The following is a 72,089-nucleotide window of genomic DNA, read 5'->3' on the forward strand; positions in this document are numbered from 1 at the left end:
TAAATCTGATAAAAAACTAGACAAAATTTTAAAGAGAACAGAAAAAGAATCAATCAAAAATACTTTTCTGCTTAAAAGTTATAAGAGTTTTTGTCCAGGGACTCATCTGTAATGAAACAGAAGATTTCCAGGGGCTAGCTTATAAACACAGAAAACGCTTCGGCAAAAACTACGCCAGCCCAAAGGGAAAACGTACTTTGCCCGAAGGCGCTTCCAGAAAACGTTTCAACAGAGAGAGCAGAGAGGCTGACGGTGGGGTCCCACGCATCAGGTTTGCATTTCAAAAAAAAAGCAAACGGAGCTCGTCGGCGCCCGAGAGCCGCGGTGGTCGCCGGCGGCGATCCACGGCGAGGTAGGGGGATCGGAGGGTACCTCCGTGCTCAGGGCGCCATTCCGCGTCGGTTGGTGGTGGTGGTGGTCGCCGGCGAGTACCACGTCGACGGCGAGCTTTGCTCCGGCGGACGGCGGCTCGCGTGGTCGAGGGACTCGTCAGAGAGGGCTGCAGAGATCAAATTGACGAGGGGGTTAGACTTCTGGTGGCTAGAGAGGGTAACAGATGGGGTTTGGGCGTCGGAGATGGCCTCACCGGAGCAAATCGCGGTGGAGGCAGAGGCGGATCGGGGCGGCCGGATTTGGGGAAGGAGACCTCCTCGAGGTCCTCCGAGTGGCCTGGCAGGGCGTTGGTGAGGAGTGGTGATGATGCATGCACGAGGGTGAGCTCGGGGGCCCTTTTTATAGGCGGCCCGAGGCGGTTGCCGTGAACGGGGATCTCCGGCGAGTGATCACGGCGGTGCCGTGGATGTGCAGGGGGATTAGGGGCTTGGGCATCGCCGTTGAGGTCCACCGGTCCCATTTAGGCGCTAAACGGGCTAGGGTGTGGTGTTATGGGTGAGCTCGACGGAACGGGGGTGGCGCGGCCCGTCGGCGGCAGGGAGCACGTTCCGTGCTTGCCGGGCCACGGCGACGGTGCCACGGGCGTGCGCTGGCATGGCAGGGACACGCGGAGAGCCAAGGGGCTTTGGGCGGCGCTGAACGGCGTTCTGCCGTGGTGTGCCTTCTGTCGGCCGCAACGGGAGGTCCCGACGCCTCAGAAGACGCCGGCGAGGGTGGGCCAGCACGCCACCGACGCCAGGAAGGCTCCACGCACGCGTGTGAAGCTCCGGACAAGAGGGAGGGGCTACGAGCATCGAGCCAAGCGCACTGTGCGCTTGTGACTGATCTCTGAAGAAAACGACACTGTAAAACTGAATTTTACTGAAAGTGCAAAGAACAGTGCAGCCCTGGTGTTCGACAGAATGTTTTTGGCATCCAGGGATTTTTCCTTGAGCTGATTTTTGGTGGAGTGGCTTCTCATTGCTCAAGTAGGCTGCCTGAATTTTGGTGGAATTTTTGGAGCAGTGTAGATATGAATTTCATCAAATTTGGCAAATCTGGTCCAAACTTGCAGAAACTGAATTTTGAAAAATTTGAAAAGAGAAGGAGTGGATCAAGATGGTTCTGGGTTGTGGGTACAAGGGACTATCCAGGAGAGTTGGTTTGAGGTCAAAACTCAAATGCAATGGGGTACTTTCTTTGAAAATCACTCAGGCCCCAAATAATTTTTAGAATTGATTTGAGAGGAAAAATAATTAGAATAAAATCCAAAACTTGTTTGGATTAGTTGGAACAGAGAATTTAGGTTGATCACAAGGTGGAGGGGAGGTTTTGGAGGGGTTTTACCACATGGGCTAAAATGCCATGTCATGGGTGGTTTTCAAGATATGAGAATCCCAAATTTTTATAGAGTTTCATTTTAAAAGAAAATGATTAAACTCCCAAAAATGAATTTGAGAGGGAACCAACAGAGAGGAAGTTTCAAAAGATCAAACACCAAAGTTTGAAAAAGATAAAATCCTTGCCAAAGCAAAGGAAGTTTTTAAGAGAAAGGTTTTTCTGAAAAAGAAAATTTAACAGGCCTCTTTTCAAAAACCACAAAGTTTTTGATAAAAACCAAATTAAAATTTGGAGTGTCACAACACCTACCCCCTTAGGAAAAATCTCGTCCCCGAGATTTCAGCTGATCCTTAAATATGTGTGGGTGCTCTGTCCGAAGAAAATCCTCGCTTTCCCAAGTTGCTTCACTGTCGGTGTGATTGCTCCATTGGACTTTGAAAAACTTGATGGTCTTCTGTCGGGTCCTCCTTTCAGACTCCTCTAATATTCTTACAGGGCGTTCCCGATAAGTGAGGTCTGGCTGCACGTCAATGTTTTTATGGGATACTTGTTTCTCTGGGTTGCTTACGCACTTCCTTAATTGCAAGACATGGAACACGTCGTGGACATCGGATAATTCCTCGGGTAAGTCTAGCTGGTAGGCTACAGTGCCTCTTCGTGCCACTATGCAGAATGGTCCAATGAATCTTGGTGCTAACTTTCCTTTAATCTTAAACCGTTGCAGTCCTCTCATAGGGGACACTCTCAGGTATATGAACTCACCGGGTTCAAACATGACCCTACGATGTTTCTGATCATAATAACTCTTCTGTCGACTTTGAGCGGTCTTAAGTCGGTCTCTGATTAGCTTGACCTTTTCCTCGGCTTCTCTGAGCATATCTGGTCCGAAGATGCGGCTGTCTCCGGTCTCTGACCAATTTAACGGGGTACGACATCTTCGTCCGTATAAAGCCTCAAATGGTGCCATTTGTAGGCTGGCCTGGTAGCTATTGTTATACGTGAACTCAGTGTATGGCAGGCTTTCTTCCCAACTGGTTCCATATGTGAGGACACATGCTCTCAGCATGTCTTCTAAAATTTGGTTTACGCGTTCAGTCTGTCCATCAGTCTGTGGGTGGTATGCGGTACTGAAGGCTAGTTGGGTTCCCAGAGCCTGTTGTAAATGCTCCCAAAATCTTGAGACAAATTGAGTGCCTCTGTCAGATATTATAGTCTTCGGGACACTGTGCAGACAAACTATGCGGGAAAGATAAATGCTGGCAAGCCTCTGAGTGGTGTAGGTTGTCTTCACTGGAATAAAGTGTGCCACTTTGGTCAACCTGTCAGTGATGACCCATATGGCATCATTCCCGTGTCGTGACCGAGGTAGTCCGACAATAAAATCCATCCCTATTTCATCCCATTTCCACTCAGGTATTTTGTTAGGTTGCAGTAGTCCGGCTGGTCTCTGATGCTCAGCTTTTATGCATTGACATGAGTCGCAACATGCAATGAAGGCGGCTATGTCCCTCTTCATACCGTGCCACCAAAATCTTTCCTGAATATCTTTATACATTTTGGTTCCTCCAGGGTGGATCGAATATGGAGTGGTGTGTGCTTCAGCTAAAATTTGCTGTTTAAGGTCTTCTATGTTTGGCACGCAGAGCCTTTCTCCGTACCACAATATTCCTTCATTGTCTACGACGAATTCCGAGGCCTTGCCCATACTCAACTTTCTTTTGATGCCTTCGATGCTGGTGTGACCGGGCTGAGCTTCTTTAATTTTCTCCACAAGGTCGGGTTGTATTTCCAAGTTTGATATGGTGCCTTCTGCTACCATTATCAAGTTGAGCTTGGCAAATTCTTGTTGGAATTCGGGCCTCAAGCTGTGCAGATTGTTTCCGTCGGAGCTGGGGTTCCGACTAAGAGCATCGGCCACTACATTTGCTTTTCCTGGATGGTAATGGATACCAACATCATAATCCTTTACCAATTCCAACCAGCGTCGTTGCCGTAAATTTAGTTCTGGCTGCGTGAAAATATATTTGAGACTTTTGTGATCGGTATATATTTCACATCGATTCCCAAGTAAGAAATGCCTCCATTCCTTGAGTGCATGAATAACTGCTGCCATTTCTAAGTCATGAGTGGGATAATTTTCCTCATGCTTGCGAAGTTGCCTTGAAGCGTAGGCGACAACCTTGCCTTCCTGCATCAACACGCATCCGAGACCCTTTCTGGACGCGTCACAATATACTTCAAAATTCTTATGTATATCGGGGACAATTAATACTGGTGCTGTCGTTAACTTCCATTTTAGCTCTTGGAAACTTTTCTCGCAGGCTTCTGTCGATTCAAACTTCTTATCTTTCTTGAGTAACTGCGTCATAGGCTTGGCTATGGTGGAAAATCCTTCAATAAATCTGTGGTAATATCCTGCCATTCCCAAGAAACTCCGTATGTCCGTTACGCTGGATGGTGACTTCCAGCCAAGTACTGCCTTTACTTTCTCTGGGTCCACTGCGATACCGTCTTGGGTCAGCACGTGGCCTAGAAAGCCTACTTGTCTTAGCCAAAATTCGCACTTGCTGAACTTGGCATACAATTGGTGTTTTCTTAGCTCTCCTAGCACAATCCTGAGATGTTCTGCGTGCTCTTCTGGTGTCTTGGAGTATACCAGAATAACATCGATGAATACCACGACGAACTTGTCCATAAACTTCATAAATACTTTGTTCATGAGGTGAACAAAATATGCTGGGGCGTTAGTTAATCCAAATGGCATCACTGTGAACTCGTACAGTCCATATCTGGAGGTGAAGGCTGTTTTGGGGATATCTTCCGTTCGTACCTTCAATTGATGGTATCCTGACCTTAAGTCAATTTTTGAGAATACCTTGGCCTGAGCGAGTTGATCAAACAAATCGTTTATCCTTGGCATCGGGTATTTGTTTTTGACTGTGACCATGTTAAGTGCTCGATAGTCAATACACAATCTCAGCGTTCCATCCTTCTTTTTGGCAAATAAAATTGGTGATCCCCAAGGTGAGGAGCTGGCTCGAATGTATCCTTTTTCCAGTAATTCCTTTATTTGCTTCTTCAACTCGATCAACTCGAATGGTGCCATTCTGTATGGTTTCTTGTATATGGGGGTGGTTCCTGGTGCTAGCTCAATGCGGAATTCTATTTCTCGGTCTGGTGGCATGCCTGGCAGCTCTTCAGGGAATACATCTGGAAATTCACACACTACTGGAACCTTGTTTAGCTCAGAAACGTCCACCTTATTTAATCTCGGTTGCCGGGGTATTTTTCCTTCCTTTGCTGATACTCTTATTGTCTTCCCTTGGTGGTGTGTGAGAATTACGGTCCTGTTGAAATAGTCGATAAAACCCTTGTTGGTGGTTAGCCAATCCATGCCTAGGATGACATCCAGTCCTTTATTTTCCAACACAATAAGATTTGCGTGAAACTCCAATCCTTCGAACTCAATGACCACATTCTGACAGTAATTCTGAGTAACTTGCTGAATCCCAGGGGACTTGATGATCATGGATTTCTCCAAAGGAAGCATCGAAAAATTATTTTGCAAAGCAAAACTTTTCGAAATGAAAGAGTGAGAAGCTCCAGAATCAAACAAAACCATTGCAGGTATTGTGTTGACAGGAAACGTACCGAGTACGATATCCGGAGCATTTTGTGCCTCCTCTTTGGTTACGTGATTCAGATGACCCTTCCTGTGGTTATTGTTGGGATTGAAATTGTTTCTCTTGGGCGCGGAATTGTTGCCGCCGTTGTTCGGCTTTGGGGTTGAGTTCCTTGGCTTGGGGCACTGTTTGGCATAGTGCCCTTCTTCTCCACAAGCGTAACAAGTAACGCCGGGGCGATAGGTGAATTCCTTGTCCCTTGCATGAAAATTCTTGATTGGGCGTGAGACATTGGATGAGGATTTGTGTGTCCCACCCTTTTGAAAGTCTGTCCTGCTTCGGTGATTGCGAGCATGATTAGTCTGGTCCCTTTTTCGCTTGCGAATATCTTCCAGACTGCGTCTCTCATTTTCCAGAGTAATGGCTTTATCCACCAGTGTTTTAAAATCAGGAAAAGCGTGCACGACCAGTTGGCATTTAAGCGCGGGTGCCAGACCGTCAAGGAATTTCTCCATCTTCTTGATTTCAGTCATACGCTCTTCATTGGCGTAGCGGGACAATAGAGTAAATTAACTGTTGTAATCGGACACTGTCATGTTCCTTTGTTTGAGGTCATCGAATTCTCTCTTCTTGATTTTGATAATACTTTTAGGAATGTGTGCACCACGGAAACCTTCCTTGGAATCATCCCAGGTTATGTCATTTTCGTTGGGATGCATGTGCAGAAAATTCTCCCACCACGATGCGGCTGCTCCTGTGAGATAGTGCGGAGCATACAATACCTTCTCGGGGTCTGAACATTTTGCAATAATTAATTTTCTCTCCATATCTCGAAGCCAGTCCTCGGCTTCAAGAGGTTTGTCAGTGTGAGAAAATGTTTGAGGACGCGTCTTCTGTAGCTCAGATAACTTGGAATGCTGTTGATACTGTCCATGGTGATTTCCCATGTTGATGACTTGGCTCATCATTTCCCGATGTTGTTGCTGACTCTGCTCATAAATGCGGCACATTTGTGAAAGTGCCAATTCACTGCCCTGTTGGCTTGACTGTCCCTGAGTGAACTCGTTGCTGGGCTGTGTATCATAATTTTCCTCTGGTGGAGTTGGCATGGAGCGAGTCCAAGGACGAGACATTTTTCACTCTGGGGATATTTTTTTGTAAAACTCATAAGAAAAGTGGAAAGAGTCGCAAAACAAAACCATAAATGCATAAAGCGGGCAAATAAAACTAAATAACCCAGCTTACTTAAGAAAAACAAATCGACTTGCGCACGGAGAAGGACTGCTCATTACATATCTTACACGCGGGCGGTAATTATACAATACATCACTCAGGACATGTGTACATAATCCTGACATGTTATTTAGGCTAGTGCACTTCTCCAGATCCTACATGATGCGCAAACAGGCTACTTCTCACAACCTATGTACATATCTTACAAAGCGGTACAATACACGGCAGCTAAGCGTACTTAGGCAGAGATGTTGACGACCTCCTTTGCCCTGCCGAGGGCGAGGCGTAGCGAGGTTCGGAACTCGACTTCCTCCTCGCTAATAGGCTCCATACGTGTAGTGTTGCGCAGAGTGGACGGAGCGGTTGCCAGGGGCGGAGCAACACGTATAGGAGTGGGCGCGAAGGGTGGTGCAGTGCACGCTGGAGTGGGCGCAATGACTTGGTTGAATTCTTCGGTAGAAGGCAGGCGACGAGTAGGCGTAAAAGATGCTGATGACGAGATAAAAGTCAGTGGCGGTGCGATGGGTAGGAGCTCCCTCCTGTTGGCAGCACAGCCATGAACTGAGTCCATGCGGGTAGCTACGAAGTCGTCCACCAGGTTGTCGAAGGCTGCCTCCAGGGCCCGGAGATACTCAATGAGCATCTCAAAAGCCTCGTCTCGTTCTCCTCTGGGGCAGGAGTATGCGTAGTGACAGGTGTAAGGCACATGGCATGGAAGATAGCGGTAGCGACGAGTCTTCATCACGGGGAGGACATCCCTGAGACGAGCTATCGCCTCGCAGGCTGCCATCTGCATAGCATGCCTCTCCGTAGGCATGGCTCTACCCACGAACCGGAAGCGGCATAACTCACCACGCCCTCCCTTGAATTGCACCGCGGCCTGGTGCATGGTCAGAATGTCGCTGACTCGGTGCTGGCAGAGTGTGAAAACTGGGCGCACAGATGGCCCCATCGCGACCTGAACAATGAAGGAATGTAGCTTGACGAACCCATCGGGCACGTTGGCGAAGGTCTGAGATTCGCAGCTGTTGTCGGCCATCTACAAAAGTAGGCAAAAATTTTGCATGGTCAGATCATAAATTTATGCTGACTTACAGAAAATGACTACAATTGTGAAAATATATAAATTATCTCTATCATGCTAATAACTAATTAGCGATAGCACCTAGTGGCTTCCTACAGTCAGCCTGGCTCTGGTACCAAGCTTGTCACGACCGGTTTTCCAATAAAATATTTATTGAGAAACCAATCTTTTGAGTCCAGTATGAGAGAAATACTCCTCACTGGTAGACAGATTCTTGATACAATAAGCCAGTAGCAAAAAATATATTACAGGGTCGAACTACAGTTGCTCAACCAAATTATTACAAGCACGCCAATAATTATACATAATGGCGGACATGACACAGTGGTGTGGAGGCACACTACTGACTCGAGAATAGGGCGGTGGTGGAAAAACACAGCGGGGAGAGAAATACAAGACTCTAAGTCTGTCATCTCATCGAGCGTCAAGGTGAGGCTCGATGAATTTATTTGGTAGCGGAAGCGGATATAAAACAATGACCAAATCCAGGGTCACACGAGACTGACTGGGACTCCTCTAAGTGTCGGACTCGCTATCAAACTCTTCATCCATGAGATCGCCTTCGTCAGCATCTGGCCAAATCAACAAGCCAGTGAGTACTTTGAAAGTACTCGCAAGACAGTTCAGACGTAAGATATAACAAATGCATGCATGTATGCGTCATGAATAAATTCACCAATGCACATTTAAAATTTAGCATAACAAGGTAAGTAAAAGGGAAACGGTGGTAGTCCGCCTGAAATCCCAACAGAACATAAATAACTACCGATCGGGTGTCTGAAGCAACGCCTCGAAAGGTGAACAAATAAATAAAAGGAAAATGATGCCACAGTCGGGCGTCTTAGCGACGCCACATAAAGGGCTTTAAAAGAAATACCGCAGTCGGACGTTGGGGCGACATCACAGAAAGGGTTTTAAAAGAAATGCCACAGTCGGACGTCGGGGCGCCATCACATGAAGGGCTTTTAAAGAAATGCCACAGTCGGACGTCGGGGCGACATCACAGAAAGGGCTTTAAAAGAAATGCCACAGTCGGACGTCGGGGCGACATCACAGAAAAGGGCTTTAAAAGAAATGCCACAGTCGGATGTCGGGGCGACATCACAGAAAGGGCTTTAAAAGAAATGCCACAGTCGAACGTCGGGGCGACATCACAGAAAGGGCTTTAAAAGAAATGCCACAGTCGGACGTCGGGGTGACATCACAGAAAGGACTTTTATTCACAAGTAAATAATACTCATAATAAACATTTAATTCATGCTAATAAATGGGTTAGTCCATCCACAGGAATAATCATTTAACCGGACTTAGCACTCATGCGATTCACCGGAGTCTCTGTCATCCAAACTGTCATTAGATTAGGATAAGATAATATCGATCGAGGACATGGAATAGATGATTTGGAGGAATATATGACTCTGCAGAGTTTGTACAAAATTATTCCCACAACCAACGGATTTCCGTAGTCACGAAGGACTAGTTCCGTTTACGGTATTTCGGAAGAAAACACAGCTAACCAGTACACACCCATCCTACCTCTCGATGCTAGGAATCACCCTAGACATCGTCCAAGAAAAACTTTTGAGACGGGGAGATCACAATCTCGAATAGCATGGGATCAAATTTATATACGCGCGCTCTAAGGGGTGCCCCCCTCTCGGTCCCAACCGGAAACACCCATGCCCCCTGACCGGATGACTGGCTTTAATCCAGGGCCATGGAACCATCATCACGGCCTCTCCTTTTGGTGTGTACCAGAAAAGCGGTTTGCAACTTACTAAACCATATTCCTTGCGGAAAACATGTGGTAGTACAGGGAAGGAAATGAGAGGAACTGGACCGATACGGTTTGACACTAAAGTCACATAGTCTGGCATAAGACTGGCATGCTACACCACTGCCATCTTACCCATCCTCATGCCAACACATGGCCATTCATACTCACATCCATCCACTTATGGATCATCGAACTCACTTACCTCATTATCGCATAAAATAACGTTCATCGATATGCTTCTCAACATGCCATGAAACTAACTAAATGCAAAACATGCCAAGACACTCATCATATCAAAAGTTCAAACATGCTTGCCTGGTTCAGAGTAGTCGGAGCCTAGCTCGGTGAAGTTCGCGGCTCCGTCACCTCCTTCGGTATCTACGGTATAAAGAAAATATATGCGCTATCGTAAATACCAAGGAGTGCACAAAAAGTATTTCAAATATTTTTCGAATAAATCTGATAAAAAACTAGACAAAATTTTAAAGAGAACAGAAAAAGAATCAATCAAAAATACTTTTCTGCTTAAAAGTTATAAGAGTTTTTGTCCAGGGACTCATCTGTAATGAAACAGAAGATTTCCAGGGGCTAGCTTATAAAAACAGAAAACGCTTTGGCAGAAACTACGCCAGCCCAAAGGAAAAACGTACTTTGCCCGAAGGCGCCTCCAGAAAACGTTTCAACAGAGAGAGCAGAGAGGCTGACGGTGGGGTCCCACGCGTCAGGTTTGAATTTCAAAAAAAAAGCAAACGGAGCTCGTCGGTGCCCGAGAGCCGCGGTGGTCGCCGGCGGCGATCCACGGCGAGGCAGGGGGATCGAAGGGTACCTCCGTGCTCAGGGCGCCATTCCTCGTCGGTTGGTGGTGGTGGTGGTCGCCGGCGAGTACCACGTCGACGGCGAGCTTTGCTCCGGCGGACGGCGGCTCGGGTGGTCGAGGGACTCGTCGGAGAGGGCTGCAGAGATCAAATTGACGAGGGGGTTAGGCTTCTGGTGGCTAGAGAGGGTAACCGACGGGGTTTGGGCGTCGGAGATGGCCTCACCGGAGCGAATCGCGGTGGAGGCAGAGGCGGATCGGGGCGGCCGGAGTTGGGGAAGGAGACCTCCTCGAGGTCCTCCGAGTGGCCTGGCGGGGCGTTGGTGAGGAGTGGTGATGATGCGTGCACGAGGGTGAGCTCGAGGGCCCTTTTTATAGGCGGCCTGAGGCGGTTGCCGTGAATGGGGATCTCCGGCGAGTGATTACGGCGGTGCCGTGGATGTGCAGGGGGATTAGGGGCTTGGGCATCGCCGTTGAGGTCCACCGGTCCCATTTAGGCGCTAAACGGGCTGGGGTTTGGTGTTATGGGTGAGCTCGACGGTACGGGGGTGGCGCGGCCCGTCGGCGGCAGGGAGCACGTTCCGTGCTTGCCGGGCCACGGTGACGGTGCCACGGGCGTGCGCTAGCACGGCAGGGACACGCGGAGAGCCAAGGGGCTTTGGGCGGCGCTGAACGGCATTCTGCCGTGGTGTGCCTTCTGTCGGCCGCCACGGGAGGTCCCGACACCTCAGAAGACGCCGGCGAGGGCGGGCCAGCGCGCCATCGACTCCAGGAAGGCTCCACGCACGCGTGTGAAGCTCTGGACAAGAGGGAGGGGCTACGAGCATCGAGCCAAGCGCACTGTGCGCTTGTGACTGATCTCTGAAGAAAACGACACTGTAAAACTGAATTTTACTGAAAGTGCAAAGAACAGTGCAGCTCAGGTGTTCGACAGAATGTTTTTGGCATCTAGGGATTTTTCCTTGAGCTGATTTTTGGTGGAGTGGCTTCTCATTGCTCAAGTAGGCTGCCTGAATTTTGGTGGAATTTTTGGAGCAGTGTAGATATGAATTTCATCAAATTTGGCAAATCTGGTCCAAACTTGCAGAGACTGAATTTTGAAAAATTTGAAAAGAGAAGGAGTGGATCAATATGGTTCTGGGTTGTGGGTACAAGGGACTATCCAGGAGAGTTGGTTTGAGGTCAAAACTCAAATGCAATGGGGTACTTGCTTTGAAAATCACTCAGGCCCCAAATAATTTTCAGAATTGATTTGAGAGGAAAAATAATTAGAATAAAATCCAAAACTTGTTTGGATTAGTTGGAACAGAGAATTTAGGTTGATCACAAGGTGGAGGGGAGGTTTTGGAGGGGTTTTACCACATGGGCTAAAATGCCAAGTCATGGGTGGTTTTCAAGATATGAGAATCCCAAATTTTTATAGAGTTTCATTTTAAAAGAAAATGATTAAACTCCCAAAAATGAATTTGAGAGGGAACCAACAGAGAGGAAGTTTCAAAAGATCAAACACCAAAGTTTGAAAAAGATAAAATCCTTGCCAAAGCAAAGGAAGTTTTTAAGAGAAAGGTTTTTCTGAAAAAGAAAATTTAACAGGCCTCTTTTCAAAAACCACAAAGTTTTTGATAAAAACCAAATTAAAATTTGGAGTGTCACATAATGCCCCGTTGAACAAGCGGCCGAGTTGGCGCCCGCGGAACCCTCAGAGGGAAGCTGACAGGGACGTCCTGTACCTGATGGGCCGGATAAGGTTGTTGGCTCATTCCGGACTGACCATGGTCAAGGTCATGGCCATATGCATTATGCGAGGGGTGCAGCCGCTTCAATACAGAGGCCACCCCATGTGGGATTTCAACGGGGAGGATGACGCCACCCGGTGCGGTCGCAAGGGGCCAGATTCGGCCGCCACTTTAACGAGAATCTTATCCACTTTGTACAAGGGAGAAGAAGAAGAATTCCTCCATGTCAACCCGGAGGGCGGATTCTCCATGTATAGTCTGCCTAGTTGGGTGAGCGGACACTTTCACTTACCTACCCGCCTTTGAAATTCCCATAGTTGAGTACTTAGTCTAGTAGTGTTTAAACGCAGGAGCTGCGCCAGGCTGTGAAGGAAATAAACAACCCTCCTCCACAACCCGAGGACCCAGAACGGTCCCTTGATCCGGACTCCCAAGAAGATCCGGACTTATGTGTGGAGTTAATCGATGGAGTATTTCATCAATTGAGCAAGGACAACTCCTTAGTGGCCATCACGGCCGATTATCCCGGACTACTTCAAGCCTTAAAGGTAACCAAGACCGAAGTCCCAATATTCTCATGCATTATCTTGCATGCCGTAAACTAATAGTATTTCGTAGGGTAAATCCTTGAGGCGGAAGGCTGAGCCCACGGTGGGCAGCCAACAAGGGCCGTTGGAGCCAGGCGGGCCGAAAAGAAGTGCGGACCAGATCGAGATTCCAGCGCAACGTACGTCATGCGAATTTAACGCCTAGGGTTTATGCCCTTGAGTCTTACTAACGCTCATGATTTTCTTAGAAAGTAGAGAGCCCGCCGGACTATGTCCGCCGGCCAAGGTTCAAGGCCGGGTCCGGAAGCGGAGACGAACACGGGGCGCGCCTCTGGCGCTCCTCCGACAGAGGACACCAACGGGCTGTCTGCCACCAATTCAGAGGTGGAGAGCGCCCTGAACCACATGCGTCGCCGAACTGTTCTTCGTGACGCGTGTTTTTCCCTGAGGCGTTGGACGATTTTAATACAGGAGATGTGTATCTCCGTGCTGCTCAAAATGGTCTAGCCAGAGCCACGGAGCAGTATGTAAAAGACATACATGTGAGTAGAATTGAAGGTTATATATGTTAGTAGCCCCTGAGACATGAAACAGTGAAAATAACTGTTTTAAGGATCATGTGCTATGCAGTGTCTTACAAAGAAGAATACGCAACTGTCCCAGGAGCTTGAAGAGTGCAAGGCCCAGCTCGAGGCCGCACTGGCCACTTCAGAAAATGCCAAGGGGACGCCCGCAGGTAATATATGCTTTGAAAGATAATTCCGTTTTGAAATGCGGCAGGTGTGCAACCCTGACGATAATAGTGCAGATGGAGCCGGCTAAATCCGAACAAGCAACAACTCCTACGCCAACTAAAGGCTGGCGAGAGCGTGCTGACGAGGGTGAGGAAAGATAAGAACAAGCTTCGAGATGCTAATACCCAGCTTTAAGGGGTCCAACCATGTCAAGCCCCCAGACCGCAAAAGGCCAGGTAATGGGTATAGTTTGTAGGGCGGTAGGCGGCATGTGGCTTTGGTTGGCGAATAACTGGGAACCAACACATTTATGCACTAAGTCCTGAGCGTCTGCCCGGGACGTTGGCCAATAAAATCCGGTACGGAAGGCCTTGCTTACAAGGGCCTGGGCTGCGGCGTGGTGCCCGCCGAGTCCGGCATGAATTTCAGCCAAAAGGTCTCGCCCTTCCTCTTCGGAGATACACCTTTGAAGGACTCCGGTTGTGCTTTTCTTGTAAAGCTCTCCCTCGTGGACTTTGTAGGCTTTAGATCGCCGCACTATGCAGCGGGCCTTGTTTTGGTCCTCAGGAAGTTCCTGCCTAGTTAGGTAGGCTAGGAATGGTTCTGTCCAAGGGGCAATGACTGCCATTATTGCATGGGCTGACGGCGTTGTTTCGTTGGCGGAGCCCCCAACTATATCAGAATGTTCGGTGAGGGGCAGTGTGGTTGTGTCCGGGCTATTGTTTCCGGACTCTCCTTCCCATGATACGGATGGCTTGAACAGCCTCTCTAGGAAGATGTTGGGAGGGACGGCCTCGCGCTTGGCGCCAATGCGTGCCAACACGTCTGCTGCTTGGTTATTTTCCCGGGCTATGTGATGAAATTCGAGCCCCTGAAACCGAGCTGACATCTTTAAGATGGCATTGTGGTAAGCTGCCATTTTCGGATCCTTGGCGTCGAAGTCTCCATTTATTTGGGATATTGCGAGATTTGAATCCCCGCGGACCTCTAGGCGCTGAATGCCCATGGAGACTGCAATCCGGAGACCATGTAAAAGGGCCTCGTATTCGGCTACGTTGTTGGAATCCGTGTACATTATCTGAAGTACGTATTGGACTGTATCTCCGGTTGGGGACGTCAGAACGATGCCAACCCCCAGGCCGGCCAACATTTTGGAGCCGTCGAAGTGCATGATCCAGTTGTAGTATGCGCCGTACTTTTTAGGGAGTTCGGCTTCAGTCCATTCGTGATGAAGTCGACCCAAACCTGCGACTTAATAGCTCGCCTTGGCTTGTAAGTTATGTCAAACGGGAGGATCTCGATGGCCCATTTGGCAATCCGGCCCGTTGCGTCGCGGTTGTTTATAATATCATTAAGGGGTACTTCGATGCCACTGTTATTGAGCACTCTTGAAAGTAGTGTCGCAACTTCTGGGATGCCATGAACACCGCGTACGCTATCTTTTGATAATGCGGGTACCGTGACTTGCATGGAGTTAGTACAGTGGACACGTAGTACACTGGTTTTTGGAGGGGGAACTTGTGTCCGTCCGTTTCTCGTTCGACGACGAGCACCGCACTTACAACTTGATGGGTTGCCGCGATGTACAACAGCATTGGTTCGCCCGTGTTGGGCGCGACCAGGACCGGATTTGTTGCCAGTATGGCTTTTATTTCTTCTAGTCTGGCCGTGGCGGTATTCGTCCACTCGAAGTGTTCGGTGCGCCGCAGGAGGCGATAAAGGGGTAATGCCTTTTCTCCTAAGCGGGAGATAAAGCGGCTTAGAGCCACCACGCATCCTGTCAATTTTTGTATTTGTTTGAGGTCTTTTGGGGTATCCAATTGTGATAGAGCTCGGATCTTGGCTGGGTTTGCTTCAATTCCTCTACCGGATACGATGAAGCCCAAGAGCTTTCCGGCTGGTACGCCGAAAACGCATTTTTCCGGGTTGAGCTTAATGTCATATGTTCAGAGATTGTCGAACGTGAGCCTCAGGTCGTCTACTAGAGTGTCGACGTGTTTGGTTTTGACGACAATGTCATCTATGTACGCTTCAACTATTTTGCCGATCTGGTTGGCCAGACATGTCTTAATCATGCGCTGATATGTTGCGCCAGCGTTTTTGAGTCCGAAGGGCATCGTGTTGAAGCAGAATGGGCCGTATGGGGTTATGAATGCCGTTGCGGCTTGGTCTGACTCTGCCATCTTGATTTGGTGGTAGCCAGAGTATGCGTCGAGGAAACACAATGAGTCGTGTCCTGCGGTGGCGTCGATGATTTGATCAATTCGGGGGAGTGGGAAAGGGTCCTTTGGGCAGGCCTTATTTAGGTCTTTGAAATCGACACATAGGCGCCAAGATTTGTCCTTCTTTGGTACCATCACCAGGTTTGCTAGCCAGTCCGGATGTTTTATGTCTTTGATGAATCCGGCTTCCAGCAGTTTTGCTAGCTCCTCTCCCATGGCTTGTCTCTTGGGTTCGGAAAAACGCCGTAGAGTCTTCTTGACGGGTTTCAACCCTTTTAGGATGTTCAGGCTGTGCTCAGCCAGCCTGCGTGGGATTCCTGGCATATCTGAGGGGTGCCAGGAGAAAATGTCCCAATTCTCTCGCAGGAATTCTCTGAGTGCGGCGTCTACATCGGGTTTTAGTTGTGCCCCGATGGAGGCCGTTTTTGTGGGGTCCGTTGGGTGGACATGGAATTTGACTATTTCGTCCGCTGGTTTGAAAGAGGTGGACTTGGATCTCTTGTCTAGTATCACATCATCCCTGTCCACCTGGAGCGCAACGCAGTTAGTTCCTCGGCCGCTAGGGCTTGGGATAATGCCTCCAGGGCCAGGGCGGCTATCTTGTTTTCGGCGCGGAGCGCTATGTCCGGGTCACTTGCGAGAGTAATGTTTCCGTTGGGTCCAGGCATTTTGAGCTTCATGTACCCGTAATGGGGTATGGCCTGGAAAATTGTAAATGTTTCTCGCCCTAGCAGAGCGTGGTATCCGCTACTGAACGGGGCCACTTGGAACGTGACCTCCTCGGATCTGTAATTATCCGGCGTGCCGAACACCACATCCAGTGTGATTTTTCCTAAACAGCACGCTTACCGGCTTGGAATTATTCCTCTAAATGTTGTGTTGCTTCGCTCAATGCGGCTCCAGTCAATTTCCATTTTTCGCAGGGTTTCCTCGTAGATGAGGTTAAGTCCGCTGCCGCCGTCCATGAGTACCTTTGTAAGTCGGAAGCCGTCCACTATCGGACTGAGGACCAATGCGGCTGGTGCTCGGGCTGTCCGGAATTTAGGTTCGTCACTGGCATTAAAGGTAATAGCCGTGTCACTCCATGGGTTTATTGTTGCTACGTGGTAGACTTCGGTAAGGTTGCGGAGCATTCGTTTCCTCGTTTTGTTTGATGTGAAGGTCTCAAAGACTGTAGACACCGTACTGGCATTTCTGGGGAGGTATTCTCCGGGTGCTGGAGTTAGAAGCTCCTCGCCACTTCGAGCCACCTGCCGGAGTATCCAACATGCTCTAAGGCTGTGAGTTGGTGTGGCTTCCCCTGAATTATGAATTTTACAGGGTCCATTGATCCATCCCTCCAGTACGGTCCCATACCCTGTAGAGGATTTTGTTTTTTGATGTTTGGCTCAGATGCCTGGCAATAATGCGCCCTTTTGTTTCGGACTCGTGTTGTATTCGGGGCCGGACTGTCCCAGAATTTATCTTCGGTTTTCCGAACGCTTTCAGTCGCACAGTACTTTCATACTATGGATGTCAAGTCGGCGAATCGTGTAATTTCGTGGCACTTATGGCGTTGAGGATTCCGATGTCCGTGCAGTTGTTACAGAAGAATAAAATTGCTTCTTTCTCGCGGCAGTCCTTTATCCTGTTCATAAACAGGAGGAATCTGGCCCAGTAGTGGTGTACTGTTTCCCCGGGCTCATGCCGTATTTGGGATAAATCCCGCATAGTTGGGTGGGCGGGTGGATTTAAATCCGGAACCTTGCCCGATGTAAGATTCAGGGGCCAAGAGGTTTCCGAATTCGTAAGCTTGCTTTCTTGGACATTATTCAATGAATCAGGCCTGCTGCCTGACTTTAGGTTCAGGGTTTGGGCGACATCCTCCCCTCCGCGTGTGCCCGGCTTGGAGGGATCGGGAATCCAGACACATCTGGTCCTTAGGGCGGGCGAAGACTCGCCGCATTGTTCTTCCACCACTCCGACATGATGGGTGACCTGGGGAGAGTTGATCTCTCTCTGATCGGGTTTAAGCCCAATCTGGCTGTAATCTGTAGCGACTCCCACGGCCGCAATGCGATCCAAGATCTCATTCAGGGAGAGGAGCTCCGTCGGATCTAACTGCTCGGCAAGCTCCGAGCTGATGTGAAGATTGCTTTCGATGGCCTGAGAGGTCATCGTCAGCGCGGCGGCTGAACAGGCGGTCATCAAAAACCTGCCTAGCCAGAGAGTTTGGCCGACAGCCAAAGCTACTTTAGCAACGGCGCCGTCTTTAAAGACGGGGTGCAGCATCCTTCCTGACGGCGACGATACAGAGGAACTCTCAATGAAATCACCAATGTCGGTGTCAAAACCGGCGGATCTCGGGTAGGGGTCCCGAACTGTGCGTCTAGGCGGATGGTAACAGGAGACAAGGGACACGATGTTTTTACCCAGGTTCGGGCCCTCACGGTGGAGGTAAAACCCTACTCCTTCTTGATTAATATTGATGATATGGGTAGTACAAGAGTAGCTCTACCAGGAGATCAGAGAGGCTAAACCCTAGAAGCTAGCCTATGGTATGATTGTTGTTCATGCTACGAACTAAAACTCTCCGGTTTATATAGACACCGGAGAGGGCTAGGGTTACACAGAGTCGGTTACAATGGGAGGAGATCTTCATATCGTATCGCCAAGCTTGCCTTCCACGCCAAGGAAAGTTCCATCCGGACACGGGACGGAGTCTTCAATCTTGTATCTTCATAGTCCGGGAGTCCGGCCAAAGGTCATAGTCCGGCCATCCGGACACCCCCTAATCCAGGAATCCCTCAGTTTCATTCTGTTTGGACCTCGTTTGATATTCCTTTTCTGTGAAACACTGAAATAGGCAAAAAGACAGCAATTTGGGCTGGGCCTCCGGTTAGTAGGTTAGTCCCAAAAATGATATAAAAGTGTAAAGTAAAACCCATAAACATCCAAAACAGGTAATATTATAGCATGGAACAATAAAAAGTTATAGATACTTTGGAGATTTATCAGGCTGTTGCGTCGAAAGGGTGGAGTACTGGTGTCTCCGGATCACTGGTCGCTTAAGCGGGACTGGAAATTATGATGGTGTTGGATCATCCCTCTTTGAATGACTTGTTGTCTTTGCTGCTTGTTCTGGATGTGTAGTTCTCTCTTTTGTTATGCATATTCCTTGTCAGTTGGTCATCCTCGTCTATGTCACTCTTACTATGTAATAGTTGCCTCTATTTAGAATGTCATTCTCGTCTGGATCACGAGAGTCTGAGCGCTACAGATGGGTGCATTTTGGTGGTGTAGCAAGACTTTTTATGAACTATCATGTCTTGCTATTTATGTCAGTAGTAGTCACTAGTCAGTGTTTGAATGTTGTATATATCGTTGTTTCGAACTGTTTATTGTCTCGAACTGCTGGTGGGCTAAATGAGGGCATCACCATTCTCCAGTGTTCAGAGTATATCTCCTTTTTTCAAGTTATAATTTGAGCTCAGTGTCTTTCCGATGATGTACACTTGTTTGGTCTAGTGAGGTGTCGATGAATATGGGCTGAGTAGTAACACAATGCCAAACAGGTCAATTATGACTCTCAGGCCGGGCTCTCAAAAGATCCTAAAAAAAGGCAGGGCTCTCCAAAAAGAAAGAACAAGGACTCTTAGGCCGACATGTGGGCGCCACCAGTGTTTTCGTCCGCTTGCACGCCGAGAGCATATTGGCGCGTGTTCGAAATTCATGCTACCTTTTCATCCCCAATCTTCCGCCCCTCCCCCACCTCTGGAATCTCGATTCCTACTCCAGTTCCCCCCAAATCCCCCTCATGTACTCCCTGTACTCAAGTGCACTATCATGTCGCCGGTCAATGCGGATCTCCGAGCCGGAGATTCCGAGGTCCGTTCTGCCTTCGGTCGTTGCGTGCTGTTGCTCAATAGTGGCATGGCGGCGCTTGACGACCAGTTTGCCGGCAAAGTGCTGATGGTAACCATCAATGGCGACCGGCCTCCCGTCTCGCCGGACGACTGAGGGAGTCCTGGATTAGGGGGTCCTCGGACAACCGGACTATATACTTTGGCCAGACTGTTGAACTATGAAGATACAAGATTGAAGACTTCGTCCCGTGTCTGGGTGGGACTCTCCTTTGCATGGAAGGCAAGCTTGGAAATTCGGATATGAAGATCTCCTTCTTTGTAACCGACTCTGTGTAACCCTAGCCCCCTCCGTTGTCTATATAAACCGGAGGGTTTAGTCCGTAGGACAAGAACAATCAGAATCATAGGCTAGCTTCTAGGGTTTAGCCTCTACGATCTCGTGGTAGATAAACTCTTGTAATACTCATATCAACAAGATCAATCAAGCAGGAAGTAGGGTATTACCTCCATCGAGAGGGCCCGAACCTGGGTAAACATCGTGTCCCCCGCCTCCTGTTACTATTAGCCTTAGACGCACAGTTTGGGACCCCCTACCCGAGATCCGCCGGTTTTGACACCGACATTGGTGCTTTCATTGAGAGTTCCACTGTGTTGTCGCGATAAGGCTTGATGGCTCCTTCAATCATCAGCAACGATGCGGTCCAGGGTGAGGTTTTCCTCCCTGGACAGATCTTCGTATTCGGCGGCTTCGTACTGCGGGACAACTTGCTTGGCCGTCTGGAGCAGATCAACAGCTATGCCCCTGGCCATCAGGTCAGGTTTGGAAACTTGAACTACACCGCCGACATCCGCAGAGACTTGATCTTCGACGAATTCGAGCCCAGGCCAGGAGCGCCGAATAGTTACGACGAGCATGACTTAGATCTACCATCGGACGGTGTTCGGGATATCGCACCTGAGCCTGCCCCGACCCTTAACCTGGAGCAGATCACGCCATCCGAGGACGGGTGGATGGACTCTGCCACGGAGGTCGCATATTCATCGGCGCTGGAGCCGAACACAGACTTCACCTCCAAAGAGATCTGTGTCATCGGAGCCTCGGACTCGTCTCTGGTCATAGTGAAAGTGCGTTATATTGACTAGAGGGGGGTGAATAGGCAATTTTTATGAATTCTTCACTGAGGAATTTGCTGGTGAGGAAATTCCTAAATGAAGTACTACTTGCAGCGTAATAAGTACTCAGAAAGGAACATAACAGAACACAAGCATAGTCATCATGATGAAATGAAGACAAGCACATAGTACAGAAAGCGTAAACACAGGATAACACAAGGAAGAAGACGATCAGACTGAAGAAATAGAACTGAGGAAATTGAGAAAGTCTTCAGTCAAAGTCTTCAAACAGATATGAACAAACACACATCAACATACATGAGGAAATGAAAGAGTTGAGGAGATAGAACCAGTTAGCTCGGTGAAGACAATGATTTGGTAGACCAGTTCCAACTGCTGTCTCAGTTGTACATCTGGTTGGAGCGGCTGAGTATTTAAACTCGAGGAGACCCAGTCCCGGACACACAGTCCTCACCGTATTCTCCTTGAGCTAAGGTCACACAAACCTCACCCAATCACTCGTGGTAAGTCGTCAGGTGACTTCTGAACCTTCACAAACTCGGTCACTTGGCGATCCACAATTCCTCTTGGATGCTCTAGATCTTGACGCCTAACCATCTGGAAGAAGCACAGTCTTCAAAGGAAACAAGTGTCGGATCCACACAGGATCAATCTCTTCAGTGATGCTCAATCACTTGGGGTTTTGTAGGTTTGGGTTTGGGATTTCCTCACTTGATGATTTTTTCTCAAAGTCCTCAGAGGATGGATTGCTCTCAGATGACAAGTGTCAGTTTCTCTCGGAGCAGCCAACCAGCTAGTGGTTGCAGGGGGCGGCTATTTATAGCCTGGGGAGCAGCCCGACATGATAAGACATAAATGCCCTTGTCTGATATGACCGTTAGGTGGGTAGATATTTTGGGACAGCTGGCGCGTAGCACAACAACGGTCGGAATATTTGGGTGCGAATTCCTCAGGGCTATCATGTTCCTCACTTTGTAGGCAATCCGCACTAGCGAATTCCTAACTCTTTAGTCAGAACAAATTCCTCAGAGACCAGAAGAACTTCGTCTCTGTCACTCAAGAATATGACTGAACTGTGCGAGATTTCCAATGGCTTCACTCGAAAGGATTGGTAGGTGTAGGATTTTGAGTTGAGCATCACATGGAAATTTTTCCTTAGTATTTCCTCGACCCCCTTTAACAGTACGGTGTTTCCTATGACTCAAGAAAGAGAAAATGAAACAGTAAAAACAGAAGGCTTCATGCTTCATGTTCCTCGAATGATTACCAAGTCTTCAAGGTCACACCAATTTCTTCACTTTCAAAGTCTTCAGAAAGTCTTCAGAAATCCAAAGTCTTCAGTTGAAGAACTTCATTTTTAGGGTTCGAATTTCTCTGTAAATATCAAACTCCTCATAGACTTCTAGACCTGTGTATACTCACAAACGCATCAGTCCCTTATCCTATGTCTTCAATACACCAGAATCACTAAGGGGCACTAGATGCACTTACAATCTCCCCCTTTTTGGTGATTGATGACAATATAGGTTAAGTTTTCAACGGGGATAAACATGTGAAGTGTAAATACTGATATTGAGGAATTTGATAGCAAGATATAGAAGAACTCCCCCTGAAGATGTGCATAGTGAGGAATTTGCTTTTGAAGCAATGCAAACTTGAAGAGTATAATCAGGGAGATCTCCCCCTATATCTTGTAATTCATACACGCATTTGACATATAATATGAGGAATTTGAAATGCATGATGAAATATGGTGACTGATGTAATTTAGCATGCGTGCATTAACATTAATGAGGAATAAGCATGCAGAAGAACACAACAAAAGTATCAAGCCACCATAGAGTTTAGGATTACAACTCGATCCAGCAAAGTCATCAGAAGAACGAGAGTTGTAACTTAGCAAAAAAATTCCCATATATAGATCCGCTTGAAGACTAACTCAATTTTCTCCCCCTTTGTCATTGAATGACCAAAAGGGTTGAAACTGAGGACTAACGCCCCTGAAGAATATCATGATGATGGAGGAGCGCCAGCGTTGTCAGGGTCTTGAGTCGTTGTAGGGCCTGCTGCAGTGTCGTCCAAGACTCATTCTCGTCCGTGGCATGTGATGAAGAATATGAGCTGGCGACCAAGGAAGGAACCTTGACCTTCTTGAATTTCTTCGGTGGAGGTGCAGACCAGTCAAAGTCTTCCTTGAAGCCCATTTGCTTCAGATCTTCTTCACCATATAGATGTGACAAAATAGCCCAGGTGCGATCAAACACTTCATGGAGGTAGTAGTGGTTTTTCTTCACTGCATTATGTGTAGAAGTCATGTTGTGAAGAATAGAGACAAACTGACGCTTAACCCATTTGTGATTCTGATCGACCTTCTAGTGAAGACTTATAAGCAGTTCACGGTCAGTCATCATACGAGTGAAGACCTTGTTCTGAGGAATCTCATGATCCACGGCACGTAAGGCTTCAGCTCAAATGGAGAAAGTGCAACATTCGTGAGAGTGCGCATGAAGAAATCATGGTAATGGATAGGAATACCATGCATGATGTTGAAGAGCATATTCTTCATCATCCCCACAATTTCTTCATCAGATGAATCATGAACTTTGATTGGACTGATAGTCTTCGTCAGAATGCGATATATAGTCCTTGGCACATACAACAAATCCTTCACGAGGAATTTGGTCCTTTGGGCTTGTCCAGGCTTCAGCGGCTTCATGAGCACTTGCATATAGTGATCAGTAAGTTCAGGTTCATCATACAGACAACGAGCGCCTTCTGGTGGAGGACTGATTGGCAAGGCACGAAGCAAAATTCAGAGGCTAGTGCCTTGTAGTGAGTGTTTTCAGTCATCCAGTCCAACACCCATGAGTTGTAGCAGCATTGCCTGTGATATGCAAAGTTGCATAGAACTGAAGAATAAGTTCTTCATTCCAATCAACGATGTTAGTGCAAAAATTTAGCAAGCCTGCATCGTGAAGCCTACTGAGAACCGGCGTGAAGCAAGGCATAGATTCCATGTCCACGTGAGGAATGTGCTCATGATCGAAGACTTTGTCTTTGTCAAAGAGGACTGAGGAATAGAAGTTTGCCTGGCTAGCAGTCCAGAAACGCTTCCTTCTAAGACGAGCATTGTCATACGGGTTGAATTCAGTGAAGAATACGTGCTCGCCGAAGAAATCATCAGCCTTGAATTTTGGCTTCTTGGAGAAGGTATTCTTTGGCTTGGGCTGAGGAGTGTCTGTGATTCGCAATATCACCTTAGGAATCGCAATCCCAGGTTCCTCATGCTGAGGAATTTCAGTTTCTTCTACATCTGCAGCCTGAGTCATCACTTCTTCATTCATAGTTTCTTCAGCACTAGTGGCTGGAATGTCTTCATGAACAGAAGGAGTTGCACGTGGTTCATCAGATCCCACTTGTACTTCAGTAGTGGCTGGGGACTGGGGAACAACTTGGCGAGGAGAGAACATTGGTGAGTTTGGATGTTGACTGTCCCAAAATTCATCATTGAGCACGGGAGTGGTACATCCAATGTCCACATCCTCATATTCAATTTCTTCAACACCTACCTCTTCAGCAGTAAACTGAGGCATAGGTGAGGAAATGACAGGGGTTGAAGGGATCTCATCCACTTCAATTTCTTCATCCAACTGCTTTGGCGAAGCAGCAGATGGAGTTTCTTCATCAGATTCCTCGGGAATCTCATATTGTTCACCAAAAGGAACAAGGTCCTTTGATGGCATTGATGAGACGGGAATGACATCAATTGGATTATCAATGGAACTGATCAGAGTCTTCATCTTCTTCGGAGCTGAAGAATTTGGATGAAGTTGATGCCTTCCTTTTTCTTCATCGCTGCATGTTCTGCAGCCTTGGTCTTCTTCACATCAAGAGCAGATTGAAGGATAGGAGTTGGTGTAGGCGCATGAGGTGCATTTTCTTCAGGCACAACTGTTGTAGTTGCCCTGACTTGTTCACTTTCTTCAGGCGCATCACTAGTGGATGCCCTGGCAATATCATCAGCGGCTAGAATGGAGTCATCAGCCCTGGTACTCATTTTCTTCAGTAGCCATACTGACATCAGCGGTGCTGGCATTTTCTTTAGTGGGCTGGGAAGATTATTCAGCCTGAGGAATTTCAACATGCACCGGTGCAGAGGCATTTGAAGAGAAAGTCTTCGTCAAATTGACGAATCGAACCTTTGCTCCCTTCCAATCAGCATGGTACCGATTGAAATCATCACTCAGTTGCTTGATTTCAGCTTGTACAGCAATCAGTTGTTCGGGGGTAAGAGTGAGGACATTGTCCTTCAGGTAGCGCTGTTTCTTGTATTGCACTTTCTTCAGCCTTCGTCCTTCTTCATATTTCCACTTTTCTTCCTCAATGAAGTGATTGAGAACATGACTTTGACCAGGAGTGAGGTTCATCTTCGGCAAAGGTGTAGCGGGGTCCTTGTGCCATAAGTCAATGAAATCGAGGATCAGCTTGGGATCCAGATGTTGTGGCACATTGCTGCCTTTGGCTCTATCGGCCCTGGCTTGCCTGTCTCTGATGATTTTAGCAAGTTCATCATCATCCACCTCATCATCATCAGAGGGCACTTGAAAAGCGACTTGCTTCTTGTGAGGACTTGGTCGAATACCTCGTCCAGAAGTGGCCTTTTTCTTCAGCAGTGAGGGACCAGCTGAGGAAGGTCGAGCAGCTGAGGAGCTTGCAGATGCTCCTGAGGCAATAGAGAAGCCTTGAGTCCTTTGGCACGTGGCAAGATGCACAGCTGCCAAAGATTTTGTCGGAGCAGCCAAAGACTTTGTTGGAGGAGGAGGAGCAGACCGAGGAATTGGTCGTGAGGGCTTTAAAGATGCTGGCCGTGAGGGCATTGCTGAGGAACTTGGCCGTGAGGGCATTGAAGGAGAAGCACTAGACTTGTGGGCAGGCTTCTTTGGCATACCCTTCTTGGGCTTACTACCAGATGCCTCAGCAGCGTAAGCAGCAGCAGCAGAATCTTCATTGAATTTCCTCACTGCTTCTTTTGCTTGCTTGGCTAGTTTGGCCTGGCGCCTAGCCCATTCAGTAGCATAGTACTCACCGCGCTTGAGGCTGGTGGGATCCGCCAGTTGGCCAGGTCTCAATGGAGGTCTTGAGCATGGAGGATTGAGCGCAAATTTCTTTATGTACTTGGGAGTAACATAACGGTACTCCCTCCATTCTCGTGCCCATCTCCTCTCAATACGTTGGATGCGCACTTTGCGCTGATTCTTGTCCTCCTTGCCAAACTTGGCCTCATTAGGAGTGTAGTATCCAGCATAAATATCTTCAGGGATTTCAAACACTGTGTTGACCTTAGGCCTTTTTCCTCCCTTTTGTGGCTTCTTGTCAGCCATTTTCTTCAGCTGAGGAATATGAACAACTGAAGTTTCTGAAGAGGTATGCAACTTTTCTTCGAGGAACACTTCAAATGATTTAAGTTGATGAGAACCTAGTGATTCAGCAGCGGACATTTTGTACCTATGAACAGAGTATAGTTGCGAGGGATTTGGAGAGGTCATATGCGTTCTCAGAAGATTTACAAAACAGAATAGTGTCGGATTTCGGGTTCCGGCAGACCCTAAAGGTTCGAACTCTGGGGTGCGTGCAGAGATTGCTCCCTTTACCAACTCACGTCCCGCCGCCTCACAAAGGATCTAAACTACACGAAGAACAACACGAGGGACACGAGGTTTATACTAGTTCGGGCCACCATTGTGGTGTAATACCCTACTCTAGTTTGTGGTGTGGTGGATTGCCTCAGGGGCTGATGATGAACAATACAAAGGAAGAACTGCCTCGGGAGGGGAGGAGCTCTTGTGGAGGTGATGCCTCCTGGGAAGGATTGAATCTGGGTCGAATCCCTTTCTACTGTGGTGGCTAGCCCTATTTATAGAGCGAGGCCCTGGTCCTCTTATCGAATATTGAGCGGGAAGGGCGCCAACAATTGGCCATTTTGAAGGGGAACATCTAGTACACTCATCTTGACTAACGTTGGTCCTCGCCTGCCAAAGGCTCTGATGATGACGCCAGCTTGGGCTCCATGATGACCTCCATCCTGCCGTTCTGCTGGGCTTGGTCTTGTTGCACCGAAATGGTTGCCTTTGCTTGATACCCTTGCCTGCGCTTGCCCCCTTTGCACCAAAGAGGAAACAAGGACTCTACGCAGGCCGGCACCCGCCTGGCTTCGGTCGTCATGCCTTGCGTCATGGGCACCTCGTGAGGTACCCCGCCTTGATCTCTCCGCCTCCTCGCGTGCCAGCCTAACGAGGCTGTGCCTGAGGTAGCTTCCTATCGTCCGCCCCACGAGGCTTGGCCCCTCGCGAGGGTCTTGAGCATGTGTCGATGAAGATGGGCCGTACTGGGCCACTCCTTGAGCCACGCCGCAGGCCGCAGGCAGGCATGTCTGGGTACCCCCATTCCCAGAACGCCGAAAGTAGCCCCCGGGCCCAAGGCGCGCCTGGACTTGTCTTAGCATAGAAGCGAAGGGGCAAGTGCGAAGCGCCGCGGGCCCCAACAGCCTCGGCCTTTGGCGCCGCGTGGCGGTTGTTTGGACGTGGGCGTCCCTCTTTCCCCACGCCCCTTATTTTGCGCCCGGCTAAGCGGACCCGTGGTTGCACACAACCGTCCCTCTTTTCGCCGTTCACGCGTCTCCTGCTCTTCCTCCCCTTGAGCTCCAACCTCTGCTTCTAATCCAATCTCAACCTCCCCCGTTCCTGTCGCCATGGTGTCAACGAAGAAGGGGAAGGGTAAGAAGCCCGCGCCTTGGCCCCGCTCGCCGCCGTCGGCGACTCCTGCCATCGTCCAGTCGATCATACTCAATCTCGAAGCTTTGGATAAGGTCACCTCCGCCCTTGCCACCATCTTTAATGAGTGCGGGAGGACGACGGTTTGGCCCGCGTCGCACTTCTCCATTGACAGAGTAGTCACCGAGGTCCGGTTCTTCGTCGATGCCCTGTGGGCGGGACTGGTTCCCCCCTTTTCCGATTTCTTCAAAGCTGTACTTTCCCACTATCAGATCCACATGATGCACTTGGGTTCCGAATCCATTACTCTCCTTGCTGTTTTCACCTTTGTTTGCGAGGCGATGGTGGGCATTCCTCCTTCAGTTGCCTTGCTGCGCCATTTCTTCACTTTGCGCCTTAGCGACCCCACTCAATGCTCGGGGTGCGTGAGCTTCCTTGCCGCGCCAAAGGCGGCTGCCTTGGGGATTGACTTCAGCCTTCCTCCGCCTGCTGCTGGGTTCCGAGAGCGGTGGCTGTACGTGGATGTTGGAGTGCCCAGTGAGGGGGTCCTGGATAAGGGGGTATCCGGATAGCCGGACTATATACATTGTCCGGACTATAGAAGCGTCAAGATACAAGACTCAAGACTTTGGCTCGTGTCCGGATGGGACTCTCCTTTGTGTGGAAGACAAGCTTGGCAATCCGGATATTATGTTTCCTTCCTTGTAACCGACTCCGTGTAAACCCTAGCTCTCCGGTGTCTATATAAACCGGAGAGCATGGTCCTTAGAAGGCCGATCACAACTACAATCATACCATCATAGGCTAGCTCTTAGGATTTAGCCTCTACGATCTCGTGGTAGATCTACTCTTGTATTCCACATATCTTCAATATTAATCAAGCAGGAAGTAGGGTTTTACCTCCATCGAGAGGGACCAAACCTAGGTAAACATTGTGTCCCTTGCTTCCTGTTAGCATCAGCCTAAGAAGCACAGATCGGGACCCCCTACCCGAGATCCGTTTTGACACTGACATTGGTGCTTTCATTGAGAGTTCCTCTGTGTCACTGCTGCAAGGGCTCGATGGCTCGCTTCATTGTCAAAGGACGATATCACTTCTGAAGGAGTGCTGGTTGTAGGCCAGACTCTCCGGCTTGGCGGCTTCATTATGACCGCCCCATCGGCTGTCGCGCCGACGATGGCCTCTCGGGTCATCACGCATAACCTTCACATTGGTTCGGAGCTTTCCGAACAGATGGATCCGATGGAGCTCTCCTCTCTTAACGAGCTCTTGGATTGCATCGCCGCCTTGGGAGTCACTACGGACTATGACCGGATTGGGCTTAAACCCGACCAGAGGGACATTAGATCCCCGCCAGCCACCCATGAGATAGTGGTAGTGGAGGAATCACACGTGGGTTGCCCCTCAACTTCGAGGACAAATTATGTTCAGATCACCGAATTCAGTGAGCCGAACACCCACCCAAAGGACTACATGAACCAGGTCCCGGACTTAGAATCGGGAGCTGGGCTAAAGGGATTAGGTAATACTCCAGATCCCAAACTGTTAGGCTTGGTACTTCCCGTGCCCCCGGGCGTCAGGTCGGATCAAAATCTGGCTTCAGCCAATGACGCCCGCTCGGACTTAATCCATCTCTCCCGTGTCCGGCAGGAGCCCCAGGAGATGGTACATCGTTACTGGGCCAGATTTCTCCTTGCTCTTAATAAGGTCGAGGACTGCCATGAGGAGGACGTAGTCTCTCTTTTCTGCAGAAACTGCATGAACAAAGGATTCCTTAATGCTATAAGTCGTCGTGACATAGAGCACCTTACAGACTTGGCAACCATAGTACAAAAGTATTGTGCGATCGAAAGTGCCTGGAAAACCCAGACAGAATTTTGGGATAGTACGGCCCTCACCGGAACCTTTGTCCGAACTAAATGGCCGAACTCTCGTAAGTCGACCAACTCAATTCCAAAAAAAACCAATGCCCGCCCCAGGGCGGGGAATCGAATTGGAAGGATGGCTCAACGGGCCGTGTAAGCTTCACATCACGCCGGACGCTACGCCGACCCATAGCCTTAGAGCATGTTGGATACTCCGGCAGGTAGCTAAGAGTGGCGAGGATCTCCTCGAGAGCCATAAAGAGGAACCACATCCCGCCAAAGAACACAATACGATGCTGACAGCCGTCGAGACCTTCGCCTCAAACAATAGGTGCAAGCGAGCGCATCAAAGCTCTGTTGAAATTTGCCATGTGGCAAAAGTAAATCCGTGGAACGACACTGCTATAACCTTCAATGCCAGTGACGAACCCCAAGTCCAGTCCATCCGGGCACCGACCGCTCTGGTCCTTAGCCCAATAGTGGATGGCTTTCGGCTCACTAAGGTACTCATGGACGGCGGAAGTGGATTGAACCTAATCTATGTAGAAACCCTCAAAAAGTTGGAGATTGACAAAGCCGCATTGAACAAAGTGGCACGACCTTCAGGGGAATTATCCCTAGTCGGGAGGCTCGGTGTGCGGGAAAAATCACACTCGACGTGGTATTCGGCACCCTAGAGAATTATAGGTCCAAAGAAATCACATTCCAAGTGGCTCCTTTCAACAGCGGATACCACACCCTTCTAGGGCGGGACGTGTTTGCGAGCTTTCAAGCCATACCCCATTACGGGTACATGAAGCTTAAAATGCCCGAACCCAATGGAATCATCACTCTAGCTAGTGATCCGGACATTGCACTCCACGTCAAAAATAAAACCGCAGCGCTGGCCTTGGAAGCATTATCCGAAGCCCTAGCGGCAGAAGAATTAACCACACTACGCGCCACCGTGGACAGGGACGATGTGATACTCGACAAGCGACCCAAGTCCACCTCATTCAAACCCGCAGATGAGATAGTCAAATTCCAAGTCCACCCAACGGACCTCATGAAGACAACTTCCATTGGGACACAGTTGAACCCCACTATGGACGCCGCACTACGCGACTTCTTACGCGAGAATTGGGATATCTTTGCCTGACACCCATCGGACATGCCGGGCATCCACGTGGATTGGCCGAACACAACCTTAACATACTAAAGGGATACAAAACTGTTAAACAGACCCTAAGGCGATTTTCGGAGCCCAAACGGCAAGCCATGGGGGAGGAGCTAGCCAAGTTACTTGAGGCCGGATTCATCAGAGATATCAAACATCCAGATTGGCTGGCAAACCTGGTAATGGTACCAAAGAAGGACAAATCCTGGCGCCTGTGCGTCGACTTCAAAGACCTTAACAAGGCTTGCCCCAAGGATCCCTTTCCCCTCCCTCGCATCGATCAAATCATCGATGCCACAGCTGGACACGACTCGTTGTGTTTCCTCGACGCATACTCTGGATACCATCAAATAAAGTGGCAGAGTCTGACCAAGCTGCAACAGCTTTCATAACGCCATACGGCCCTTTCTGCTTCAACATTATGCCTTTCGGGCTTAAGAATGCCGGAGCAACCTATCAACGCATGACTCAAACATGCCTGGAAAAGCAAATCGGCAAAACAGTGGAGGCATACATGGATGACGTAGTCGTTAAAACAAGACACATCGAAACCCTAATCGATGACTTGAGGCTTACGTTCGATAGCTTACGAACATACGACATCAAGCTGAATCCGGAGAAATGCGTTTTCGGCGTCCCCTCTGGAAAACTGCTGGGCTTCATCATTTCCAATAGAGGAATCGAAGCTAATCCGACAAAAATCCAAGCTTTGTCATAGTTGGCTATACCAACAGACCTCAAACACATCCAGAAATTAGCTAGATGCGTGGCTGCTTTGAGCCGCTTTATCTCCAGGTTAGGAGAAAAGGCATTGCCTCTTTATCGCCTCCTTTGGCGCATCGAACATTTCGTATGGACGGATGCAGCCGTGGCTGGACTAGATGAAATAAAGACCTTATTGGCCAGTAATCCAGTCCTAACAGCGCCAACTATCGGTGAACCTGTGCTGATGTACATAGCTGCAACACATCAAGTTGTAAGCACATCACTCGTCGTTGAACAAGAAGTTGACGGATACAAACTCCCGCTACAGAAGCCGGTTTATTACATATCGATGGTCCTCACCCCATGCAAATCCCGGTACCCACACAATCAAAAAATTGCATACGCAGTCTTCATGGCATCCCAAAAGGTACGACACTACTTTCAAGAGTGTTCGATTACGATGGCCTCCGAAGTACCACTCAACGATATAATAAATAACCGCGATGCCACAAGACGAATTGCTAAATGGGCCATCGAAAGCCTTCCGTTTGACATAACGTACAAGCCCCGGCGGGCTATCAAGTCGTAAGTATTAGCCGACTTCGTCGCCGAATGGACAGAAGCCGAACTCCCTAAAGAGTACGACACGTACTCTAACTAGATCATGCACTTTGACGGCTCTAAAATGCTGGCTGGATTGGGAGCAGGTGTAGTCCTGACTTCTCCCACCGGGGACATGGTCCAGTACGTCCTCCAAATATTATACACAGACTCCAACAATGCAGCCGAATCCGAGGCTCTGTTGCACGGTCTCCGGATGGCAGTCTCTATGGGCACTCAATGGCTAGAGGTGCGCGGGGATTCAAACCTCGTAATATCACAAATAAACGGAGACTTTGATGCCAAGGATCCGAAAATGGCGGCCTATCATAATGCCATCCTTAAAATGTCAGCTCGGTTCGAGGGGCTCGAATTCCACCATGTGGCTCGAGAAAACAATCAAGCGGCAGATGTTCTTGCATGCATCGGCGCTAAACGCGACCCCGTCCCACCTAACATATTCCTGGAAAGGCTGTTGAAGCCATCCATGGTATGGGAAGGGGAGTCCGACAATACCAGCACAGATCCGAATACATCCCTAGATTCCGAACTATCAGACATAGTCGGAGGTTCTACCACCGAAATAACATCATCAGCCCATGAAATAATGGCTGTTATCGCCTCATGGACTGAGCCTTTCTTGGCCTACCTAAATAGGCAGGAGGTCCCTGAAGACCAAAATGAAGCACGCTGCATTGTTCGGCGCTCTAAAGCTTACAAAGTCCATGAAGGAGAACTCTATAAGAAAAGTACTACCAGAGTGCTCCAAAGGTGCATCTCTGAAGAGGAAGGGCGGCAGCTCCTGGCTGAAATCCACGCCGGACTAGGCGGGCACCACGCTGCGGCTCGAGCACTTGTCAGCAAGGCCTTCCGTACAGGTTTTTATTGGCCAACGACCCAAGCAGCCGCACAGGACCTTGTCCAACACTGCGTCGATTGCCAGCTCTTCGCCAATCAGAGCCATATGCCCCCTACCGCTCTCCAAACAATCCCCATAACTTGGCCCTTCGCGGTTTGGGGGTTGGATATGGTTGGACCCCTTAAAGGGGGAAGCCATAGGAAAAAAATACTTATTGGTCATGGTTGACAAGTTCACCAAATGGATAAAAGCCAAACCAGTGAAAACGACTGAATCCAGACCAGTTATAGACTTTATATCCGGGGTCGTACACCGATATGGTGTCCCCCACAACATCATCACCGATAATGGCACGAATTTCACGGCTGATGAGGTGAAATCTTGTTGCGGCAAAATGGGCATTAAGCTCGATTATGCTTCCGTCTACCATCCTCAAACAAATGGCCAGGTCAAACGGGCAAACGGTCTTATTATGAGCGGCATCAAACCCAGACTAGTGCGATCCTTGACAGAGTCAGATACTCAGTGGGTCGAGGAGCTCGACTCCGTACTCTGGGGGCTGCGGACCACGCAAATCGCACCACCGGATACACACCCTTTTTTATGGTGTACAGCACGGAAGCAGTACTACCATGCGACATAATACATGATTCGCCACGCGTACGCATGTATGAAGAGAAGGATGCCGAGCTAGATTGGATGGATAATTTGGTTACCCTAGAGGAGGAGGGCGATGTTGCTAAGGCCCATTCCGCATTCCATCAGCAACAAGCTCGACGATACCAAAGCAGAGAAGTGCGGGCCAAAACTTATAATATTGGAGAACTCGTTCTACGCTTACCAGAGAAGAAGAAGGACAAGCTCAAACCCAAGTGGGAAGGCCCCTTCATCATCGACAAAGTTCTCACTGGAGGAGCGTACCGCTTACATAATGCATCCGATAACAGACTCGAGCCGAACCCTTGGAACGCGGCCAGACTCCGGAGATTCTACGCCTAGCGCCGAACTCAGTGTTCGTCTCCTTAACCCTCCTTTTTCAATTATGCTCCCTCCCTTTTTCCTTTCTCGATCTCCTTCTTTTCACACAAGTATTTCATAAAGTGCGGATTCCCAGATTACTCCGACCGCACTATGTGTGTAAAATTTACATGGGGGCTTCCTATACGGAAGCTTAATATAAATTACTTTAAGGGCTTCTTGCCCATCACACATGCATTTCTTTTTCCATGTGTGCCTTTTCTTCACCATTATATGCATCGATATGACTTAAGACGTGGCCAAGCTGGGTTGCCTGGGTCCTCTGTTTATGCCCTACGTTCTCGTTAATTCGGCTAGGGCATAAGGGGAGCACCTCTAGGATTGTTACTGTCGGTTGGCCGGATGTGTACCTCAGAGTGGGTGAAGCCGAATGCTAGTTTCCTTAAGAGAATATTCGGTCGGTGAACAAAAGATGTCTTCGTTTATTATAACATTAATCCCCAGAAGTTTCGTATCCTGCGCTTTGGTTCGCAGTCCAGACATGTGCCTTGACACATGCTTACCCAGGGAAAGGAACCCTTAACAGAACTATTCTCCCTGGAAGATGTTTCTTGCTAACCATGCAATATAACATATCTAGTTGGCTAGTTGTCTGTTCAAGCACTTATGACCCCTACGCCTGGTCTCCACGCATACTCCAGTTTTATATAACGGAGCGGGTATTCGGACACACCCCGGACTTTAGGATCCGGGGGCTGAAGCGAAAAGGTCCGCAACGACAAATGATTTTAAATCCGTCTAGGGGCTACCTATGTCCATCGAATTACACAGTCATTTGGACTGATTATATTCGTCCTCTATACCATCCAACAGGCGATCTAACTTACAATCCTGTTCAGAATACTTTGCGGCTAATGCCACCTAGTCATATACCAGACTCACGGGGATTTCTTGCCCATCTGGCCCGGCCGGTCCAACTTCGGCCATATGGTTCGGGTCCAGCTTGGTGTAGCGCATCTTCACCATCGCCCATGCTTCTCTTGCACCTTGCCCGCAGGCGGATATCTTCCACAAACCGAAGCGCTGCCGTGCTCCCTGAAGCATGTCCACAAGCCCCCCCATGCCCTTTGGCAGGGAGCTTGATGGCCACAAACACCACGCAATGCCCTGCATCAACTGCCAAGCTCGCTCGTGCAATTGTGAGAGGTCCTGCAGTAAATCACCTGCAGATGCGGGCATCTCCTCCTCAGGGCAACCCGTCAGCATTCCTGTCACCATAACTTTTTCAATATACTTCCTCGCTGAACTATACCACAGTTCATTTCGGCACTTATGATAAATGCCGCGGCGAAGCCTTTTGCTCTCCTTCACGGAGTCCGCCAGCTGTGCGTGGACGTCTTTCAATTCCACGTCCAGTCGAACATTGTCATCTTAGAGCACATTCTTATCATGCTTTACTTGTGTCAGGATGCGCTCACCGGCCTTTAGTTGCCTCTGGAGATGCGACTCGTCCTCCCCGCCACCCTCCGGATTTAGTCCGGGGTTGTCTACAGAACTCTGTTAAATTTGTCATACTAGCCGGTTTCCAATTGGTGCATTTTCATATAATTCAGATAAATATTACCACACGAGGCCTTCTGGGATTCCTCTAGCTTGGCAACTGTGGCCCTCAGTTGAGTCTTGCACTCCTCTAGCTCCCGAGCCAATTGCTCATTCTTATCAACAAGAACCTGCGCATGAATTGATACTTAGAACTGTTGTTTCAGCCGTTTCAAGTCTCACGGGATACTACTATATATGCTCATCAAGCTTTCTTACCTTTATATCTTTGGTATACTGGACTGTCGCCCGGGGAGTCCGCATTGAGCAGCTCGGATGTATTTGTCTCCCGAATTGAAGTTATTAAAAGCCTCTTTGGAGAAGATGTTGTTGCGAAGCACGACTCGTCGACGCCGATGATCCATGGTGCTCTCTACCTCAGAATTGGTGGCGGAGAGCATATCTGCGTCCTCTGTAGGAGGACTATGCGGCGTCGGCCCTACGTCCGCCTCCTCTCTCGAAGTTGGTCTTGGAGCCCAACTGGTGGAGGCGTGGTTGGCAGGATCTCCGGATACAGTCCGGATACTCCTCTTCCTGCCAAGATGCATGAAGGGCGCTGTTATGCTTCAAACGACAACAAAATTGCATGACAAGTTGTTTTCTTACCTCTGTAGAGGCGTGTCGGCTCTAATCGCCTTCCTCTTGAGCCTGCCCAATCCGGACGGTTGTGGCTGACGGGTCCCTAGGGGCTCGGCCCTGCGTTCCGAATGTCGCTTCTGTAAAAGCACGACATATCAGGGAAAAGGTGTGACACCAGGAAAGAATTCTCTTCGGAGGATCGAGTTTTTCGGCTTGGCTTACACGCGATGAAGGTAACAGTCCGGGATAATCGGCGGTAATAGCCACTGGGGCGCCGTCATGGCTCGCCCGATAAAATATCCCGTTGACAAGCTCCACGACCGTATCTGGGTCTTCTTCGAGTCCTGGATCCAGGGCCCTTTCGGGGTCCTCTGGCTGTGGAGAAGGGCTGGTGATTCCTTCCACATCCCTCCTTAGTTCCTGCTTGGAAATATCGACGCAGGTGAACTTTAGCAAAGAACGCCACAATGAGTGAAGCGATAAAATAAATAACGACTTACCCAATTTAGGGGATTGTACATGGAGAATCTGTCTCGCAGTTTGATATGGAGGAATTTCTCCTCTTCTCCTTCGTACAGGTCGGACAGTATCCTTGCCAGAGCGGTGGGGGAGTCCAGACCCTTACGGCCGCAGCGGGTGGCATCGTCTGTCCTGTTGTAGTGCCACATGGGATTGCTCCGATATTGAAGCGGTTGCACTCCCCGCATTATACATATTTCCATAACCTCGACTATCGTCAGTCCGGATTTGGCCAGTAATTTTATCCTGTTCATCAGGAAATGTACTTCCCTGGAATCCTCTTCTTGGGGGCCTTGGGGGTGCCAGCTTAGGTGCGCCCTCGGCGGAGAGTTACTAAACACGGGGAGTCCTGTGCAGACTGGATCCGGAAGAGGAGCGTCGTCAATATAAAACCACTCTGAAGCCCAGTTGTCTGGAGCCTTATTGGGAGTACCGGACAGGTATCCGGTCTCAGCAATATGCCATACTTCGGCCCCGCCCACTTGACATAGGGATTCTCCCTGGTTGCGGGGGACAAGGCAGAACAACTTCTTCCACAATCCGAAATGAGCCTCACAACATAGAAATAGCACGTAAAGGGCGACGTACCCTACTATATGCAGTATGGAGGCTGGGGTAAGATTGTGCAGCTGGAGGCCGTAGAACTCCAGAAGCCCACGAAGGAATGGATGAATAGGAAACCCGACGCCCCTTAACAGATGCGGAATTAAGCATATTCGCTCCTCTGGAGACGGTTTGGGGGATCTCTCCGCTTGTTCTCCACCGTTATTGGTGGCAACTCCGGCTCGAACAGGGACCATGAATCCCGGCGGGAGGAGCCCTTGGGTTTGTAACTTTATCATACGGCTATGAGAAACTGAACACTTTCCCCAGTCTCCCGGCTTGGGGCAAGGAGAGCGAGCAGAAGAGCTGCGACGACCGGCCATGCTGGAATGGTTTTTTTTTGGGCGCTCTATTGGATGCTTGCTCGAGGAGGGAGAGTGAGGTTTGGATCTGGGAATCCCCGTCTCTTCAAATAGACGGCTAGCCCGAAGGGCTGAGGGTGGCAAATGCAAAAATGCCTCGACTCCTCACATTCGCTCGACACGTGGAAATGATCATTATTGATACACTGAAGCCGAGGAGTACAACATTGATGAATATGCCGAACACTGTTCGTCATGATGGGAACCTTGGAGTATTCGGAGGAGGAACCCGCCTTGCAATGATGAAGACAAGACTGCACGCCGGACTCATCGTCATTGAAGCCTGGTTCAGGGGCAACTGAGGGAGTCCTGGATAAGGGGGTATCCGGACAGACGGACTATATACATCGTCCGGACTATAGAAGCGTCAAGATACAAGACTCAAGACTTCGGCTCGTGTCCGGATGGGACTCCCTTTGCATGGAAGAGAAGCTTGGCGATCCGGATATTATGTTTCCTTCCTTGTAACCGACTCCATGTAAACCCTAGCTCTCCGGTGTCTATATAAACCGGAGAGCATGGTCCTTAGGATTTAGCCTCTACGATCTCGTGGTAGATCTACTCTTGTATTCCACATATCTTCAATATTAATCAAGCAGGAAGTAGGGTTTTACCTCCACCGAGAGGGCCCGAACCTGGGTAAACATTGTGTACCTTGTTTCCTGTTACCATCAGCCTAAGACGCACAGATCGGGACCCCCTACCCGAGATCCGCTGGTTTTGACACCGACACCTGCCCCCCTGCTCTCGGAGCCCACCTTGCCCGCTATCCCCAACTCAGGCTGGGGCCATGAGATGCTCACGAGCCCCGGGTCGCCTTTGTCTGGCATCACTTCGAGAACTTGAGGGCGCTCGACGTAACGGCGCCCAAGGTGGTGAAGGAGTTTCTTCAGAGCCACATCGCCCCTCTCCAGTGTCACTCCCGCCGGATGTGGGCCTTTGGGGGGCATGACGACCGTATGAGGCTCCAGAGGGAAGATCCGACGCCCGAGGGGCTGAGGAAGGTTCTTATGATTCTGAACGGCGATCCTTCCCCAGGCATCCTTCGGCAAGGGGCCGCCATATTGTACCTTTGCTCAGGCAGGGCCGACTTTGTGAAGCAGATGCCCAGTTTTGATGAATGGGGGCTGCGCTCGGTAGGCCTCACGGGGCCTCGTGAGAACCCAGTTGCTGTGGTTGCCCTCTCGGTTGCCCGTGGCGGTCCTTCCTGAAGCGGGAGGCGAGGGTCGCCGGGGGCCGAGGGCGCTGCTGCCGAAATAATGACGCCGCGCAGAACTCCTGTGGTGGCACCTTCTGAAGCCCGTCCTGCGGCATCCGCAGGCGTCGAGCTGCGGCCTGCGGCTTGTGTGGCCAAGGCTCCCGAGGCCCCGGCCATCCTTCATGAGGCGGCGCCCGGTGGTGTGCTTCAGGGTGACGCCTCCGGCGCCGATCATCTCGATGCTTCTTCTTCGCCACAGGCTGACCCTTGCGCCGAGCTCCTAGGTCGCTTCCGTGTAGACTTCGAGGCCCTGCGAAAGAGGAAGGAAGCCTTGGGCGGAGATGATTACCCCTGCCGCCTATTGAAGCGTAGGAAGTACTTTGCCATTGATGAGTAAGTCCTCTCCTCTCTAAGTCCATTACTTTCCCGTTGCTTCTGCTGACCATTGCCCTGCAAGGCCCTCCCTACCGAGTTCACAGAGGAGGCTGACGAGCCATCCCCTCGGGCTTTGCCCTCTCTGCCAATTCCGAGTGCCCCGAGCTCGGGCATCGTCCTTGCCGTGAGGCCGGTCGGTGAGGTGAGCCGTCCAGCAGGGCATCCTGATTCTGTGCGCCTCGTGCCCCTTCTTCGCAAGCTCCCCTGGGGTACAGCCAGCCTGCCCCGAGCTCCTCCTTTGGTCGTGACGGCGACTAGCTGAGGTCGATCTTGTATTCTTCCTTGGGGGAAGAACCAGCTCTTGGCCAAGCTTCTGGTGGGGCGTGCCCAGCCTTCGTGAGGGCGCCAGCCCCCAGCCCCCTGCCCCGAGGGGGCGTGCCGGTCCGCGGCCCTCCCCATGTGCCAGGGGCGGAGGATGACGCAGAAGACATGCTCGGGCATGCTCGGGAGCGCCGCGCCCTTCACCAAGAGTTTCTCCAGAGGGCGGCTGATGCAGTGAGCCAGCTCGGTGCAGAGCTTGCCAGTGAGGACGCGCGCCTTGATGCCACGGGCCTGCGCCTTGATGAGGAGAGGCGCAAGCTGAAGGTAGCCCTTGCCCTCACGCACCATCAGCATGATCTCGACAATGTGAAGGCCGAGGCGTCGCTAGCGGCTTCGCGGGATGCCTACTCCCAAGCAGTCGAGGAGGCCCGGGAGGCAGACCGACGGTGCAAGGCTGCAGAGGAGCATGCGTGGGAGCTCCAGGCCTGGAGCAACTCCCTGGAGCAGCAAGTGGAGCTGCGTTAGGCGGCCCTTTTGTCGCTGAAGGGGGCTTCGGTTGACCAGGCGGAGCTCCAGAGACGTGAGGAGGCGCTGACGCTGGAGGCCGCTGAGCGCACCCTTGACCTCGAGCGGTTGCAGACGAGAGAGCGCCTGGTGGCACAGGCGGAGGATGATGTCGCCACACGGGAAGCCCGAGCCCAAGAAGAGGTTGACCGCCGGGTGGCGGAGGCTCGCTCAACCTTGAGCGCGAGTACGGGGAAAGGCTGGAGCTGATCAAGGTTGAAGCAGAGGGCAGGACCGCCGCCCTTAAGGCCAAGCTGGATGAAGTGACGCGGCGTGCGGACGCTTCCGGGGCCGCCTTTGGCACAACGCAGGTAGAGCTGGCTTCCTCCCTTGCCGAGGTGCTCCTTCTTCATCAGAAGGTTGACGAGGCTGGGGCCGTCGCGCGGTGGAACAAGGACGAGATACGTCAGCGGCAGACCTTGGAGCACATGCATGGCCCTATGCTCCGCGCGCTCCGGGAAAGAGCTAACGCGGCTTTGGGCAACATCTGTGAGGCGTCCGTTGAGGAGCCCCATGAGGTTAACTATGCCGGTAACCTTCAGTCCTTCACTGATGTGGTGACGCAGCTGGAGACTCGGTCGGGCAGGGCTGACAAGTTGGTGGAGGAGAGGAGCCGTGCCCTGCTTGGACGTGCTTTTTCTCGCATCTTCAGTCATCTTCAAAACATGGACCCCCACTTTGACTTCAACGCCGCCATCGCACCGGTACCCGTGGCCATCCGGGCGGACCTGGCGCATTGGGTGGAAGACAACGTGGACGCCCTTGTTAGGGCCTTCACCGCCGACGATGACGGCGTGGTCGTGGCTGCCGATGAGGGCAGTGTGCAGAATGGCCCGGATGCTGATGACGGCGACGTAGAGGGCGATGGCGAGGCCAGCGACGCCAGTGATGGCTCCGGAGGTGCCCCTGAGGATGCATTGGGGGATTTATCCGATTGATCGCGCGTTATTCCTGCTCTTTACCCTGCACATAGAGAGTTCGGCCTTGGCCCTGAAGGTTGTAAGAGCATTTTGGGAGGGGGAGCCCCTCGTGTAAAATCTTGCAGTTAGCGTATTTGTAGACATGATGTCGCCTACATGCCTACGTCGAGCGATTGGTCTCATGATGAGTCAATTGACCAGTTTACCTTCGGCCCACGTGGGCCCTGAGCGAGCCTGTGGGGGGCCGCGGTGTCCCGATTGTCTCCTGAATGAACCCACTGAACCTGTAATGAGAACCTCCTGAGAGGGTGCCGCGACAGCAGTCCGGGCTGCATGTATGCTTGGCCTGGCCCGACTCGCGAGGGGCTTGCGAGGGGAGGCAGCTAAAACTGGATGGACGCAAAGCGGTAGCCAGAACATGAGAGATTGCTCGAACAAGACTAAACACCCCTTCCCCGAACACGCGCAAGTCTCAAATCCAACTTGAATTCAAACAGAGGAAATTCGACAACCAAGGGAAAAGGCAAAAAGCAGAAAGGCCGCGTCCGGCACCAAGTCTAGTCTTCGACGTCTTCTCACCAGCGCGGAGCTAAGTGCTACCATTGGGCGTGGGTGGGAGCCCCCGAGGCCCGAGGGCGGCTCTCCGGAGACTCCGGGGCGTGTACAGCACCACTCATTATTACGTGAGAGTGTCACGGGGCGGCGAGCTTCACAGGCACTAGGCCTTCTTCACAGGTTCCGGCCTTGCTTCATATCGCCAGACGAGGGCCCCGTCTTGCGCCACACTCTATTGCCATCAACGACGGCCGGAGACCGAGGACGCCGCCGATGGGATAGAGCGGTCGCCCGCGGTTCCCCCAACGACCACGGGTCCTCTGCCGGGGGCAGGCCCTGAGGCACCTCCCCGGAAGAGGGCCTACCTCCTGAGGGCGCCTTGCTCCGACCACCACGGGGGTGAGGCCGGATCTCGGCCCCTCTCCTGCAGCCCCCGGTGCCCTCCTCCCGAGGGGTAGGAAGCTGCTCGATTGGGGCAGCCATCTGCCGCGGCGACCTGTACCTCTTGTGACCTATGGTTAGCGTAAGCTTGCTCCTGAGGAATTAGCGGTACCTGATAGTCGCTACCTCCAGCACGATCGACGAAGCTCTCCCGGGGCTCCTGAAAGAGCCCAGCTTCCGGCGTCTCTCCCCCCAGCCTGGGCCGAGGAACGAGCCATGGTCTTCTTCCAGCGCGCGCCCTTGATCCACAATGTGGGGGCACATACGCTTTCGGGGCCGCCGCCCCGAATGCCTCGTTGTAGTGCCCCGCGTGCCACACAGTCCTGCTCGAGGTGCCATCTTGGGGGTGGTAGCATGGCGGCCCGCCGGGATCGTGGGCTGCAGTGAATGCCCCCTCGCTGGTCGGAGGCGGAGCCGGCACTATTGGTAGCCCGGCGCTAATGGACAGGTTGGCATTGGCGAGGCCTTGGAATCCGCTCGGAGCTGTGCGGGCGTGTGTGGGGCCTCCGTGTGGTCCGCCCTGAACCTCAGGCGGCGGCTGGGCGCAGAAGGGGTGATCCCCCGAGGCGGCGGAGCCCAGAAGCTCTGCCACCCGCTCCAGTAGCACGTCGTGGCCGCCCTCCAGCAGCCTACATTGTAGTAGTTCTCGGGCCACCGTGAGCGCGCCCTTGAGTTCGCCTGCTCCCGCCGGGTGTACGGCCTGTGGCTGCGGCGTGGCTTGAGGCCCTTACTGCCGACCGCACCTGCCGGGGCGTGAGAGCTGGCGACGCCTGGCCGCGTCGCCCGCGGCCCGTAGCACCCTGCGGACCGCGGGCTGCCTGGGGCACAAGGTTGAGGTCGCCCTGGGCGAGCGGTTCTGTGCGGACAGGCCAGGCCGCCCAGGGATCGGGGTTGCCCGTTGGGTTGCCGAACATGATGACGATGATGTGACGAAACGCGAGGCGGCGGAAGAAAGATTCTGGCGCACCCCTAACTGGCGTGCCAAATGTCGGATTTTGGGTTCCGGCAGACCCTAAAGGTTCGAACTCTGGGGTGCGCGTGGAGATCGCTCCCCCTACCAACTCATGTCTCGCCACCTCGCAAAGGATATAAACTACACGAAGAACAACACGAGGAACAAGAGGTTTATACTAGTTCGGGCCACCATTGTGGTGTAATACCCTACTCTAGTTTGTGGTGTGGTGGATTGCCTCAGGGGCTGATGATGAACAATACAAAGGAAGAACTGCCTCACGAGGGGAGGAGCTCTTGTGGAGGTGATGCCTCTTGGGAAGGATTGAATCCGGGTCGAATCCCTTTCTACTGCGGTGGCTAGCCCTATTTATAGAGCGAGGCCCTGTTCCTCTTCCCAAATATTGAGCGGGAAGGGCGCCAACAATTGGCCATTTTGAAGGGGAATATCTAGTACACTTATCCTGACTAAAGTTTGTCCTCGCCTGCCAAAGACTCTGATGATGACGCCGGCTTGGGCTCTACGATGACCTCCATCCTACCGTTCTGCTGGTCTTGGTCTTGTTGCACCGAAATGGTTGCCTTTGCTTGATACCCTTGCCTGCGCTTGCCCCCTTTGCACCAAAGAGGAAACAAGGACTCTGTGCAGGCCGACGCCCGCCTGGCGCCTGTCTGGCTTCGGTCGTCATGGCTTGCATCATGGGCACCTCGTGAGGTACCTCGCCTTGATCTCTCTGCCTCCTCGCGAGCTAGCCTGACGAGGCTGTGCCTGAGGAAGCTTCCTGTCGTCCGCCCCGCGAGGCTTGGCCCCTCACGAGGGTCTTGAGCATGTGTCGATGAAGATGGGCCATACTGGTCCACTCCTTGAGCCACTCCGTAGGCCGCAGGCAAGCAAGTCTGGGTACCCCCATTCTCGAAGAATTTTGCTAAGCGTTCCTTATCTTAGGTTCCAGAGTTGTACAGATTTGAAAATCCACACAATTGAGGAATCTTGAAGAAAATCATTGCTTAGAGAACGTATCAAGAACAGGTAACATGTGAGGTGTTTTAGTGTGTGAAGATTTGAAGAATAAACACCTTTGAAGATTTTTAGGAAAACACATGAATCAAAGTGGGCAATAAAAGTAACTTTTAATTACCTGAAGTGAAGAACACGACGAACTGAGAAGTGTTAAGGTGAAGTTCGTCCGTTCAGATCTTCCACGCCCTAACTCGGCAGAGGAAGATGGCTACGGCGGCGGTGGAGTGAAGAAATCCGCAACCGGTGCGAGTACGACGATGACGAGGTCGAGGCAGTGAAGCTCTTCCTCACCGACGATGATGAAGTAGCGGCGGCGCTAGGGTTTGGGATGCTCGAGCGGGAGAGAGAGGTCGAGCGGAGTAAAAGCAAAGTGAGGAGAAGGCAGGGGTATTTATAGTGGTAGTGAAAAACTGTGCCCCCAAGGATTTCGGACGAACGTGCCCCTGGCTTTTCCCATTCACATGACATGTGTCACCCTCATACTGTGAGGTGGTGATCGTGTAGGATCGTGGTTGAATAGATAAGTATTTGTCGTGAGAAGCGGAACGGTTTGAGCGGAGAAGCCGAAAATTTAGATAAGATAAGTTTTAAGTTACCGTTCGCAATTTCTTCAGCTGTCAAGGACACAGTGAAGATTTTGAACGAGTTTCAAATCAGAACGCATATGAAGAATTTGGGAAATATTAGATTGAGTTTAGCATAGAGGGGAAGGGTCCGATCACATTCACTTAGCGGAAAAAGTCAACTTGAAGAATTAGCAATAAGTGAATGCTGTAGAGGACATAAACTCATATATATATATATATATATATATATATATATATATATATATATATATATATATATATATTCAACTGAAGACAAACGACGGAAATAGTGAAGACATTGCAGGTTGAAGAATTTGAAAAACTGAGGAATTTCAAAACTGAGGAAAAACTCAAATTGAAGATTTTCAATTTTTGTGGTGGCGTAACCAACCGTATAAGAAAGTTAGCTTCAGACACCGCGTACAATTGTCGTAGGGCTCTGAGAGTCAATTTATTCATTAATTTCTTCACACTTAGAGGGTTAGTCTTCATTGATTGAAGAAAAACGTTACTTTGTGTGTTGCACATCTAAGTCATCAAGTCAGCATAAGTGTTAGGATGAGTGTCCATTTCAGAGAACATTCAAAGATTCTAGGATATTTAGCTCACACCGCAACTTGCTAAATCTCTTCTCATCCAAGGGCTTAGTGAAAATATCAGCCAGCTGATCTTCAGTTCTTGCATGGCAGATGAAGATATTGCCCTTCAACACATGATCACGAAGAAAATGATGACGAATCCGGATGTGCTTTGTCTTTGAGTGCTGAACTGGGTTGCGAGACATCTTGATAGCGCTCTCATTGTCACAGTAGAGAGGCACATTCTTCACGTTGATGCCATAGTCCTTGAGAGTTTGCTTCATCCATAGTAGTTGAGCACAACACAATCCAGCAGCAATGTACTCAGCTTCTCCAGTGGAGAGAGATACACAGTTCTGTTTCTTCGAGGACCAACAGACCAAAGATCGTCCGAGGAAATGACATGTGCCTGATGTTGACTTGCGGTCCACGCGATCGCCAGCATAGTCAGAGTCTGAATATCCAACGAGATCAAATGAAGAGCCCTTGGGATACCATAATCCAAGTGTTGGTGTGTGAGCTAGATATCAAAGAATATGCTTCACAGCCTTATGGTGTGATTCCTTTGGTGTAGCTTGAAATCGGGCACACATGCAAACACTAAGCATAATATCTGGCCTAGATGCACATAGGTACAATAAAGAGCCAATCATGGAGTAGTATACCTTTTGATCGAAGTCTTGACCATTTTCATCAGTGCATAGATGGCCATTTGTGGGCATTGGAATTTTGACCCCTTTGAAATCTTGTATGCCGAATTTCCTCAATACATCTTTGAGGTATTTCTCCTACGATATGAATATACCATTGCGGTGTTGACGAATTTGAAGACCTAAAAATAATTTCAACTCTCCCATCATAGACATTTGATATTCCTCACTCATCATATGGGAAAATTCATCACTATAGCGTTGGTCAGTACAGCCAAAGATAATATCATCAACATATATTTGGCACACAAACAATTCACCATCATAAGATTTTGTGAAAAGAGTTGGGTCGAGTGATTCTTGAGGCCATACAGGGCCTTGTTGAGTTTGAAGACTTTGTCGGGATTCTTTGGATCTTCAAAACCTGGGGGTTGAGCAACGTATACTTCTTCCTCAATCTTACCATTGAGGAATGCACTTATCACATCCATTTGTTGTAAGATAATATCATGGTGGTTAGCATAAGAAAGTAATATGCGAATAGCCTCAAGTCTAGCAACAGGTGCAAAAGTTTCATCGAAATCAATTCCTTCAACCTATGTGTAGCCTTGAGCTACAAGCCGTGCCTTATTCCTCACCACAAGGCCATTTTCATCTTGCTTGTTGAGGTATATCCACTTTGTGTCAATGATCTTGTGCTTGCGAGGATCTGGACGTTTGACCAGTTTCCAGACGTTGTTGAGCTCGAACTGATGTAATTCTTCTTGCATAGCCTGAATCCACTCAGGCTCCAGAAATGCTTCATCTACCTTAGTGGGCTCTGAGATAGAGACAAAAGAAAAGTGCCCACAAAAGTTAGATAAATGTGAAGATTTTGAGCGAGTGAGAGGACCTGGTGCTTCAATGTCATCAATGATCTTCTCAATTTGCACTTTGTTAGCAATGCGAGGATGAGTGGGTTATCTTCGAGGAATTTGATCAGTATTCCATCCAGGAGCATTTTCTTCAGCACCATTTTCTTCAGGTGCGCCAGCTCGGTGATCATCATGATCAGGAATGAATTCTTCAGCAGATTCTTCGGTAGGAATGACATCCTCAGTAGCCTTGAACTTGATGGAATCTTCAGGTGCTGGTTCATCTATCACAGAAGGTAGGTGCTCTCTTTGTGAGCCATTAATTTCATCGAACCGCACATCTACAGTTTCAACATCTTTGTGAAGAACGCTGTTGAAGACTCTGTAGGTGTGTGAGTCCTTTCCATAACCAAGCATAAAACCTTCATGTGCTTTTGATGAGAATTTAGAAGTGTGATGAGGATCTCTAATCCAACATTTTGCACCGAAGACTTTGAAATAACTCACATTTGGCTTTTTTCCAGTGAGGAGTTCATAAGAAGTTTTCTTGAAGAATTTGTGAAGATATACCCTGTTGATGACATGGCACGCAATATCGATTGCCTCAATCCAGAAGCAACGAGGCGTCTTGTATTCATCAAGCATGGTGCGAGCCATTTCAGCAAGGGTTCTGTTCTTGCGCTCCACGATGCCATTCTGCTGAGGAGTATAAGGAGCAGATAACTCAAGAGTAATACCAAGTTCATCAAGATAACCATCAAGACTGGAATTCTTGAACTCGGTCCCATTGTGAGTTCTGATGTGCTTGATCTTCACACCAAAGTTGGTTGAAGCCCTCGAGGAAAATCGTTTGAAGACTTCCTGCACTTCATGTTTGTAAGTGACAATGTGCACCCATGTGTAACGAGAATAATCATCAACAATAACAAATCCATATTGAGATGCATCATTAAGAATTGCAGAATAGTGGTTAGGACCAAAGAGATCCATGTGAAGCAATTCAAATGGACGAGTAGTAGTCATGACAGTCTTCGCTGGATGCTTGGCCTTTGTCATCTTTCCAGCTTCACAAGCTCTGCATAAGTGATCCTTGAGGAATTTGACATTCTCAATGCCAATGACAGGCTTCTTCTTCGCAAGCATGTGCAAATTCCTCATGCCAGCATGACCAAATTGTCAATGCCATAGCCAGCCTTCTGAAGCTTTTGCAAGTAAGCACACAACTGGTTGTGGTCTTGTAGAGAAATCAACAATATACAGATCTCCTCTCTTAAAGCCTTCGAAGACTTTGGAATGGTCAGCTTCCATGATCACAACACAACGATATCTTCCAAAGACAACAACCATATCAAGATCACAAAGCATTGAGACAGGCATGAGGTTGTATCCTAAGGACTCGACAAGCATGACTTTTTCCATGTGTCGATCCTTTGAGATCGCAACCTTACCTAGACCCAATACCTGACTTTTGCCTTTGTCAGTGAAGATGATATGCTTCAGATGTGAAGGTGATAAAGGAGCATCCATCAATAGATTCTTGTCAACCGTCATGTGATTTGTACATCCACTATCGAGGACCCACTCGTTTGCTTTGGGCTGAATTAGTGCAACTTACGAACTCATATACTTCATCAGTGAAGAATATGACATCAATATCATCAGTTCAATTTCATCAAGCAATAGCACATATAAATCAGTATGAGGACGTGTGAAATGAAAATTCATTTCTTCATGATTAGCCCGCGTCCTTTCAGGCATACTCAGGTCTCCAACAAATTCTTCAGTCGTTTTGAGCACGTCTGGAGACCTGACCCTGCATAAGAGATTAGTTCTTTTTCTTCACCACCCACATTTGAAGGGGTGGCAAAGAGTTCATCACTTTGCGAGCACCATATGAGAAAGGTGGCATAGAAGCTAGTCCGCTTCGTTTCACATAAGAGGGTTAGGGTAAGCATATGAGTAAGCAGAGAAATTCTTCGAGGACTTATGGACATAATAATTTGAAGAATAGTGCTCATATTCATAGCCCTTAGCTCTACCCTGCGAAACAGAAGGGTTAGCTCGATGATGATCATATGAGGACTTTGATCCTTTTCAGGAATTTGATCCATATGAAGGATTTGGTCCATATGAACAATTTGATCTAGGGTTCCTATTCTTCATAGGTGGTGTCATGAGGACATTCACCTGAAGACTTTCAAGATAACTTTTGGGAACCCAGATTTTCTTCATAGGAGAACCGTTCCTGCAGTTAGTGCCAACATATCTAGCAAATACTTCACCATTCTGATTTTTGAACAGTTTATAGTTGGAGTCAAATGACTCATCAGAAGAATGAGGATATTCACATGTAAAGCCAGATAGATTGGATGGATCAACTGGAGGTCCCTTTGCAGCAACCCATGAGGTTTTGGGGTACTTCTCAGGCTTCCAATATGTTCCATAAACATTGAGTTTCCTCTCAAAGGCAATACCCTCTTTCCTAGGGTTTCTGTTTTGGATCTGCTTTTTGAGCACATCACAAAGAAACTGATCACCCTTTGAGGCTTTTGTACATGCCTGTTGTGTACAATTCCTTCAGCCCTGCATCATTAGTAGTACTAGCAATGTCCTCAGATGAGGAATTAGTTATAGCAGAGACAGGTGAAGAATTTGTAACATTTGAAGCATTTGAACATTCAGGTGAAGAATTAGCAGATATGTTCTATGCACTTAAGACATGGAGGAACAAATTCTTCCAGAGTAGCGCTGATATGTTGAGCAAGTAATGAATCACGATCCTTCTGAAGATCTTCATAACTCACTCTTATCTTCTCAAGATCTTGCTTTCTTTCAAGAAGTTCAAGAGAAAGTTTCTCGTGATCAGATAATAGAGCGTTATGATGACCTTGAAGGTCGTCAAACTTGGAATGGAGTCCCTGAAGACTTTCAGCTAAGGCTTTTGACTGATCCATTTCTTCACCCAACATATCATCGCTCTTATTTAGCATGTATTGAACTTTTTCCAAAGCTCTTTGTTGTTTAGTGGCAAGGGAAGCAAGTTTAACATAGGTAGGTCCAAATTCATCGCCAGATTCATCATCACTAGACTCGGATAGGTAGCAGTCAGTTACCTTAGCACTGTTTGCCATAATGCAGGGGTTAGACGATGATGATTCTGGCTCGAATGTCATCGCATTGAGAGATTCCTTGTAATCCTCAAACCAAGGATCATGACAAGTTCGATGACCTTCATAGACCTCAGAGAGACGGTCCCAGATTAGCTTTGCGTGATTGAGATGCATGACATTCCTGAACTGATTTCGGGACAGACTGGAGCAGATGACATCCTTTGCCGTTAGGTTAAGTAGTGTGTACTTGCGAATGTCATCAGCCTCAGCCATCTTGCATAGATCGGTAAGACTGATCTCAGTGACGATCCACAGTTCGTTGTTCATAGCCATGAGTCGCTTTTTCATCATGGCCTTCCACCGAGGATGCTCATGACCGTCGAAGATGGGGCAGGAAACGTTCCTTGGTCCTGTAGTCGACATAACTAGAACTCCAGGTGGTTAAACCAAAATCACATAGAACAAGGGAGTACCTTGCTCTGATACCAATTAAAAGTGCGTTATATCGACTAGAGGGGGGTGAATACGTGATTTTTATGAATTCTTCACCGAGGAATTTGCTGGTGAGGAAATTCCTAAATGAAGAACTACCTGTAGCGGAATAAGTACTCAAAAATGAACATAACAGAACACAAGCATAGTCATCATGATGAAATGAAGACTAGCACAGAGTACAAAAAGCGTAAATACAGGATAACATAAGGAAGAAGACGATCAGACTGAAGAAATAGAACTGAGGAAATTGAGAAAGTCTTCAGTCAAAGTCTTCAAATAGATATGAACAAACACACATCAACATACATGAGGAAATGAAAGAGTTGAGGAGATAGAACCAGTTAGCTTGGTTTAGACAATGATTTGGTAGACCAGTTCCAACAGATGTCTCAGTTGTACATCTGGTTGGAGCAGCTGAGTATTTAAACTCGAGGACACCTAGTCCCGGACACACAGTCCTCTCCGTATTCTCCTTGAGCTAAGGTCACACAGACCTCGCCCAATCACTTGTGGTAAGTCTTCAGGTGACTTCCGAACCTTCACAAACTCGGTCACTCGGCGATCCACAATTCCTCTTGGATGCTCTAGACCTTGATGCCTAACCGTCTGGAAGAAGCATAGTCTTCAAAGGAAACAAGCGTCAGATCCACGCAGGATCAATCTCTTCAGTGATGCTCAATCACTTGGGGTTTTGTAGGTTTGGGTTTGGGATTTCCTCACTTGATGATTTTCGCTCAAAGTCCACAGAGGATGGGTTGCTCTCAGATGACAAGTGTCAGTTTCTCTCGGAGCAGCCAACCAGCTAGTGTTTGTAGGGGGCGGCTATTTATAGCCTGGGGAGCAGCCCGACATGATACGACATAAATGCCCTTGTCTGATATGACCGTTATGTGGGTAGATATTTTGGGATAGCTGGCGCGTAGCACAACAACGGTCGAAATATTGGGGTTCGAGTTCCTCAGGGCTATCATGTTCCTCACTTTGTAGGCAATCCACACTAGCGAATTCCTAACTCTTCAGTCAGAACAAATTCCTCAGAGACCAGAAGAACTTCGTCTCTGTCACTGAAGAATATGAATGAACTGTGTGAGATTTCCAATGGCTTCACTCGAAAGGATTGGTAGGTGTAGGATTTTGAGTTGAGCATCACATGGAAATTTTTCCTTAGTATTTCCTCGACCCCCTTTAACAATATGGTGTTTCCTATGACTCAAGAAAGAGAAAATGAAACAGTAAAAACAGAAGTCTTCACGCTTCATGTTCCTCGAATGATTACCAAGTCTTCAAGGTCACACCAATTTCTTCACTTTCAAAGTCTTCAGAAAGTCTTCAGAAATCCAAAGTCTTCAGTTCTCATTTTTAGGGGTCGACTTTCTCTGTAAATAGCAAACTCCTCATAGACTTATAGACCAGTGTATACTCACAAATGCATCAGTCCCTTAACCTATAAGTCTTCAATACACCAAAATCACTAAGGGGCACTAGATGCACTTACACATAGGTTCTGAACCGCGCGCGTCCATGCCTATCGAATCTGATTGGGCACCGATCATGGAGTTTACCTCCATGGATATCTTTCAGCACTCACCCCTGGGCGACGTGCTAAATTCATTGAGGCCTCTCTCTTTATCAGAAGACTCTTGGCCGAACCACGTCCGGCTTGAGTGGGAAGCGGACGATGAAGAAATTCGTTCCCCTCCCACCACCCACTTAATAGCCACCGTCGATGACTTAACCAACGTGCTCGACTTCGACTCCGAAGACATCGACGGTATGGAAAATGATGCAGGAGAAGAACAAGAACCACCGCCCACAGGGCGCTGGACAACCACCTCATCATATGATATATACATGGTGGACACCCCAAAAGAAAACAATGGTGATGAGGCAACGGAGGATAATCCCTTGGGGAAGCAATCAAAGCACCGGCATCATCGGCGCCTCTCTAAGCCCCGCTATGGCAAAAATAGCAATACATGCACAAGAGATTATAGCAATCCAGATGGTGCCGAAGACGAAAACAATCCCGCCCAGCCAGACTTCGAGCAGTCCAAGCGGAAGGATGGGCAAGCTAGCCATAAGGAGCAGGCAACAGATGGATAATCAGAGGATGACAATTACATGCCCCTCTCCGAAGACGAAGTGAGCCTTGGCGACGAAGAATTCATCGTGCCTGAGGATACCGTTGAGCGGGAGCGCTTCAAGCACCAGCTTATAGCCACTGCAAAAAACCTAAAAAAACAGCAGCAGCAGCTTCAAGCTGATCAAGACCTACTAACTGATAGATGGACCAAGGTCCTGGCTGCCAAGGAATATAGACTCGAGCGCACAACTAAAAGTTACCCCGAGAGCAGGTTGCTACATCAACTCGAGGAGGGGGCATCAAGGCCTACACTACCAGCGCATGATGCGGCTGACCGGCCACCTCGTGGCCGAGACAAAGTGGTGTATCAACCCGAACACCAGCCCGCACCCCGCCGCCAATCAAACAAAAATACTAAGGCCCGGGGCTACACGGAGGCCTGCGAAACGTATTGGAAAAGAAAGCATGACAGTCAAGATCGATCTATGGATCACAGGGGGGGGGAGACAACGCGTGACGATGACCGCCATGCCGGATATACTAAATATAAATCCGTCCGGGCTGAATACAATAGACCGGACTCATTCGAGATGCATCGTGATATAGCCCGGCATAGAGGTGCCGCACACCCCCTATGCTTCACCGACGAAGTCATGGAACATGAATTCCCAGAAGGATTTAAACCCGGTAACATCGAGCCCTACGATGGGACTACAGACACCGCGGTATGGATAGAAGATTTCCTTCTCCACATTCACATGGCCCACGATGATGATTTACCCACCATCAAGTATCTCCCACTAAAACTCAAGGGACCAGCCCGACATTGGCTGAATAGCTTGCTGGCAAACTCCATCGAAAGTTGGGAGAACCTGGAAGACGCATTCCTAGATAACTTCCAGGGCACCTATGTGCGGCCACCAGATGCTGATGATTTAAGTCATATAACCCAACAGCTCAGAGAGTTAGCCAGGAAATTCTGGACTCGGTTGCTCACTAAAAAGAACCAAATTGTCGACTGTCCGGATGCCGAAGCCCTAGTGGCCTTTAAGCATAACATCCGGGACGAGTGGCTTGCCCGAAATCTCGGCCAAGAAAAGCCAAAGTCCATGGCAGCCCTCACGACACTCATGACCCGCTTTTGTGCGGGCGAGGATAGCTGGTTGGCTCGTAGCAACAACACAGCAAGCAATCCTGGCACATCAAAAGCCAGAGACAACAACGACAAACCACGACGCAACAAGCTCAAGCGTCACAAAAATGGCGACAATGCTGAAGACACGTCAGTCAATGCCGGATTCAGTGGCTCCAAGTCCGGTCAGCAGAAAAAGCCATCCCAAAAGAATAGTTTGGGTTCGTCCAGTCTGGATCGCATACTCGAGGGTCCATGCCAAATTCACGGAACCCCAGGAACACCAGCCAATCACACCAACAGAGAATGCCGATTCTTCAAACAAGCCGGTAGGTCATGTGCCGCAAACAAGGAGCAAGGGTCTCAAAGGGATGACGACGACGAGGAGCCCCGACCACCAAACAAAATAGGGCAAAGGAGATTTCCCCCACAAATCAAAATGGTGAACATGATAAACGCCATCCACATCCCCAAACAGGAATGGACGTGCACTTTTAGGGATGTCGACTTAATGGAGCAAGTCACACCACAATATAAACTATGGTCGATCACTTTCGATCATACAGATCGTCCGACCAATACCAACCAGGGTAATTCAGCCGCACTTGTCATCGACCCAATAATTTACGGGTTCCACCTCACACGAGTCCTTATGGACGGAGGCAGCAGTCTAAACCTGCTGTATCTGGACACAGTGCGCCAGATGGGTATTGATCGTTCGATGATCAAACCCACTAAAACCACCTTTAAAGGTGTTATACCAGGTGTGGAGGCTAGTTGTATAGGCTCCATCACTCTGGAGGTAGTCTCCTGGTCACCAAAAAATTACCGTACCGAAGAGTTAGTCTTCGACATCGTCCCTTTCTGTAGTAATCATCATGCACTGCTTGGGAGAACCGCGTTTGCTCGCTTTAACGCGGTACCACACAACACCTACCGTAAGATTAAGATGCCCGGCCCGCGCGGCGTCATAAGGGTTAATGGCAAAGCCGAACTCGACCTCGGCGCCGAAGAGTATACCGCCGCTTTAACAGCAGAAACAACGAGTGGCACCTTTCAATCGAACCTTGAGTCGACGGCCAAGCTCCTGGACACCGATAAAGGAGTCCGAACTACTTCATAGCATGATAGCCCGGCTCGCCTGGAGCTCAATTAAACACTCCGCCAAAAGCTGGGATGGGCCACATACCGCGGCTCAACCGCTCTGTGGCACACAAATATTTCTCACATTTCCTTTGCAGGCTCACTTTTGCGCAGGACAGGACTGGTGACATGGAATCAGCTCGAACGCGCAAGGGAATCCTGAGATATTCCCCTCGAAGACAATCCGGATACACTCCGGATCCGCACATAGCTTCTTCCCGCCTGGTCTTAGCAGGTTCTGCCGTCATACTTCTTTTTATCACATCACCTGTACTCATACGCATCGACGTATTACTCGAATACAACATGTAGATTTATATGATGCTTATCTGCTATCGTTTCTTATTGACACCTTTCGTCATATCGGCATCCATACATTGTGATATGCCTTAATACATGTAAGGGCATATTTATCCCTAAGGTGTTTTGGTGATTGATGACAATGTTTTTGCGGACTAATCGTGTTCCTTGAATATCTCACACTATTCGTCACTAGGCACAAGATGGTTTGGTGCCCCTCGAAGACTATTGAAGACGGCGTTTTTCTACGGTTCTTTTCGGTGGTTTGAGTCATAGTACAACTGTATTATTAAGAGGGGGTCCGCGGTGGAAAGGTTCGGGTGGAATCATCACGTACACGTTTTCTTCATTCTCCCGCCTTTCCCTCTGTTCTTTGGAGCACCTTCCGTTATCTTCATATTTTGCAAAAAGAAGGATTCCTAGTGTTGTTGTTATGAGGCATGCGGTAGTACTGCTCTTAGGAGCATTAGCACCGCAGACACCCGCGGTAGTACCGCACGCCTTTGCGGTAGTACCGTAAGTGCCCACGGTAGTACCGCTCTTAAGGAGCAGTAGTACCGTGGCCTCGGACCTAGTTCTGCAACACGAGCGGAAGTAGGGGCGGATGTAATTTTTTACATCCGCTCCCTGCGCGGTAGTACCGCTCGCCAGGCGCGGTAGTACCGTGTCGGATTTTTGCACCATCTGTTTTTCAGTGGAAGTAGGCACGGATGTATTTTTATTCATCCGCGCCCTTCCCAGGACTAGTCCACTCCAGCCTTGCGGTAGTACCGCAAGGGGGAGCGGTAGTACCGCGCCAGCGGAAGTACCGCTCTTAGCCCTTGTGACTCTTGCCTGGACTAGCGCCTGCCGTAGCAGCGGTAGTACCGCGGCCCACCGCTGTAGTACCGTGAGCCCTTGCGGTAGTACCACTGGTCTGGAGCGGTAGTACCGTGAGCCCTTGCGGTAGTACCGCTGGTCTGGAGTGGTAGTACCGCAAGTCACGTGCTGGTTAAGTGGATAACGGTTGGATTTGTCCCTCCACTATATAAGGGGTGTCTTCTTTCTCTAGTGTACTACCTCTTCCAACCCTAAGCTCCATTGTTGCTCCATGCTCCATTTTCGCCCGATCTCTCTCCCTAGCAAATCAAACTTGTTGATTTGCTCGGGATTGGGTGAGAAGGCCCCGATCTACACTTCCACCAAGAGAAATTTGATTCCCCCCACTAATCCCTAGCAGATCTTGTTACTCTTGGGTGTTTGAGCACCATAGAAGGTTGAGGGCACCGCAGAGCCATAGTCCATTGTGGTGAAGCTTCATGGTGTCGTTGGGAGCCTCCAATTAAGGTTCGGCCGCTGCCTTCAAGGGCACCAATAGTGGAATCACGACATCTCGCATTGTGTGAGGGCGTGAGGAGAATACGATGGCCCTAGTGGCTTCTTGGGGAGCACTGTGCCTCCACACCGCTCTAATGGAGACGTACTTCCCCTCAAAACAAAGGAACTTCGGTAACACATCCTCGTCTCCACCGGCTCCACTCTTGGTTATCTCATGCCTTTACTTGTGCAAGCTTATTTGTGTTGTATCCCTTGCTTGCTTATGTGCTAGTTGTTACTGCATCATATAGGTTGCTCACCTAGTTGCATATCTAGACAACCTACTTTGATGCAAAGTTCAATTTGGTAAAGAAAAGTATGAAAAGTGTTAGTTGCCTATTCACCCCCTCTAGTCAACTATATCGATCATTTCAATTGGTATCAGAGCCTCCTCTCTTTATTAATGACTTTGCCGTCTGAAGAGTATGGTTGACACCGCAGATGGTGTGGAGGAGCACTACGGTGTGAATCCTAGCTCGTCTACGGCTGATTGGGGAACCATGATCTCTTGTGAGGAATTCAATGTGGCTTTGGACACATTGAAAACCTCCATGACGACCGAGGTTGAAAGCATGTTTACTAAATTATTAGAAGGACTTAAACTATCTACCTCGCTGATGAAAGTGGGTGATCCCACTAACAAGGTGATGGATGCTAACTCCGACAAGGGGGAAGGTAATAGTGAAAAGGGTCCTTCTACTAGTGGTAGACATGGCACCGACATATTTGCCCATGTGGAACCTCCAACTTATGGAGGACCGATTCCCTCTACTCATTTAAATCATGCCGGCCCTCCTCCTAAGATTGTGAAAAATGAGGATTTTGATTCTTGGGTGTATCGCTTCAAGCATCATTTAAATCATGTGAATACTAATCTTTGGAGAATCATTGAAGAAGGTTTCTATCCACATGACCGAAGCAACTTCACCCCTAGAGAAGCCATGGATAATCAATTCAATGAGAATGCTCTCTTCATCATCGAAGACGCAATTCTCCCCGAAGATCTCCCTCATCTTCGACCCTACGCCATGGCCAAAGACGCATGGCATTGTGTTGTGTCTCTCTATCGGGGAAGCGCAAGCATTCAACGCTCCAACTATGAAGTGGTGCAAGATGAAGCCGATGAGTTTGCAATGAAAGAAGATGAAGAACCTCGTGAGCTCTTTCAGAGAGTAACCAAACTCGCGGTCTCACTCCGAGATCAAGGGAGCAAGGACACATATGACAATTGGATCAAGCGCAAGTTCCTCAAGGCCATGATGCCCTACAACAAGGCCATGTCCTCCGTCATCCGTCAAAGACCGGACTTCCACTCCATGACCTCAAGTGAAGTGTTGGATGAGTTCGTTTCTATGAGCATCTTGGACAAGACCGCCTGCAATGCGCTGCTCCGTTCTCAAAGAACAAAGAAGTCCAATCTTGCCTTGAAGGCCAAGGTCATTGTGGAAGAAGAGGAAGAAGAGGAAGATGAGGAGGGCAATCCCGAGGATACAAAATATGATTATCATGAGCACATGGCTCTTGCTTCAAGGCAATTTTGGAGCAAGAAGAACACAAGGCCCAATTTCAACAAGAACAATTCAAGTGGGTTAAAGGGCAAGCAACGAGTGAGAACTTGTTACAATTGTGGCAATGTGAGTCACTTTGTTGTGGATTGTCCCTACGAGAAGCAGGAAGACACTGGTGGCAAGCTCATTCGAAAAGACAAAGCCAAGTCCTTCCCCAACAAGAACAACTTCACCAAAAAGACTCCTACTTGAGGGTTAGTTCTTCAAGAAGAATACCACGAGGATGACGATGATGATGAAGATGGAGAAGCAATGGCCATGGCATCCGTTTCCATTGCCACAACTCCCTGGGTGTCTCTCTTCGATTCACCCAACGAGAACATCACCGCCAAGTGCCTTATGGCTAAAGCCACTAACAAGGTAACCCCCAACATCAAAACCACCATCATTACTAATCCCTCCTTGACGGATTGCATTGATGAAACTGAGGGGTATAATGAATAGATGAATGAATTTGAGTCTTTTATGAGTAAACTCAAGGGCAAATCCAAGAAGCACTTTGTTGCTCTCTTGGAACAACTTGGTGAAGCCAATGACATGATCGAGGCTCATGAAGAAACCATCTCTAAGATGGAAGGTCATAGTCGTGACTATGCTTATGAGATATCGGATCTCTCTAACGCTCTTGAGGAAGAGCGTGGTCATCGTTTGGCTCTTGAGGAGTCACACAACGATGACCATGCTAAATTAAAGAAAGATCTTGATCATACTCTTGTTGTCTCTGGTGTGGTAAACTCTGAGAAGGTTAAACTTGGGGTTGACCTTACTAGACTCAAAGAGGAGTTTGACTTACTTGACAAGGCTCACAAGGCTTTGAAGGGTGCTCATGCTAGCCTCAAGGAGTCTCATGATCAACTCCAAGTGAAGCTAACCAAGGAGAAAGCCACCTTTCCTCATATGGTCTTAATTGATAACGCAAATGCTACTAACCCGTGTTGTGAGCATGTGCATCTTGTGGAGGAGAATGCCCAGTTGAAAGAGCAATTGAAGAAAGGCCTTGTGACATGCATTCAAGGTGAGAAAAACCTCAATGACCTTTTGACCAATCAAAACGAAGTTGTGGCCAAGGAGGGAGTTGGGTTCGCCCCCAAGTCCAAGAACAAGAAGAGGAATGACAAGACCAAACGACCTCCTCCTCTCAAGCAAACATTTGTGAAGGAGGGAGAGGGTGCTCCTAAGGAGATGAAGAACAATGTGACGGGTGGTGATGTCAAGAAGGGCAATGCCACCCCTTCCTACAAAGCCGGCAACTTTAACCCCTCTTATGTGTTATGCCATGCTAGTGATGGACATGTTTATGCTAAATTTGTTGGTTCTCCTTATGAGTACATTGAATGGTCTATTTGGGTTCCCAAGACCCTTGTTACTAACATCAAAGGACCCATTACTCAATGGGTACCTAAAACCAAGCATTGATTTTGTGTAGGTGTTTGCTTCCAGTGGTGGATCATGGTTGCTCGATAGTGGCAACAAATCATATGACCGTAAGCAAGGAGTTGGTGGTGGATGTGCAAAGGATTCCATCTATGCCCACCAACATTGAGTGGGGTGATGACTCGTCCTCTAAGGTATTGGTGCTCGGCAAGGTTGTCATTTCTCATGATCTCACGATCGAGAAAGTCATGCTTGTTGAGTCCCTTGCTTACAATCTTCTTTCCGTTCGTCAACTTGCACTCATGGGCTCTGCTACTTTCTTTGATGTTGATATTGTGGCCCTCTTGTGGAGCAATACTCTTAAAGTAGCCTTTGTTGGGCATGTCGAGAACGGTCTTTATGTGATTAACTTTTTGAAGTGACCCACTAAGATCACGACATGCCTAATGGCTAAAGTTGATGTGGGATGGCTTTGGCATCGCCGTTTAGCCCACATCAATATGAGATCTTTGCAAAGCCTTCTCAAGGGGGACCATGTCCAAGGACTAAGAAATGTTAGCTTTGCAAAGATCGTGCTTGCAGTGCTTGTATCGAGGGAAAGCTTCATGAGACGGCTCACCCTCCCTCGACTATCATCTACTCGAAGAGACCCTTGGAGCTCCTTCACATGGATCTCTTTGGGCCTCCATCATTTGATAGTCTTGGGGGTAGGAAGTTTTGCTTGGTGATCGGGGATGACTATTCAAGATATACATGGGTATATTTCTTCAAGAGGAAGAGCGAGACTCAACAAACCATCATCGACTTTGCAAATGAAGCTCAATGACAACATGATTCAAAGATCTTGATCATAAGGAGTGACAACGACACCAAGTTCAAGAACAAAACCTTGGATGAGTTTCTCAGTGATGAGGGGATCAAGCATCAGTATGCCGCACCTTACACACCTCAACAAAATGGTGTAGCGGAAAGGAAGAACTGAATGTTGATGGATGCGGCAAGGACCATGATGGCGGAGTTCAAGTCTCCTTATATCTTTTGGGCCGAAGCCATCAACACAGCATGTCATGCATCAAATCGGCTCTACCTCCGCCAAGGCTTCAACAAGACTCCCTATGAAATACTTACCGATAACAAGCCCAACCTCAAGTAGTTCCGGGTGTTCGGGTGTAAGTGTTTCATTCTCAAGAAAGGTGTTCGTTTGTCTAAATTTGAGGCTAGAGCTTATGAGGGCATATTTGTTGGTTATGCTACGAACTCTCATGCTTACCGTGTCCTCAAAAAGTCCACCTGATTCATTGAGGAGACATGTAACATGGAGTTTGACGAGAATAATGGCTCCCACGTGGAGCAAAGTGGTAGTTGATGTAGGTGATGAAATTCCTCCCCAAGCCATACGAAGAATGGGTGTTGGTCATATCCTACCTATCGGCGTTCTGGGAACGGGGGTACCCAGACATGCCTGCCTGCGGCCTGCGGCGCGGCTCAAGGAATGGCCCAGTGTGGCCCGTCATCATCGACACATGCTCAAGACCCTCATGAGGGGCCAAGCCTCGCGGGGTAGACGATATGAAGCTTCCTCAGGCACAGCCTCGTCAGGCTGGCTCGCGAGGAGGCAGAGAGATCAAGGCGGGGTACCTCACGAGGTGCCCATGACGCAAGCCATGACGACCGAAGCCAGGCGGGCACCGGCCTGCGCAGAGTCCTTGTTTCCTCTTTGGTGCAAAGGGGGCAAGCGCATGCAAGGGTATCAAGCAAAGGCAACCATTTCGGTGCAACAAGACCAAGACAAGCAGACCGGCAGGATGGAGGTCATCGTGGAGCCCAAGCCGGCGTCATCATCAGAGCCTTTGGCAGGCGAGGACCAACTTTAGTCAGGATAAGTGTACTAGATGTTCCCCTTCAAAATGGCCAATTTTTGGCGCCCTTCCCGCTCAATATTTGGGAAGAGGACCAAGGCCTCGCTCTATAAATAGGGCTGGCCACAACAGTAGAAGGGGATTCGATTTGATTCGATTCGATCGGGATTCAATCCTTCCCAAGAGGCATCACCTCCGCAAGATCTCCTCCCCTCGCGAGGCAGTTCTTCCTTTGTATTGTTCATCATTAGCCCCTGAGGAAATCCACCACACCACAAACTAGAGTAGGGTTTTACACCACAATGGTGGCCCGAACTAGTATAAACCTCGTGTCCCTCGTATTGTTCTTCATGTAGTTTAGATCCTTTGCGAGGCGGCGAGACGTGAGTTGGTAGAGGGAGAGATCTCCGCGCGCACCCCAGAGTTCGAACCTTAAGGGTCTGTCGGAACCCGAAATCTGACATTTGGTGCGCCAGGTAGGGGTGCACCGGAGCTTTCCCTTCCACCGGCCCGCTCTCCATCAGCACCGCGCTTCGCCCTCATGACGGGTAACGCGCCGCCCGCTCTAGCTGCCGGCGCCAGCCCTGGGGCCAGGGGGCTCCGAGCCTTGGCCCCCGCCTTGTGGCAGGTGCGGTTGCCGCACAAGTTCAAGCCAGAGATGCCACCGCGCTACAACGGCATGGCGGATCTGTTGGCCTTCTTGCTGGCGTACAAGGAGGCTGTCCTCAAGGTCGGGGGCGACGACAGGGTCATGGCTAACTGGTTTCCCATGGCCCTCACCGGCGTTCCGCGCATGTGGCTGCTCCACCTGCCAGCGGCTTCTGTGGCCTCCTGGGAGGAGCTGCACGGCCTCTTCCTCGCCCATCATGCTGCACCGACGCCCCTGGTCGTCGCAGCTCTTCTGGGTGGCTCGCGGGCGCCGCCCTCGGGTCGCCATGTCAAGCCATTCGCCTGCCAGACCGGCGCCGCCCTCGCGTGGCATGGGGCTCCTCCGGGTTGGGCGACGCCCAAGGCCGATCTAACCTTCAGCTCGGATGATCACCCCTCCAACTCAGCCTACTCGGGTGCGCTCCCAATGCTATGCTCTTGGTAGAAGCCTTCAGCCTCCTCCACGTGCCGCCGGAGCAGCTTCAGCCCAGCCGGCCCTTCTTGGGCGTCGGAGGCGGTTTCACCGGCTCCCTTGGACAGATCCGCCTCCCGGTGACCTTTGGCACCTACGACAACTTCCGCACGGAGCCGATCGACTCCGACATTGCCCCTGTCGGCCTCCCGTACAACGCCATCCTCGGCTACCCAGCCCTGGCCCGGTTCATGGCCGCAACTCACCCAGCATACAACCTCATGAAGATGCTCGGGAGCAACGGCGTCCTCTCCGTGTCCGGAGACACCGGGGATGCATTGCAAGCTCTCAAGCTTGCCTTCAAGGCCGCGGCGGTGGCGCAACCCGCCGGCTCAGTCACCCCCGAGCCCAAGAGGGCTGCGCCGGCCAAGAAGAAGCAGCTGTTCAGCCAAGACAAGGAGGAGACCAAGCAGGTACCAGTCGACGAGGGTGATCCCACCGGTGCTACCTTCATGATAGGCACCAACCTCGAGCCTGAGCAGGAGAAGGCCCTGGTTAGTTTCCTGCGCGCGAACAGGAAGGTGTTTGCATGGGAGCCTAATCAGCTAGCGGGAGTCCCGAGGGATGTAATTCAGCATCATCTCAACGTGTGCCCCAACGTGCGCCCCATGAAGCAGAAGGCAAGGCGGCAGTCCACTGAGAAGCAGGCCTTCATCATCCAAGAGACCCGCAAGTTAGAAGCAGCAGGGTCATTCGCGAGGTTTGCTACCCAGATTTGCTGGCCAACCCTGTCGTCGTGCCAAAGAAAGGCGGAAAGGAACGCATGTGTGTCGACTTCACCAACCTCAATAAAGCCTGCCCGCAGGATCCATTCCCGCTCCCTCGCATCGATCAGATCATTAACTCCACTGCCAAGTGTGACCTACTGTGCTTCTTGGATGCCTTCTCGGGCTATCATCAGATAAAAATGGTGGTGGAGGACGTGGAGAAAACGGCCTTCCTAACCCCGTGTGGGGTATACTGCTACACCTGCATGCCATTCGGGTTGCGCAATGCAGGCGCAACCTTCCAGCGGTTGATGGACATCGCTCTGGGGCGACAAATCGGGAGGAACGCTGAAGCTTACGTTGGTGACATTGTGGCGAAGTCTTGGGAGGCAAAGACCCTGATACAGGACTTGGAAGAAACCTTCGCGAGCCTCAGCGAAGTGGACCTGCGGCTCAACCCGGAGAAGTGTGTGTTTGTAGTCCCCTCGGCCAAGCTCCTAGGCTTCCTCGTATCTCATAGGGGCATCGAGACTAACCCAGAGAAGGTCAAGGCAGTCGAGGACATGAGCCTGCCAAAGACCGTCAGGGAAATGCAGAAGCTCAGCGGGCGTGTAACCACTTTAGGGCGTTTCATCTCCAAGCTGGGAGAGCGGGCGCTGCCTTTCTTCAAGATGATGAAAAAGAAAGGCCCCTTCGAATGGACTGAAGAGGCCGACAACGCATTTCAAGACCTCAAAAGGTACCTTACCAGCCCCCCGGTGATGGTGGCCCCGCGCCCATGAGAGCCCCCAGTGCTCTACTTTACGGCCACCCCTTACTCCGCTAGCGCAGCCCTAGTAGCAATCATAAAGGAGCGCCATACCTCGGCGGCAGCCGCACTCCCGGCCGAGGCTGAACAAGGCCGGGAAAGCCTCGTAGAAACCACGACCTCAGCGGAAAAGGGCCAGCCTCATCAAGGGAGTGTACCCGGAGCAGAGGAGGTTCCCTCAGGTGACCAAGGACCAAGGGCCGTGCCGCCTCAGGAGGCATCTCAACCTCCGGAGGACGCGGGCCGCGCCAGCGCCCTCAATCTCGTTGAGCACCCAGTCTACTTCGTCACTACGATGCTGCGAGACGCAAGGGCGCGGTACCCAATGCCTCAAAAACTCCTCCTCGCACTGTTGGTAGCCTCGCGCAAGCTGCGGCAGTACTTTCAAGGCCATCCCCTCAAGGTCGTCTCAGCCTACCCCCTTGAAAGGGTACTCAGGAGCCCCAATTCAGCAGGAAGGGTCGCCGAATGGAACATCGAACTGCAAGCATTCCAGTTAGAGTTCAGCACTACCAGGGTCATTAAAGGGGCCACGCTCACAGATTTCGTGGCGGAATGGATAGAGGCGCCAGGGCTCAAAATGGGCGAAGACCGGTCGCTCTCCCAAGGGAGCGAAGCGCCAGACGGTTGGGTAATGTACTTCGACGAAGCATTCACGCGGTAGGGCGCAGGGGCTGGTGCAGTGCTCATATCCCCCATTCAAGACAAGCTTTAATATGCCGTGCAGCTCTGCTTCCAGCATGGGGAGAAGGTTTCCAACAACATAGCAGAGTACGAGGGCCTAATAGCGGGGTTGTGGGCAGCCATCGCCTTGGGAGTAAAACGGATCACCGTCAAGGGCAACTCGCAACTCCTCGTCAACTTCTCCAGCAAAGAGTAGGAACCAAAAGATGACCACATGGAAGCGTACCTCGTGGAGGTCCGAAAGATGGAGAAACATTTTTGGGGGTTGGACTTGCAACATGTGCCTCGCGACACCAATCAAGAGGCCGACGACATCGCCAAGAGGGCGTCCAGGCGGCTGCCTCAGGAGCCTGGTGTCTTTGAGGAGCGACTCTTCAAACCCTCGGTGACATCGTCGTTATGAAGCACATCGCAACCTAGGGAGGAACTCCCTCAGCCGCCTGCCTCAGGAGCCCCGGCCTGCGGCCCGGCCTCAGGGGAATGCCTGCTCCTGGCGTTAGAACCTCAGGAAGGATGCTGAATGACAGAATTCAAGGACTACTTGGCACAAGGGACTCTGCCGGAGAAGGAGGAGGACGCGGTGCGCGTGGCACGGCAGGCCACGGCCTACAGCATCAAGGATGGGGAGCTCTACCGGAGGCGACCGAATGACGTGTCCCTGCGTTGCATCCCCAGAGAACAAGGAAAGGAGCTGTTGGCGAACATACACGATGGGTACTGTGGGCACCACTCATCCTCGCGAACCCTCGTGGGCAAGGTGTTTTGCAGCGGGTTCTACTGGCCCATGGCACTCAGCGACGCCGTTGGGCTGGTGAAGGCTTGTGAAGCCTACCAATTCCACGCCAGGCAGATCGACCAGCCGGCAGGGACACTACAGACCATACCCCTCTCATGGCCGTTCGCAGTTTGGGGGCTGGACATTCTGGGCCCGTTCCCTCGGGCGCCAGGGGGCTACTGCTACCTCTACGTCGCAGTGGACAAGTTCACCAAGTGGGCTAAGGTGGAAGCTGTCCGCACCATACCCGCGGGCTCAGTAGTCAAATTCATCAAGGGCCTCGTGAGCCGATTTGGAGTGCCTAACCGCATTATCACCGACAATGGTTCGCAGTTCACCAGCAATCTCTTAAAAACGTACTGTGCTAATCTTGGAACGCAGATATGCTACGCCTCGGTGGCACACCCCCGGAGCAACGGCCAGGCCGAACGAGCTAACGCGGAGGTCCTGAGGGGCCTCAAAACCAGTACCTTCAAGAAGAAGCTGGAGGCCTGCGGCAGGGGCTGGTACAATGAGCTCCAATCTGTGTTGTGGTCAATCCGCACGACCGTGACCAAGATGACTGGCGAGACCCCGTTCTTCCTGGTCTAAGGAGCAGAGGCCGTTCTCCCTCACGAGGTCAGGCGTCGTTCCGCATGGGTCCTGGCGTTTGACGAGGTGCAGCAAGACACCATGCGGGAGACGGACCTCATGCTGGGGGAGGAACACCGTCGAGAGGCCGCACTACGAGCGACAAGGTACCAACAGGCACTGCAGCAATACCAGTGCCGCAACATCCGCCCCAGGACTCTTGAGGTAGGGGACCTCGTGCTCAGACGGGTTCTCTCCAGGGAGGGCCTGCATAAGCTCTCTCCCATGTGGGAGGGCCCATTCAAGGTTGTTCATATTTCCAGGCCCGACTCCGCGCGCTTGGAGACCCAGGAGGGAGTGCCAGTCCAGAACGCGTGGAACATTCAACATCTCCGAAGATTTTACCCCTGAGCAAGGCCCGGTGCCTTTGAAGAAGGCGAATGCCTGTGAAATTGCTGCGTTTTGGAAAAGGCCCGGTGCCTGTGAAGAAGGCGAATGCCTGTGAAGCTGCCGCATTTTGGAAAAGGCCCGGTGCCTGTGAAGAAGGCAAATGCCTGTGAAGCTCGTTGCCCGTGACACTCTCACGTAATAATGAGTGGGGTTGTACATGCCCCGGAGTCTCCGGAGTGCCGCCCTCGGGCCTCGGGGGCTCCCTCCCATGCCTAGTGGCAGCACTTAGCTCCGCGCTGGTGAGAAGACATCGAAGACTAGATTAGGTGGCGGACGCGGCTTTTTCATTTGCTTTCTGCAGTTGGCTTGTTCATTCCTATTTGAAGTTTTATTGAAGCTGTTGCCGGCATTAATTTGCGACCCCTTGCCTTTTCCACTCGTTTTCCTCATTTTCTCTCACACGAGTCTCGCGAGGGAGGTACACTGGCACCCTCGCGAGTGTGTTCTGCTCCTGGTCGTCTGAAGCTTCCTATCCGAGTTCGCTGCGGGAGCACTCCTCCCAGTCCATGCCCCACGGGCATTGCGACGCAAGCACGGGACCTGGGTTGGTCGCCCCTGCCGCCAGTGCTGGAAACTACCCCTGCCAACTAACCCTTACAGGACATAAAAATGCATGGCGAGGCCCTGGCCTCGGGAGGCCAAGACCAGAACAAGCCCCCTCGAGCAAAGTAACTTCCATGCGGGAGCACGCGGCACGAAGGCACAACACGCAAACAGCAGAAACAGCGCGACAATTAACAGCAACAGTTCAACACACCCCCACGGGGCCCCAGACTACCTTCTTTGTTTTGCGCAGGGGGAAGAAAAGCAAAACAGGTGCGACTCACTCGGCACCAACTCGCGATGTGGCCTTGTTCGGTCTCAGGGGCTCAGCTGGATTCCACCTACCGCTTCACCGGGGCGCGGTGGCGGACCGGCCCACTGCCTTCCCTCAGGTAGGCGCGACGGCGTGGAGGCTGGTCGCGGCCACCGCTGGAGGAGCTATCATCTGAAGGAGGGTCGCCGAAGCTGGGCGGGCCCCGGGCACCGCTGCCAATGTGCCTGCCGCCGCCTTCTTCCCGATCTACGCCGGGGCTGGGCTCATGTCCGCGGTCGTCGTCTTCAGGGCAGCACCCAGCACGGCGGCCGTCTTCCCTGAACACCCGCACGTAGAGGGTGGAATCACCGTCGAACTTGAAGTGCAGGGTGCATCGCTGGCTCAGGCCAAGTGCGCGGGCAAACGTTTGCCAGCCGCGGGTTAGGGCCGCCTCTCTGGTGACGGAGACCTCCAGTGATGCCCAGGAGGCCCTGCTGCAGCAACCATCCGCCTGAAGCCAGAGACTGCCCGGAGCACCGGACGGAAGTTCACCTACAAAGAAGCAGGGGAGCTGGAGCCAGGTGTTGACACCACATTTTGGCATGGTCAAAAACGTAATTCAGAAGGCTTCAAATGGAAAAGTGCTCAAAGTGAGAAAGTTCCGTATCGTCAAAAGGAGAAACTTTGATATTTGGGCCGTAGCCATCCGATCTAATCTCTAAGGCCGAAGTTGTGTTTGAAGTACTGAGATTTTGCATTCAGAACACTATTCGGATGATTATGCCCCCAAGATGGCCTCATATGGGAAAGGTTTCTACACGGATTGTCTTCGTCTCGTCGAACCGATCGATTTTGATATAAGAAACGTCTAAATCGGAGTTCGTATGCAAAAGTTAGAGCCAAAACAACGTGCTGCATAAGTCTGCCCCGGAAGTTCCGGGCAAAAGTTCCGGGGAGGTTCCGGGATAAACCGAAAGTTTGCACGCGGAGCACCCCGAAAACTGGAATTTTAACACTATTTGCAGATTTGCGGGGCCAGTTTCGACATCAAGATGACCTCGGATGAAAAAGTGTTCAACTAACGAATTTTTCTACATTGCAAGGTCTATAACTTTGCTTTTGGGACAATCGCGATCCGAAGCCATATGCGACCTGCAGGAGCTGTGCAAGAGGGCAACTTGATGTAATTTTAGCCCGGAAGTTCCGGGCTGACCGGAAGTTCCGGCCCTCGTAGTCCGAGTTAGGTTATATTTTGATGTTTTGAACGGGATTTGAGTCATTTTTTTGTATGGAAAGTCCAGCCGCCTCATATATATGTAAGAGGTGATGGCCGATTGAATAACAACACACAATCGAACAAATCAATCTATCATGTTTTACCTTTATCTTTATCTCTCTCCCTTGTTTTTCTTCTTCCTCGTTCTTCATTCGTTCTTCTTGTTGCAGGGCGGCGAACCTCGAGGCCCTAGGGGCGGTCAGGCCGACCTAGGGCAGCCCATAGCCGCCGCGCGCCCTGACGTGGTCCCTCCCGGGCGTGTGGGGTTTCGGGTCTACAAAAGCGCCCGCCGGATTGTCTTGCGTACCACGCTTCCGGCGGGTCTCCTTCGACGTGAGTTGAGGTGCATCACCCCCGGCGTCGAGGGTGCACGGTGACGTGTTCGTGTGCGAACACACTTTTTGGTGACTCCGCTGGGGAAGAAGCTTCGAACGGTCTCTGGACTGTTCGTGCTACGAAGAGATTGTCATCTAGGGTTTGCAGTCTACAAAGGTAATATGAATACCCAATCCCTTTATGTAGATGAAAATAATCAATATGGTGTTACTAGATCGTTCAATGAGTATACTCTATCAGCCAACCCTAGTTTTTTCAATCATGCAACTAACTACGTGCAAGGGCCGATTCAAAGTAATTTATATACTTCAACTTCTTATGATATTAGTAACATGCACCATATGTATCCCAACTCACATGCATTGGCAACCCAGAAAATTCATATGCCGATGAGCAACATGATGAGTTCAATTAATCAATTTGAAACACCCCAAGTTAGAATTTCCAATGCCATACAAGAAAGTGTTTCACCCTTTTATTCATCGGCTGCTAATGTGCAATATAGTAATCCAACCATGCCGATGAATGAGATAATTGGCCATGCTACTAGTGGCTATTCGGCCAGTTACTCTCAACCGTCATATGCTACACCGCATGTTACTAATTCTTCGGCACCATACACAACTGTAGATGCTCATAATTCGGCTTCACGCCTTCCTGGTTATAGCCGAATGAATGTAAATTTTACAGGAGCGGTTGTGCCCAACATTGTAGAAGATGAGGTAGTGGTGGCTGCATTGAAGTGTTTAGCCCAAAATAAGATAATTAGTGCTCTTTGCCTTGAACAACATGAAAAGGGGCTATTTCCTGATTATGCCGCAATAAAATCTAGAGTTTTGCAAGAAGATGAATCTTTGCCAATTGATAAAATTGGCGAGCAAAAGTATGGTATTACAACAATGCATATGCCTTCATCTAGTACTACATCATATTATACACCCCCTACACTATTGCAAAATTTCGGCAACACCCGTGTGTCATTGCCGAAAGAATCTAAAAACATTGGGGGGCAATCATATCCGGAGTGGGCTGAAATTGAGAAAAAACTTAAAGCCAACTTTGCCGCTCGCCGCCAGAAACAAATAGAAAAAGAATTGGCTCAGATAAAAGAAGCATTGCCAATTGGTAGTATCAATGAAAAGAAGGATGATTCGGAACTTGAAAGTGCTTCGGTTGAAAAAACTGAATCAAGTAGTATAAATTACGAATCCATCAAATCCAAAGAGGCAAACATAATTTAGAAAGGGCATGGCAAGCATAGTAAAACAACCATGTTTGATTTTTCTGAAGTTAATGGAACCTACTTCCTGCCCTATGAGTTTCGTGCCATAGAAATTAACAAGCTTCAAGGACAAGAGCAAGTAGCCGAACAAAGTTCGGTTGACGGAGATCTTCAAATTTATGATGCACGAAATCAAGAAGAAAATTGTGACATGGTGTTGGGAAGTCATCCAGAAGCAAAGCACAATATTATTCATCATATGCAATCATCATGCTCTCCCAACATATTTGAAGAGGTATGTCTAGCAAGTAATTTACCTATTTTCAGATTTGGCCACAACTTTATTGTCGATGCATCTATTAGAAAAATCTTCATAGGTAATTTTGAAAGACCAATGAAGAAGGGTAATTTACTTGTTAGCAATAAAATTGTTTTAGAACATATCGGTCAACCAATTGTGCCATTTATAAAGACCGATAATGACTTATTATTGCAGCCAAAGCTTTCCCCATTGCTTTATCTAAAGTTCATATCTATTTGGGTAGCTTTGCTTATTTCGTACTTGGCTTGCACTTGGTCTCAATTGAGACATATATGTTCTAAATATCTTTGTTTCAGAAATTTAAAGCCAAGGTTAAAATATTTTGGGAAAACCGATGCTAGTATAGTTTCTTATTTAAGGACATCGGAAAATGAATGCGAAAGAGAATTCATAGCCGAATGGGAAGATGCCAAATCTGAACCATTCGTTTGCTTAACTCCAAAGCCGTTCTCACAACAAGATCGGCTAGAGAATAAAAGTTTACCTTCAATTCAAGCATGTGTGATCAAATATTTGATTTGTTGTTGCAAAATAATTATATTAGAATTCTTGATCACCATGTTGAACCATCTGTCCAAGGACGAATGTATTGTAAGTTGCATGATTCGTCCAAGCATAATTTTGAGGATTGCAACATGTTTCATCAAATAGTTAAATCGGCCATTGATAAAGGACGATTGCAATTTGTTGAGACACCAAGAGATGACCAGTCTATTCCGATTGGTCCCGATGGCAAAAAGTTTTTGCATCCGCTGCTTCAAGCCGATCCATTTGAAGAGAAGGTAAAAACTACAGGTGATGGGATCAAGCTTTCAAGTAAAGAAGTTGTTGAAGAGCAAAATGAACATAATCTTGAGGGCAAGAATTCCATCGAAGCTACAATGGAGACGCCAAGGACTGGGGGGCAGCAAGCAAATCGAATGATCGAAGAAAGCAAACCAAAAGAAAACAAAGGCCGAAATAAGCGCAAGTGTAAGAGATCAAAAATCACCTTCGCTGAACTATTGGATAAATATCAAAAGAAGAGTGAAGAAAAGAATGCTTATCGGCCAAATCATGCAAAGAAACCAAGGTCACCCCCAAGGCGCAAATATGAGGATCGGTATTGGCAAAGTGATAATTATAATGCAACATATTCATATCCTTATTTTGGGCCGTCAATGCCAATGCCATGGATACCTCCCTATGCTCATATAGATACATATTCATCATGGGACAGGTATGATACAAGGGCACATTCTCCATCTTATTCTAGACCATCTCACCAATACTATGCAGCTCCAAGGAGATCAACATTTGAACAATCACGCGTCAAAGACCGTTTCAATCATAAGGAATCGGTCCAGAGCTCAAGAAAGAAGAAAGAGGTGGTAAAGCAAGTTTACCGCGTGAAAAGCGATGGTCGTAAGTGTGCTGCTTCAGATTTGATCTCAAATAACAAAGAGCCAATTAAATTGTTGACATTGGCTATAGAAGGCAAAGAAGTGAAGCAATCAATTGATAAAAATCAGAGTGCCAAATCAGAAGAAAAGAAGTTGAGGGTGCACAAGGCCCAAAAAGAGTTGCCATTGGTTGAAACAAAATCACAGCCGAGATGCCCACTCGGTTTATCATATTGGCAAAAGAAGAAATTACAAAATCTTAGTACACAAGAGCTCAAAAAGAAGAACATGGCATGGGTTCCCAAGAAGATCAATCAAGACAAAAATTATGTGCATGCTTCTGTTGCAACAAGTACAATAAAAGTGAAGAAGGAAAATAATGAAAGCAACAAATAATTAAGCCGAAGGTGCGCATCACAACATCAAAATATTCAGTTAGCACATCATCCATTTTCTTCAACCATGCCGTTGATGCCTTTGCCATGGAATTCATTCCTAGGTATGATCAATTACCCTCCGTGGATTTATTTTGATCCATGGATGCAACATAATTTTCTATATCATGAGAGGGTATTACCAAATTACCATACATTTGGTTAGTTACATTGTTGCTAATACAAAGGGGCCGAAATATTTTATTCCTATTTTATTTGTTTATTTCGGCTATACATACTTTGGTGGGTGAATTTTACATGGACCTCATGTTAACGGCCGATATTTATCTATCGCCCTAAGAATATGTCAAAGCATGGCCGGTGTAGTATCCTAACATCGTCTTTAGTTCAATTGGAGATCAAAACAAGCCTCATGCCACTTAAAATATTTTTTCACAATAATCAAAGCCGAATATAAAATTTTATTCGGTTTGGAGCTTTTGGTTGCCATAGGTGCTATACGTATTGAGGCTTTGGGTGATTCGTTATGAGTAGTACAACAAGTATCCAAGGGTTATCAATGTTTTGACGAATCACTTATAGTTTATCTTTTGGTGTGTCTGGATGCAAGATTTACCTTGGGCACAGCAAGCATCCGGCTACTATGTTAACCATGGTGTACTGTATTTCTATCAATAGTCGATGCTAGGTTTTCTCAACATAGGTAAGGCCGAACCGAAGCCCACCGCTTCGGCCACTAATGAAACTTTTAT

The sequence above is a fragment of the Triticum dicoccoides genome, chromosome 5B (assembly GCF_002162155.2).
Source record: "Triticum dicoccoides isolate Atlit2015 ecotype Zavitan chromosome 5B, WEW_v2.0, whole genome shotgun sequence".
Classification (NCBI taxonomy): domain Eukaryota; kingdom Viridiplantae; phylum Streptophyta; class Magnoliopsida; order Poales; family Poaceae; genus Triticum; species Triticum dicoccoides.